Below are 63,603 nucleotides of genomic sequence, written 5' to 3' on the forward strand. Positions count from 1 at the left end.
CGCGTTACATGTTTGCAGTGTCCTGCCGAGTTGGGACGCTGCGTTTTGGTTGTAACATAAGATTTATTGTGTCTGCACTTGCCCCCCCCCCCTTTAGCACCTGTCCCAAAGCGCAAAGTAATCCTGAGAAACCCCTCCTGGTGCTTACAGACAAGCCACATCTGTCTCTGCTTTCATACATGGATGAACGACGTGTTCGGGACACATCATATGGCAGCCCAACAACACATGGAAGGAGCTCATTTTGTAATCTCAATCAGAGAGTCCCTGCAAGGTGAGGTGGAGGAGACAAGTACCAACAAATGAGGGAAGAAAATGGCTAACACAGTAACTTAGAAATGTAGAAAACATGGTCATGCTCCTGGTAAGCATCTGAACAAAAATGCAGATTCAAGTGGTCATGTTAGTCCCCCCAACATTTCAAAACATTTCTATTTTAAAGCGTCTATTTTACACAAACATTTGCAGCGTTGTGGATGTGATTCAGTCTGTGCATGTCAGTGGAGCCCAGTGCTCAGGTGCTGGTTGTTCTCCTCATGCCTCTCATTTCTTTACATGTTTTTTTTTTGTCCAAATACAACTACAACATCATCACTGGCCAATCACAGCCTTCTCTGCCAGGCCCCCAAGATCCATACCACAAGGACCAGGCCAGTGAGTGCAAAACTGCTTTTTCACGCTTACTTACACCAATGCGGCAGATGCACCACTGTTGGATTTGAAGGACATATTAATATTGCTCAGGATTCAGACATGTTGGTCTGAAGTGCCGGCAAACTGAATTTTAAAAAATAGCACAAATAAAATAAATATTTATACACATCTGTGGGATTTGACATGTTTTCTTATCTTTCTTCTTTTCTACATCTCCATATAGAAAAGTCAGCCTTTGATTTTGATCTCAAAGGGCGTGCAATGAAATCTGAGCAAAGTATTACACTTCACACAACATTTTGGACAGTTTATAATTTGTTACGCACACTCATAATCCATTCGAAAAAATGTGTGACGTTCAGTCCTTGCATTTTAAAGCTGATAAGAAATCTGTGTGCAATATTAACTCACCGAACATAAATGATTAACTTAGAAACCATTTATGGATAAGCTGTAAAGTTGCACCAAATGTAAACATTAAAGTGCAGGTTTTAGTGAAAATATGACTTATTTCGATGGAGAACATCAGTTGCAAGTTCATCAGTTGCATGATTATCATTTTATACCAGTGAAGCAGCAATTTTAATGAAGAAATAGTCAGAAAAGTTATTTTTATTTACTGACAGGAAGTGACATAGATAAAGGTAACGTTCCAATGACTCACTATAACTGAGTTGTACTATATACAAATATGTGAGAAAAAAACATAAAAACAACCATCAGTATTTCTGAAACTCAATGGAGAGTTACTGAACCTACTTATTTCTCAGACTCATTAGCCAAAATTGCCGCACCTAAAAAAGTAATACTTACTAAAGTCACTACTTCCGGGGTTAGCATAGCTGCTGCGGCGTTAACATTTATCTCAGTAACACTCCGTTGAGTTTCAGAAATATTGATTGTAGTATTACAAGAGTTTTTCGTAGTTTCTCGCACATCTCGGGACCCGGGAGTAGAGCTGTGCCACTTACCAAATGTATTGACATAACATGGTTGGCACGGCAACAGTTTAAAATTGTTTACCCTCCTCTATGTCACTTCCTGTCGGTTTCCAATAAGGAAGTGAAACTATAAACATCACAAAAATGGCCAAACTAAAGAAAACAGGGTGAAATCTTTAGCAAAATCTTAAATATAATCGTGTTAACTATGTTTTAGCAAAAATGGTGTCTAATGTGTCATATGCACTTTAAAGCAGCACCTGCTTCAGGGCGTTGTCTCAGTCAAAATAACAGATCCTATGGATTCAAATGCAGGATCTTCTGTCCCAAGGCTCTGTCAATCTATCAACAAACAAATCATATTAATCCACCTGCATCTAGATACTTATTCACACACAAAAACTGCCTTTATTTAGTCTGTGACTCATAATTAGTGCTTTTGGGGAAGCCGTGACATCGCTACTGAACTGACGTTTCGGATAACTTCCACAATTAAAATGAAATATGACAATAACACTGATTGAGAAAACAGTTTATCAAAGAAGGCTGTAACTGGAGGGTCGACTGATTGAGAGGACGTCCTGTAAGTATGCTAAAATAACTGCAAACAGTGTGCTGTGGCAACCCAAAAAGAGACGGCACAGTTTTACGAAGCTCATAATGATTTATAAGCAAAAGTTACATTCAAAATACAAATTAAATACAAAAATTCAACCCTTACAAGTGTGATATGGTCTCTCCCTTCTCTTTTTCTAATAACCACACAAATGATTAAAACAATAGTAATGAAGGTAACCAAATGATATCAGTGCATTACACTGCTGCTTGTCAATGTGGTAATATCATTTCTTTAAATGTGTATTGTGTCAAAGGCTGTAACTCTACAATCTACTGAATGCACTAATACAGCCAACACAAAGCACAACTTTCTTGGCTGAGAAAAAATTGAAACCAGCAAACGTCATGTTGGTCTATTTTTCTTTGAATTACACAGCTGTCTCACAAGCCTGAGTCTCAGCGGCTCATGTGTGCATCCCGCTGCTTCAGACCTGCAGGATGTGTCATGAAGCAAGTGGTTTGAGAGGGGCGCACACGTATAGATGAAAAACACTGGAGGGGGAAAAGCACAGACAATGTGGCTTGTCTTTTCAACCTGCTCACTCAGCCATGGGGCAGGCCTTGTAAACTGCACTGCCACTTGATTACTTTGTCAGTCTTCTTAAGTGGATATTGCTCATGTGCAGGGAAAAGAAAAAGTGATATGTCCAAGTCACTGCTGTGGCCAAAAGAGTGAAGGCAACATTAGAAAAAATTAAACTCTGTCACAGCAAAGGAATGACAGCTTTTAATGAGTACCATGTCCAAGTCTTGTCATTATTTGTTAAGATACTTTGAAGACTTTTATGATTTAATCCTGAAACTTATTTTTAATATTATGAGAACTCTTCTTCAGTTTAAAGAGAAACAAAAGTAGAGAATATAACAAGGACGAGGTTGGGTGGGGTTTGCTCGAACAGTTTTGGGTTAAAAGTTTGTGCTTAAAAGATCCTCCACAAAAAGTCAAAACGCTCAAGAAGCAATAAAGTCGATCAAAGATGGCTCAACACTGACTCCTGCTGGCAAACAAAGGCCATTTGTATTTCGGACAAAGACACTTTTTCCTTTAAATTGGAAATACTATTTATCTTTCAGGGCTTACAGCCATTCAGACTGGTCACAAATAACAATATTGTCAATTTTCCTATAACGCAGGGAAGCTGACAGAGGCGACATCACAAGTATTTCATAAATCTGTATATCAGTCTAATAAGTGTGTCAATGGCAAAATAATCGTTTCAATAATCTCTGACAAATGACTTGTGCGCCTGCCTGTGCCACGCGATTACCTTCACTTGGAGCAGTGTTTGTCAATCTGTGATACTCGTGGGTTCTTTTTCTTCAAAAGATACTCACCATGAGATACTTTTTTATTTTGATTAAAGCTGGGGTTACCAAACTTTTCAGGCCGCAACCTAAATTCATTCAGCCAACAACTCGGGACCCCCATCTGTAAAATGCAATCAACATTTATAATAATGTAAGGTGCAAAACATTTAAAATCTGCTTTAATGATGTTTTGATACTGCATTTTGATAACTAAGATATGCTGTTTTCAATCCATAACACATCAAATTTAATGTCAATAATGTAAAAAATATATATATATTGTCTTAAAATCATGCATTCAGCATGAACCATCCTCTCAAAGAAACAGTAAATATTAATAAACGAATTAAACTAAACTAAACAATTAGACAATCACAAAGGTTCAGCATCAAGAGTGAGAAGGTTGGTTTGATGCCCTGTTTCTTTGCAAAGAGAAGGCTAAAGGAAAAGGACATTATTTCCAAGCAGTGAGGTGGGAAACCTGAAGCAGAAACGCTTCTGATTTTGATGGACAGAACATGATGAGTCTTATCAGCTCTGCTCCACTGAAGCATTGGAAAGCTCTGAGAATGGTGACAGAAAGTCAGATTATTCAGAGAAGATGGCAACAGCGGACTGTGCTTGAGCCTATACATTCAAAGTGAAAATTAATGCAGAGCTTGGCCAACAACAGGGATTTATTTACTTTACTCTTAAGAACAGTAACCACCTGTTCCAGTTTTACAATACAGCCCAGAAAACTGTATACAAATAAACTAGGAGGAAATAGAGTAGGTTAGATTTTCACAAACGTAATATCCATACTCTCCTTAGGCCTATACAATGGTAATATTATACAATGATAATATTAAGCTTCCTGACACTGGGTTTGAATTCATAACCAATCGGACAAAATGGCAATTCCCTATGTGTTCTGGGGCTAAATTAGCAAAATAGGTTTAATTCATTAAATCCAACTGGTTCCACTTTTACTACAGTTTGAGGTAGTCAAGTCTGTTGAAAAGCAGCTGCAAATACCTTCAAAGAGCAAGCTGAAGCTCGAATCATAGCACCTTTGTTTATTTCTTTCATGTTGTTTTTTTTTTTTTTTCTTTGCACAATGCATACAAAAGTCTACATTTGAATGTATGATTTAAATGATTTAAAACATGTTCATGTATGTGATGATTCTGTGAAATGTAGCCCCTAGGTCCAAGTTTTCATAGTCTATGGGCAATTTAACTCTGAAACTGACTTTTTTTTTTCTATTCCATGTATTTTATGATACTTGGTTTACAATACTAATACCAGAACCTATACTAAAATAATTATCATTTAGAACCATAAAACATAACTATAATGTAAATTCATTCCATAAAGGAACATTTATTTTAAATATGTATAATTTACTTGATGTCTGTGTAGGCTCTCAGTCGTACAGGCGTTGTCCATCTTCAATGAAGGTTCTTGAGTCATCTTGACACTTTTATTGCAGATCATTTATTTGAGCTAAACAAACAGGTCTCTTCTTTAATGCTGTCACTGGACCAACAACATCAAAACTTGGTCTCTGAAGATATAATACATTTTTCTTAACTTGCTTTTGCTACTTTTATTTTTTCGATGCCAGTAGTAGCCTACCGCAACTTTTTTACCCAGCCCAAATCCCAGAGCGGTAAACCCCTAGTTTGAATAGGCTATATTAAGAACAAAAAGAAAAAAGGGTTGATTTCGAGTTTTGTGGGAGAAGTGTACTACTATATATTTAGTCCAAGGGTAGACAAATTTGTGTCATGGTGGGCCAACTTTCTTCATTGCCAAAAGACCAAGGGCCAAAACTCACAATTGTAGCCCAAAGCAAAGTATTGTTTTTTCTACAAATATTACAAATATTAGTTTTGTACATCTTTGAGGACCTAATGGGGTGTTTTGCCGGGCAATGTGAAAATATTGACAGTAATCTCCACATTTTGTACTTTATCACGAATTTGGTTCCTGATATATGTAATATTTCTTCATAATCCTCAAAGGGGCCAGAGATTCTATGCTGGGGGGCCGGATTTGGCCCCTGGGCATGACGTTGCCTACCCCTGATTTAGTGATTTAGTGTTGATAATATTATTCAGCACCCTCCACAATGGCGACGTGCTTTTTTTTTCTTTTTTTTTTTCTGGACGAGTTGTTTACAAGTAATAATAAAACTTTAAAAAATAAAAACAAAGTAGTGATAGACCTAAGGCGGGACTTCCGGTTTGAACGTCACAACTCACCAATCACATTCCCTTAAGGTGAATTATGAAAATGGCGGCTTTGTGTAGTGAGTTTGGGGACCTGGTAGAAATAAAAAAACAACTCATATCTGTCATTTCTCTTTGCAAAGAAAGGGGACTTCTGCACAGCGCGAAGTGGTACGATTCACGGCGACTATTATCTTCTTGACTAACGACCTGTCTTTTCTGTTTGTAGTTTACACGGCGAGTTACCTGTTAGCATTAGCCAGATGAGCTTTGTTATTGCACTTAGACACGCGTATAAACAAGCTTACTTTTGTACGAGTTTGGGGTTAGATTAGTATTGCTTGGTCTAGGCATAAATCCGAGGTGACTTGCCCACATTGATGCACAGACGTCATGTCGATTTGTTGACATAAACGCGGCATAAATCCCATGTTTGTTGTGATTTTCTTCCAGGGCATCTGAACTCGCCTTTGCTTTGGACCCACTTCCCAAAGATAAACTACCTCCTGCGGCTGAATTCACTGAGGTCTGCGGGGAATGTTTTTGTATTATGTTTTTTCTTGTTAAAGTTTAAAATGTGTACTCCTCTACTATTTAAAAACGTATTGTATATTTTTATCTATTGAATTACAAAAACATAAATAGGAAATAGTAACATTGTTCTGCTGGGGGGAAATACTTCTATAGAGTTCGGGAAAATCTACAGTTACCATGGAGATCGGCCATCTTTGCAGCTGTTAGCATACATTTCCATTGTTTAACATTAGCTAAAAACAGTTTATAAAGTGGAGAAAATAGCCGTGGAACAGTTCCGTTAGCTGCTGAGTTACTGCTGGTAAATACATCTAACTCACTGTGGTGCCCAAGTGTTTTAATGTGAACAATATTAATATAATATAACAGTATTTTAACTTCTAAAATCTCCATTAGTTTACAATTGCTGCTAATCCCATAATGCTTAGCGATATGACGTCACATTCCCGAACTCTATTACTACTATTATATTATTTTTTTAACGCTGTGAAAAATTGCAGGAGGATGCAAAGGACCTTGATGCACTGACGTTGGCCAAATCCTACTTTGACCTGAAGGAATATGACCGTGCAGCGTATTTTCTGAAAGAATGCTGCAGCAAAAAGGCATATTTCCTTTATATGTATTCCCGTTATCTGGTAAGATCATGCTTGATATTTCTCAATATTTGTGATGAGTTTCTAGTTTAATGACATCGACTTTTTTAAATGTCGGAAGTCGGGAGAGAAGAAAAAAGATGATGAGACTGTCGACAGTTTAGGTGAGAACTTGATACAGCTATTCTTCTGTTTTGCTCTTGGCGCACTGGAAAATAATGTTATCTTATGTTACCTAATGAGTATGTTTCTGTGGGATGTCAGGTCCCTTGGAGAAAGGTCAAGTGCGCAATGAAGCTCTGCGGGAACTTCGGGTTGAGCTCAGCAAAAAGCACACGGCGTCTGAACTTGACGGATTTACGTTATATTTGTAAGTTTTGCCAAATTATCAGAATGAAAGAAAATCAGTAGTTCGCGTGATGTTACATTTAATCAATTTGTGTAACTTTACAGATATGGGGTGGTGCTGAGGAAGCTTGATCTGTTGAAGGAAGCAGTGGATGTCTTTGTCGAGGCCATCCACGCTCTCCCTCTTCACTGGGGAGCATGGCTTGAGCTCAGCAACTTGGTCACCAACACAGAAATGGTATCATGTTTTAGCACAGTTATCCTCTGTAAATGCACTTAAAATATTCATTGTATATTCTCTATGTTCCCAGTTAAAATCGCTGTCTCTGCCTGACAGCTGGATGAGGGAGTTCTTCATGGCGCACATGTACACGGAGCTGCAGATGATCAAAGAGGCGCTGCAGAAGTACCAGAGTCTGATCGAGGCCGGTTTCTCCAAAAGCACTTATATCATCTCACAGATAGCGGTCGCCTATCACAACATAAGAGGTGTCAAATATGGAATGACCGTATTCAGATAATCTTTTGACCAAAGTGAGATAATATTATTGTTATTCCAGATATTGACCAAGCCTTAACTCTGTTTTATGAGTTAAGAGCTCAGGATCCTTTCCGTATTGATAACATGGACACATTTTCTAACCTGCTTTACGTCAAAGTGAGCCAATATTAGTAAACCTGATCAGTCATTAACATCACGATTCTGTGTATTTCATGGTTTTGTTTTTTGTTGCAGGGAATGAAACCAGAGCTGAGCTACTTGGCCCACAACTTGGTCGAGATTGACAAGTACAGAGTGGAGACATGTTGTGTAATCGGTGAGACTGATTGAACAGTGCAGCAGCGTAGGCTTTTATCAAAAATATTTACAGCTTCCTGTTTTGATTTATCAGGTAATTACTACAGTTTGCGCTCCCAGCATGAAAAGGCAGCCTTGTATTTCCAGAGGGCTTTAAAGCTAAACCCTCGATGTCTTGGTGCCTGGACTCTAATGGGACATGAGTATATGGAAATGAAGAACACATCTGCTGCCATTCAGGCTTACAGGTCAGACTGGAGTGAGGGAGTTTTAAATATTATTTGGGATGTTTTTTTTGATGAACTGTCTCCAACAGGCATGCCATTGAAGTAAACAAACGAGACTATCGAGCGTGGTATGGACTAGGCCAGACATATGAAATCCTTAAGATGCCATTTTATTGCCTATACTATTATCGAAAAGCTCATCAACTCAGGTAATAAGTCATGAATATTTCAGTGATGAGATTGTAGGTTTTGCATTCAATTAAAACACTGATTTCTTTTAGACCAAATGATTCACGGATGTTGGTTGCTCTTGGTGAAAGCTATGAAAGACTCTCACAGCAAGTAGAAGCCAAAAAGGTACAAATAAAACACACAACTCTGTTTTTATTGGGCTTTGAATTAATGTTCTTTGTTGTAGTGTTACTGGAGGGCCTACTCAGTGGGGGATGTTGAGAAAATGGCTTTACTAAAACTGGCAAAGTAAGTGAACTTTAGTAGATCTGATTTTGTGCTTTCCAAACTTAATGGAATAATTTGATCATTGCAGGCTTCATGAACAGCTGAATGAGTCTGATGATGCTGCTCAGTGTTACATGCTTTACATTCAAGATATTTTCTCTTGTGGGGTAAGCATTTCCAACACTTGGCCTTTTCAGCTCAAAAGTACTTATCTTAAACCTCACCTATTGTTTTGACAGGAGCAATTGGAGCATGCAGAGGTTAGCACAGCCCTCCGGTACCTGGGCCAGTATTATTTCAAGAATAAACTTTATGACGAGGCATCTCTGTGTGCCCAGCGCTGTTGTGACTACAATGACGTGAGTGCCTTATTATTATACAATTTCAGGTGTGCTATGGCCATTCTCATTTTGAATGTCTTTGTAGGCTCGAGAGGAAGGAAAGGCTCTGCTGAGACAGATTTCCCAGGTCAGAGATCAGGTTGAAACACCGTCTGCAGATCTTTTTGCTCCACTGTCGAACAACAACACCCCAGTGAGAAGGCTGTCCCCTCTAAACCTAATCTCATTCACCCCCTGACACGACTGCTCTCAGACATTGTTTTAAAGCGCTCACACCCCAATGCAGATGTCTAATTGCATGAGAAAGTGCCATAACTTAGCTGCCAGAGAATTTGAACAATACATTTTTGACAACCCAAAAATATTGATGTCAATTGCACTCTTGTTCCATCTGCGCTGTTTATTTGTACATACATTATATACATATACTTGGTAGTACAGTAAAAATGTTTTGACAAATAAAAACTTGATCTTGCACAATCTTGGTGCAAATGGAAGCGTGTGTTTTTAATGTAAGATAACATTGAACATATACAACATATAAAAGCATGCTTCAGAAAATATGTGAACACGTCAAGTCCCATCCTCTTTTGGTTCAAGAAAGCACAAAGCATTAACATAAAATAGTGTTTCTGGTTACACACACAAAATATAGATATACCCAAAAATATAAAACAGCACCTTGATTATAATAAAACCTTTGAACAGCTCAGTATTTGCCCCTGATGCGGGGTGCAGGGACAGGACTGTGAGGAGGAGACTGCTGCCGAGAGCGGAGGATCCGGGAGTATGGAGTGAAACCAGCCTCTTCAGCTCCACGTGTGTTGTATTTACGGGTTGGGGTACGCGTTGGGAACAGGTTCTGGAAAAACTGTCGCTTCTCTGGGGGTCTGTTTTCTGTGTCCACGGCTGCTGCTGCTGCCGCTGCTGCACACCCACGTTTCTTACAGGAGCCTGGTGTGGCAGAGGCATATCCAGAAGGGGGCAGTGCAGGTTTCATGGTCTGAGTTTGGGACAGACTCTCTGCTTTCCTCCTCAAGTCAGCCCTGACCAGCAGCAGGTTATTCTGCAGCTCCACCAAGATCTGGTCCTGAGAGGAAGTGAGTCAACAGGGTTAGCAAAGCTACAGCAGTGAAGGGTTAAGGACATCTACGTCAACTGTGCGCCATGCTCTCAGCGATAACTTGGTGCAGACATTCAGCATTTCAATAGTTAAAAGGCTTGCTGTGTGCGTTAATAGTGTTAGTGTGAGGGGAAAGAGGAAAAAGGGCACATTTTAATCCTCAATATACATCTAGCTAGAAATCTTATCAGTAAGAATCCGACCAAAATGTTACCAATATGAATTCACATTTTTGTACTTTAAAATACTTGTACACGGGGATGTTATAAAGCCACCTTGAAGCAAGTATTATTTAAGAACTTCATCAGTCACTCTCAGCTTTAGGTCAGGGATTATAAAATATAAAGAAGGCCTTTAGGTAATTTAGCTTTGATGTTTGTTTTCTTTAAATATTCAGTCATTTTGTAAGCTTGCTTTTTCAATTTCATGTTAGTACAGCAATCAATATACCAGAGAAAAAATCCAAAGTCGGTGTGAGCCCTGTAGTTGTACCTGCTTGGCCAGGGTCTCGTCAGCAGTAGTTAACGCCTGCCGTAGACGCTCTCCTCCAGTGTTACGACAGCACGCCCTCTCACCAGACTGCAGGTCCAGCCCCAGTCTCTGCAAATCCTGCCGCAGCTGTCGGAGGTTCTAACAGAGAAGGATATGTAAAAACAGGGGTATTTTTGAGCACTTGTATACACGATAAAGGGTTACTCACTCGCTGGCCCTCTTCCAGTTTGCGGTCAGCAGCATTGGTCAGTGCACCTGCTGATCCTGGGACTTCCAGCTGAGTCCTAACTTTGGCCAACTCTGCACAAACAGTATATGAGAAACATATTAAACATGCTGCAGTGTCTTTGTTATACTGGAGCTAGAGTGAGTAATGGGCCAACTACAAATGAATTAATTAAAATTGTACCCTGTGTTTTGGAAAGGAGTTCAGCCTGGCACCGATCGAGCTCAGAGTGCAGCCTGCTAACTTCAGAGTTAACCGTGCGTCTCTCAGAACGACGTGGGGGATCACAAACCGCATCAGGTATAGTTGATGACCGGGCTTTTTGTTTTTCCAAGGCAGCCGATAAAGCTTCAATCTCTTGGTCTCGCTCCTGACAAAAGTAATGCAAAAGTTCATATCTGATGCACAATAGAATGAGATGCGACTATTATCCACACTGCCACATCGCGCTGGGTCAGTACCTTGAGCTCTTGACTGTAGAAAATTTTCAGATGTTTCTGTAGATTGTTAATTTTGTCCTCGTATCTCTCTTCAAGCAGAGCTCGCTCTGCCTCCAGACTCTCACTAAAATGTAAAGAGATCATTTATTTTCACATTTTTGTTGTTAATGTCTAATTTAGAGAGGTGCACTTTATTCTTATATAAAGCTGATATCAAACAAAATCAGGTTAGTAGCTCTCACCTGAACCCGTCCTGCATCCCAGTGATGATCTCAGTCATCTCAGTGACCACCTGCTCTCGCACATTTGCCTCCAGGACTTCTTTCTCCTCCCACTGGCGCTGCACCTCTTTCTTCAGGACATCGATGGCCTGCAGCAGGGCCTAAACCATCATGAAACAGGTTGCATTTACACAAGATCAATCCGACCAAATTGAAAACACACACAGAAGAGTATGGGCTACCTCAGTATTTAACATTGTGATGTCTCCATCTTCCATATCACTGTCCTCTTCCTCTTCTTCAATCAGAGAACTTTCATTGCCGTTAGCTGCAGGCTCACGCAGCAGAGACAGAATATAGGCCACTCTGGTCTTTGTTGATGGGCCATGCATCAGCTAAAGCAAATAAGAAAATCTAATAAGTAATATGAACATTCATTTTCTGACACAAACGCATGACACAAAAGTGAAAATATTACGTACTTGAGTAGCAATTGCAGAGAACTTGAGAGCTTGCAAAGTTTCGTCGTAGATGGAGGCACAGGGGTTAATGTTGACCACCATGCTGGAGGTTCCTTTACCACAGAAGAAGCCTTGTAGCACACGGGTCAGTTTACTGTCCCGAAACGGCACAACTTGAGGAGGACGCGTCCTAAAAACACAGATGTTGAGAGGTACAACGCTCGCTCAACAGCTCAAATGAACAAACGTACTTATTGTTCTGGTTGTGCCTCAGCGCCGCTATACATCGCCCCAAAGTGAGCAGAGACGTGTTGATGTTATTTGCCTCTTTCATCCTTTCACCGTTTCGCTGCTCTTTGCACCGTTCCGACCCAGCCAGGTCACATATGGTCAGTCTTGGGAAAACAGATTCATTTTAACAAACGGGACAGAGACGAAAACAGATCAAATGAACCTGAACACGTACTCGCTGATTCGCATGGCTTGAGTTGAGACATTCTCGGTGTGAACATGCAGGACGCGGATGGAAAAAATGCTGTGACTGGGGTAGAATAATAGATAATGAAGATCAAATGTGGCAAAGAAAAATATGCGGGAAAACTAGAAGAAGATACCTGCGACTAGAGTTTTGATTGAGATGGGTACTGGCAAAACTTTGGTTACGATGTCCAACTCTGAGAACTCGCCATGCCTCCTCAGCGCTACGGACCTGAATCCATGTCAATTCTAAAGATATAAATACAAACAGAACTACTGGTAATAACATCATCTAAATGAGCTGTATAATTATTATTAATCTTACCTTTTACATAAGGATTCCCCTGTTTGTCATCACTAAGTCTGAGAGTCACCCTTTTTCTGGGTTGCATTGAGGGCGAAGCATCCAGTAAATCATAGAGAAACTCATTGTAGATTTCATAAAAGGACACCCAGATAGAAAACTGCACTCCGTCCTCCAGTTCATCCCCTCTACTGTTGGACAAACTGTCCGGCTCCAAACACACTGTGTCAGCATCTGAAGAAATGCAAGGATTGTTATAAGGAGTTTAGTCTGTGAACATTGTGTCATTTTATATATTAATTATTCCAAAGCTTTTCTACAGACCTTCCAGGTGAGTTGCCATGTTGCTTGTGGACGAGAGTCCTCCGATGCCACTATCCCACAAAGTTGTCCCATCTCGACGAGAAGTTTGACCGTCATCCTGTTACGAAAAACAGATTATGCATTATATGACTGAAAATAGAACCACCAAGCATCACTTTTTCCTCAAATTAGGCTTAGTTGTATAGAGATTTATTTCCTGACTTGGTTTACCTCTTTGAGAAGCGAGTTTCTGCGGCTTTCCTCCACTTTAATTTCAGTGGCGTCTAGTTGTTTGATGTCCTGATACATGACAGGCTTCAGGTCCAGGCCACTGTACAGACGCCCCTGCAGTTTCCTGAACATGGAGGCCAAAGCTCTTGGCAAAAGGCCAGCTTCTCGTCCATGTCCTGAAGAACATAAGCCCCAAATTAACATAACCCTTTTACTACCTATGAGTAACGACAATAATGTAATGTGAAGCAATACACACCCTGAACAGTGTAGGTCTTCCCTGAATTGGTGATGCCATATGTGTACAAGAGTCTGTTCTCTCCCTGAAGTACATCCTTAACCATTGTTTTCATTGTGTTCTCATAGAACTGCTGCTGTGTAGTATCTGGTCCAAAAATCTAAAAAAAATAATATGAAATAACATCAGACTTCTCTGTGGTATGTATAGTGTACTGTGCTTTGGACACAAGTTTGAGCTGAGTGAATTCAATATCTAAAAATCATAATAAAAATGGTACAAGCAACCAACTGTAAATGACCTTCGAAAAGCTGAACTTGTGGATGCTTTGAGCTATTCCTCTTTCTGCATTTCTCATGTTTTGGGAGTCTTTTGGAGCCTTTAGAAGTAGAGTTTTTTCATCTTGGACAAGCACACATCCCTAAAAATAAGACAGAGTTTAAGCATTAGTTTTACAGAGGCTTTATACTGTATTTCGAGCTTAAAGGACACAACTCACTTGTTCTTCCCCCTTGTCCTTTTCATTTCCAGTGAGAGGCCTGATACGCAGATAAACCTTCACTTTTTCTGGATTTTCTTGCTCATGTATTCCTGGTCTCACAAGTGACTGCTTCAGTATCTGTAACTAGAAGAAAAACATTAACATAGTTATCTCAAACAATGACAGTTTATTAAATCATTGAGTAAAACTAACCTGCTCAGTGGTTGATGGCCGCCTGTCGAGGCCAGGGGATATCACAGAGATTTCAGGTAGACGAGGTCTGCCCAGGCCCCCAAGCTCTGCAGCAGTAGACTCAAAAACAGCCATCTCATCGTCTTCATCAGAGCGAAAGCCGGGGGACAACAAATTGAACGCCATCTTTACCTGGTACAAAATAACCATATAAGGTGAGACTGTATTTGAATTTTGGCACTACATCATTCTTCATAAATGACCAGCAGTAACTCTTGAGTAAATACATGTGTGTGCATTGTTGTGACAGCAAATTTGACAAGGTTGAACATCCTTTATTGAGCAACTGGAGAGGATTAGTAAAAGTAAAGGTGTGTCAAGAACAAGCTAAGAAAACACAGAAAGAAACAGATGGTACTCAAAAACTCGTCAAACAGGAAAATTACTGAATCCTGAACCCATGTCTCAGGAGCATGTGTGCATGTAGGTAAAAAAAAAAAAAAAAGCCTTGTTGCTGTCAATTCATGTGTAGTTAAGTTGTATTTACTTAGTCCTAAAAACACAGTAGGCATGAACTCTGGTGCAAACAGGTACCATATATATGGGCTTAGAATCCTGTTTGGGTAAAAAGCATTTTCTATGTACTACAAAAGCTACATTTTGTTAGCTTGCTTGAACAATACGACTATGGCACAATAAATTAGCAAAGTTTGAAAACCCGAGCCCCAGCCTGGCACCGAGTTTCACTTACCAGCTCCGCTGAATTTCTTTAATCCTAACGGCTCTGTTTGAATAGTTCGAAAAAGGTAATGATAATAAAAGATTGCAAGCCGTTTATAAGCTATAGGTGCCCATTTAAGTTAAAACACGGTATTCTTCTATCGGCTGCGCTGCTGCTAAACAGCTGAGTTGTTTTTTCCTCGACTCTCGGCTGGTTTTTTGAACAACGCGCTTCCTTCTCAGAGCAAGTCGCTGATTGGATGGCGGAACCATGGGCGGAACTCCCTCTCTGCGCGCTGATTGGCTGTTTTCAGTCCGCCGTTTAATTGACTCCACCACAAACAAAGCTTTTTATCTATTTTTGTTCCAGCTCTAGCATGCGTACATGCGTAGTGTGGACAAGCGTGGGCACCAAATCAAAACATTGAATTTTGGTTGATAATTAAACTATAATAAAGGCTATATACCTGCTATTTATCCAGGTAGTGGATTGAAGTTGTTTTTTCTTCATTAAGTAAATTGTAAAAGTAAAACATTTAATCTATGAAGTGCACTGTGCATCTAAAGCAAGCAACAGGCAAGTTTGTGTTAACATTATTGATATATAGTGACAAAGTTAAGAATGAATCTGGACACAAACAACAACGATAAAACAACGAAATGAAACAGTCAACAATAATAAAACCTGGTATAGGCCTTTAAAATGCTATTGGACACAACTTTACACAATTCTACTGCAGAGAATACAAATACAGTATAACGTGTGAATGGTCAAAATATACTGACTGACGCTGACATACATATACAGTTGAAAAAACAGTAGCACGGTCTCAAACTCATATTCTGACTAATTTGGCTCATTATTTGCAGCAATGTTACGTATAGTAATCTCGTCACGTGATCTTTGAAGTCTTTGCTTCTGAACACTGTGCCGAACGCCATAAGAGAAGTAGATGATTAAACCTGTGGAAACAAATCATTGGATTTATTTATTTTGTAGTGGTTGTTTTGTATTTATTTTTTTAAATCATTGTAGAATATTTGTAAATGGACTACTACACACCTATAACCATCCATACTGCATATCGGATCCACGTGTCAGACCCGAGCTGAACCATTAGGTAGACGTTGACAAGGGTGCTCAGAATTGGTAGAAAGGGGACAAATGGAACCTGCATATGTCAAAACACAACATTACAATACAATTTTGTGGCTGTTTAGGTGTTAGTTAACTGATTAAGACACACCATGAACGCAGCTTTGGTCTGGCTCTGGGGCTGTCGCCAGATGATGAATACTAAAATAAAGAGCATCAGTACATTTACAGAGACACAAAGCAGGATCCACCACTGCTGCGCTTGCAGGGCCTCAATGCCTCCAGATATGAAGAGGCTTAGACTGATAACTAAACAGACTGCAACAAAATCAATGTGACAGGTTAAAGTATTCAGAATTCATATTGCATAAGACTGTGATTTCATTGATGACCTACTGATGAAAACTGCAGAAACAGAAACATTTTTGGATGTTCTTGCTGAGGGTTGCATTTGAGGCCAGAAAAGCCCACGCACTGTCAATGGCTCAGGTTTGTTTGAACTTGCATCTTCAGTATCCTCAGGTTGGTATCTGGGATAAAAGTACAGACAGAAGCAGAATTGTTGCAAAAGTCTTCACCACAACAAGCAGCTTGGACCGTTATGGATTTCTATTATGTGTACAGTTCAAGTCATTTTGATGCTGCAGTAATCAAGTTTACAGTACCTTAGTTTGAGGATACATATTGCCACAAGGGTGTAAGCAAAGAGTGTCCCAATTGACATCATATCAACCAATGCTTTGAGGTCAAACAACAAAGCCATGATGGCTGCAAAAGACAATGGCTGAGTGCTTTGTAATAATGCTCACTAGAAGTAAAGAAGGAAAAAGGCATTACCAGCAACGATCCCTGAGGCCAGTGTTGCTATGACAGGACTTTGTCTGTCACTCATTTTACTGAGTGGCCTGAAAAGAAGTCCATCTCTGGCCATTGCGAAAAGCACTCGAGGCATGGGAAACATGGATCCCAGTAGGCTGTTAGAAACAGAGAAGTACATTTTCTTTATTCAAATATTATCTGGTTTATTGAGTGTGTACCTTGTTGAGAGAGCACAGAGGGATCCCACAGCCACTACATATTTCGCAGGGGCCCAGCCGATGTATGTGAAAGCTACAGGCAAAGGACTGTGGACACTGAGTAAAAAGTATGGCATCATGAGAGTGAGGGCAGCAGAAACGCCAAAGTATGCCAAGAAACAGATGAGGAGTGAAGACACAATGCCCAACGGGATGGACTTCTGGGGGTTTTGCACCTCTTCCCCTGAAGTAAAAAAAGAATGTTAAATCCTACAATTTCGAGAGAATTTCGCATGTACTGTATATGGTGGTAATCTACCTGTAGTTGCTATGCAGTCAAATCCAACAAATGCATAGAAACAGGTGGCTGCTCCTGCTAAAGTTCCTCCAAATTCAAATGGAAAAAAGCCCCCAGTGCCATAGTTCGTGGTAACATTCAAAGACACATTTTTCCTGCAAGAGAAAGTTTTCTTGTTTTCCTGAAGCAAAAACCAACATGGTAATCAATATTACACTTTGTGTTTGAGCAGTACCTGTATTCATTTAAGTCATCTTCCCCAATGTACCAGTTGTTAATATCTCCTTTTATGAATCCAGCAAGGATAACAAACAGCAATACAAGGACATTCACTGCTGTAAAAATCTTATTCACAATGGCCGACTCTTTGACACCAAATGCAAGGATCCCTAGGCAGAAAACATGGTATTTGAGTAATACAATATACTGCATTTTTCTTCTTGTATTGGAATGAAAATAGTTTTGTAAAAAAAAAAAAGAAGACATTTTTGAAATAGCAAATAAAGTCCTTTCCGTTCCAAGCAGGCTTGTGTATATTGAGATATTAGAAATGTGTTACAAGGGAGTTTGAACCACAACTAACAATTGCCTCTTTTTTGACAGCTTTAATGTGAAATATCTGAAGACTGATTGATACTACCTGCTAGAAGCATGATGAGGGCTGCAGCAAAGAAGTCTGGGTACGGAGCTAATCCCGGTAAGTTCATCGCAGCATGTTTTCCAAGCGTATTGGCAATAACCTTTCCAATAAGGTCATCAAAGGTCCCACTCCACGCTCTGGCAACACTGGATGTTCCTAAATGCAATATAAAGCCAATATAATTGAACTAATCCAATGTAAACACTCCAGATATTATTGTTGTGTTTTACCAATGACATATGACAAGAGTAGGTTCCAGCCCGTTATGAAGGCCCATATCTCCCCCACTGTCACATAGCTGTACAGATAAGCAGAGCCAGTCTTGGGAACTCGGGCTCCAAATTCAGCGTAGCATAATCCGGCAAATACGGAGGCTATGGCGGCGATGAGGAAGGAGATGATGATGCTCGGACCAGCCACAGTGCGGGCCACTTCACCGGACAGAACATACACCCCGGCTCCCAAAGTGCTCCCCACGCCAAGAGCAACCAGGTCGAGAGTGGTCAAACAGCGCTTAAAATGGGACACCTCTCCCTCAGGCTCGAGAGGCTTCCTACGGGTCAGGCTTTGGAGGAACGGCCAAACTTTTGCGATAGACATCCTGAACAAAGACAAATGTTTAAAAGTGAATCGTGGTATGTTCCAATCAAATCAAGATCACAGTCAATGCCAAAAAATAATATTTCTGCACATAATAGTTTAGCTTTCCTTTCGTTAATTTAACTGTGAACATATCAAAAATGGAAAATATGCTTTTTATAGCCATACCTGAAAAGCACAAAAGCCAGTGTGTTATAGTAAAAGGGAAAAAGATGAAATGTCTGGAATTTGCTTTATACTTCAATACAATATATCACATTCTTTTTTTTCATAAAGTAACATAAAAGAGCACACTTCAGGGATAGTGTGAATCATAATCATCTTTTGAAGAGAAATTGATGAACTAAAACTCATGGTCAAACATGAATGCCACGCAATTTCAAAGTCCGGCATATTTGATTGAATACTTCACTACTAACACAAACATAAAAGTATAAAAATGTATTTGGGAAGCAGATATCCTTACCTTTTGAACGTAGCAATGCGTTTTCGTAAGCCTTGGTCCACACTCGTGCAGTATGGACGGATCTATTCACCGTGAAGTCAATGCAGCCCAACATTTTTTACACATTATGTTACATTTTGGAGGTATGTGCTAGTTTTGAAAAAAAGGCAAGGTTTTTGAAGGTTTTGAAGGATTTGAGGCGCGAGGTGTTTTGGACGTATTGAACAAGGATGCTGTTAGTTAAGTGGTTTCTTTATCTGTAGCAAGGAATGATCTGATAAAGAGAGAGAATTGATCATTTACAAGCAATTGACATTTTTAACATTACTTCATTTCTTTGACGTGGAATTAACCAATAGGTTGGCTTTTAAAATAATTAGGACAGCATACTTCGAATACAATACTTTGTCATAGTGATTGGAGCTTTTACAAATATTGGCTTCTTTTCAAATCTACAATGTTGATCTCCACCAGAGTCTAACACATTCGGGACATTTGTTTAACCATTTTTTCCCCTCAAAAATACATAGAAAATGCAGTACCCCGCTTTCACATGTGGCCCAAACCTCACATTCCACAGTTTTGTATTTGAGACACGTTGGGGCCTACATAAGTAAACATGTTGTAAACTGGAAGTGTCCTGTCCGGTCTCTTCTGCTCAGCAACCAAACAGACAGGGGTTCATCAGAGCAGAAGACACATCTCTGTTTGAGGAACATAATGGTACGATCCAACGCTTCCAGGAGTTTGTGGCAACATCAGCTTCAGTAAAACAGTAACAATTAATAAAATTCATCACCATATTAAATAAGATTGCACAAAAGAGTTCCTAAAATGTACACAGTTCTCTGGTCGTTGAGACCTTACCTTTTACAATAAAGACCCAGCTTCATTAGCAAAAGGAAATAGCCCACCCCTTTTTACAGTTAATAATTGATCCACAAGTACAGATTTAGGTGCCCACACCATTGTCCAGCGCATTTAGCGTCCTGGAGGTTTTGGAAAAAGAATTAAAACTTCACTCTTGGATTTGACTCACACACAGGAATGTAAGTTTTTTATTCTTTCATCTATTATTTGATCTTCCTTTCTCAAGAGATACAAAAAGTTTACAACTTATTTAAGAAATGTAGGCTTGATTTTATGCGCAAATTTATGTCACTTCATTTATGTTTTTATGTCAGTTTAATGTATTTCTTTTGTACATTAGCAAGAATAGACCAGATGCAACTTAACAATAACCGACAACTTAAAGAATGCAATCTAATCAATACAATGCCATACAAAATAGTTGAACACCAAAAGTTTTACCATAGTATAATCATTAATCATTTCAAGCCAATTCATTTAAACGTGTAAGTTGGCATTATATATATAGCCCCATCTTTTCACTGCTCTATAGCATTAGTGTTGTCCAAATTCTGTGCACGGCTGCAGTGGCGTTCACCATGGCGACGAGGTTGACTGGCCACAGCGTGGGACCAAGCCAAGCCAGGAAGAGGCTCAACAGACTGTGACTTCACTTTCCTGCATCTATTTTAGTTCACTTCACAGCATAGCAACATATACCTGATATTTCAGAAAATGCAACAGAAATGTCAGGTTTCATTGAGGAACACAATTAAAACCAATCAAACGGATGTGTGACTATTCGTGTGTCTCTATTCCTAGGGTTAAAGGTATCAAAGATTCTTAACACAATCAGCTCAGGACGCAGGAGGGCAGTTAATGGCGGAGCGACATTTTGAGAGAACCACCAACATTATACTGAGTTGTGAAGAAAAAGCACAAAGATGAGACTGGTTCTGTACTATCTGACACTGCTAAGTTCCAGTTGTGTCATTTCAACATATGGGCCCCATCAAAGAGCTCAGATGACCGGGGACATTCTCCTTGGAGGACTATTTCCTATTCACTTTGGGGTCACATCCAAAGGCCAAGACCTGGCAGCTCGGCCCCAGTCCACAGAATGTGTCAGGTAACTAGCAATCTCTTCATACAACATTACATCTTGATATGGGTCATTTTAACATTGGCTGTCGCCTTAGGTTTAACTTCCGAGGTTTCCGCTGGCTGCAGGCCATGATCTTTGCCATTGAGGAGATTAACAACAGCAGTACCCTGCTGCCCAACATCACACTCGGATACAGAATCTTTGATACATGTAACACTGTGTCAAAAGCTTTGGAAGCCACTTTGAGCTTTGTAGCACAGAACAAGATCGACTCCCTAAATTTGGATGAATTTTGTAACTGCACGGACCACATACCATCAACTATTGCTGTTGTGGGAGCAGCCGGATCAGCCGTCTCCACTGCAGTCGCCAACCTTCTGGGTCTGTTTTACATCCCTCAGGTGAGACACTGTGGTTTAACAAGTAACAATTTATGATATTTATCCATCACTATCCAATACTGTAGTGTCAAACTCTGCATAAAACACCTCAGTCTTTTTCCACCTAATGAAGCTTGACTCATTAACAACAAATTGACTAAAGAACAATAGAGAAGCAGCTTAAAGCACATTACATCAGTGATTTGTCTATGCATTGCAGATCAGCTATGCCTCTTCCAGCCGTTTGCTGAGTAACAAGAACCAGTACAAGTCATTCATGCGGACCATTCCCACAGATGAGTACCAGGCCACAGCTATGGCAGACATCATCGAGTACTTTGAGTGGAACTGGGTCATCGCTGTGGCCTCGGATGACGACTACGGGCGCCCAGGCATTGAGAAGTTTGAGAATGAGATGGAGGAGCGAGACATCTGCATTCACCTTAATGAACTCATCTCTCAGTATTTTGAGGAGCACGAGATCAGGGCTCTCGCAGACAGGATAGAGAACTCCACGGCAAAAGTGATTGTTGTGTTTGCCAGTGGGCCAGACATTGAGCCTTTAATCAAAGAAATGGTGAGAAGGAACATCACAGACAGGACCTGGTTGGCCAGTGAGGCATGGGCAAGCTCCTCTCTCATTGCTAAACAGGAGTATATAGACATTGTTGCAGGAACTATTGGATTTGTCCTGAAAGCAGGGACCATACCTGGGTTCAAAGAATTTTTACAACAAGTGCAACCAAAGCGGGACAGCCACAATGAGTTTGTGAGGGAGTTCTGGGAGGAGACGTTTAACTGCTATTTAAAGAATAGTCCCAGACTGCAGGAGAGTGAGAACGACACCAGCTTTAGGCCTCTGTGCACTGGAGAGGAGGACATCACAAGTGTGGAGACACCATACCTGGACTTCATTCACCTCCGCATCTCTTACAATGCGTATGTGGCAGTCTACTCTATAGCACAGGCCCTGCAGGACATCCTCACCTGCACACCTGGACATGGACTTTTCGCAAACAATTCATGTGCAGATATTAAAAAGATGGAGGCATGGCAGGTGGGTTTTCCAGTATTTCCAAGTATTTGATTAAATAATTATCTAAAAATGTGGTTCCTATTGCCGCAGGTGCTCAAGCAACTGAGACATTTGAACTACACCAACACAATGGGGGACAAGGTTCACTTTGATGAAAATGCAGACTTAGCTGCAAACTACACAATTATAAACTGGCACCGATCCACTGAAGATAATTCAGTCCTGTTTAAGGAAATTGGCTATTATAATGTGCACGCCAAGAAAGGAACCAGACTGTTCATCGACAAGGCAAAGATCTTGTGGAACGGACACAGCTCGGAGGTAAAGTCACAAACAATTCCGTTGTGGGTAATTAATACAATACGATCCTACTTTTTTATGTGGCACAGGTGCCGTTCTCTAACTGCAGTGAGGATTGTGAACCTGGTACCAGGAAGGGAATCATTGAGAGCATGCCAACGTGCTGCTTTGAATGCACTGAATGTTCTGATGGAGAGTACAGTAATCACAGAGGTGGAGAACCATTCCGTTTTATTAAGGTTTCACTTTATACATGTTTATGTTGAATGTTTAAAGATACATTGTCTTTCTTTTTACAGATGCCAGTGTTTGCATCAAGTGTCCCAATAATTCCTGGTCCACCGGTAACCACACATTCTGCTTCTTGAAGGAAATTGAGTTTCTATCCTGGACAGAGCCGTTTGGGATAGCCTTGACTATATGTGCAGTTTTAGGTGTCGTCTTGACAACCTTTGTCCTTGCAGTGTTTGTCAAATACAGAAATACTCCAATTGTGAAGGCTACAAACAGAGAGCTGTCCTATGTTCTTTTGTTCTCTCTCATCTGCTGCTTCTCTAGTAGCCTCATCTTCATCGGGGAGCCTCAGGACTGGACCTGCCGTTTACGCCAGCCTGCCTTTGGCATCAGCTTTGTTCTTTGTATCTCCTGTATTCTGGTCAAAACCAACAGAGTGCTTCTGGTGTTTGAGGCTAAGATCCCCACGAGTCTCCATCGAAAATGGTGGGGCCTGAACCTGCAGTTTCTCTTGGTTTTTGTCTTCACCTTTGTTCAAGTGATGATCTGTGTGGTCTGGCTGTATAATGCACCACCTTCCAGCTACAGAAACTATGACATCGATGAGATTATTTTCATCACTTGTAATGAAGGCTCCATGATGGCTCTCGGCTTTCTTATTGGTTATACCTGTTTCTTGGCTGCCATTTGTTTCTTCTTTGCCTTCAAATCACGCAAACTTCCTGAAAACTTCACAGAAGCCAAGTATATCACCTTTAGCATGCTGATCTTCTTCATAGTGTGGATCTCCTTTATTCCAGCCTACTTCAGTACATACGGCAAGTTTGTGTCAGCTGTGGAGGTCATTGCTATTCTGGCATCCAGTTTCGGTTTGCTGGCCTGCATTTTCTTCACCAAAGTCTACATCATTCTCTTCAAGCCCTCAAGAAATACCATAGAGCAAGTCCGGTGTCGGACTGCAGCCCACGCATTCAAAGAGGCTGCCAAAGCTACACTAAAACATGGAGCTGTTTCTAGAAAAAGGTCCAACAGCATCGCAGGGTCGTCTGCCTCCTCTCCCTCCTCTTCCATCAGCCTGAAGACCAACGGGCGCGACAGTGAATCCAGCTCCAGACCCAGGGTCAGTCTGGCTAGCGGGACGGTCACACTGTCTCTGAGCTTTGAGGAGTCACGCAGGAGCTCTATTATGTAAAGGGCCACACATTTCTCTCCTTATTTTTCTTTGGCATTTTGAGACAAGCAATGTAAATACAAACAACGGTTTGTCCATTTCTGTAAGCAAAACATCTTTGTAAGATAAACATATATCATAATGTGGTTTGATTATTTTTTAATGTTTTTCTTGCTGTATATAAGTAAATGTTATTGCAACAAAATAAAAGGAGTAAGCTGTTTTTTTGTGGCCATTTATGAATAACTGTACATAACAAGTTTGGGCATCTCTGCTGCTGCCCCCGCGACCCGGCCCCGGATAAAGCGGAAGAAAATGGATGGATGGATGTATATAACAAATCAGTGGTGGCCGTGACAGTCACTTTCTAATATTGAGAACAAACCTTAGGAGTTATCTGGCATCTTTAAAACAAATAGCAATGCTAACGGATGAAGGTCAAACGTTCGATTTCTTGCTCATGTCGTTGCAGATAAAAACAAGGCCCTGATATGTGTCAGCTGCATGTGAAGTCTTTAGAGAACACTACCTATCACAGGTTTCTGACAACTGCAAACACTGTGGGCTGATCTCGCATGTGAACTCCAACTCTACACTAAGCATATATAGGACAAGCCCTTGACAAACACCACTGTATTGGTGAATAAGCAGCTTTTCCAGTATACTAACTGAGAAGTTAGTGTAGTAGTCTGTTATTGCCAATGTGATGTTACTGCCAATTGCAAAAATATCAGTGATTTAAAAACAAACATAGCTCAATACTGCCCCCTTATGCTTTTAAGCAGCTTATACACTTCACAGTACTCACAAATAATGATGAAAGGTCTCTAAATAATATACACAAGCCACAAGGGAAAAGGAAAGCCCTTTTCACGGAAGCCATAATTCTTTCAGTAAATTCTGTGACACGAAACTATATTAAGAATTTATTTATTATATACATTCATTTATGTATTTACATCCCATTTTTACATAAATTGTACATTTTCCAAATAAAATCATTTAAAAAGCAATGATAAAATTGTATTAAGAGACGTCAATTTCCATCAATTTCCGCTTTTGTACCCTTCCATACAGCACAACAATCATTTTTAAAGCTTTTAAATGATTAAGCCCCTAATGCGATTAATCATGAACTTTACAAGGTACATGAATTGTGAAACATCCCCCTCTTTCCACTGCAGTATCGAGGCCAAGGGGCATTGCAGGTTGAGTCTAGTAAATGGTGAAATGAGCTGCACCATGTCCTGCTCTGGTCTGAGCAACAGCTGGATAATCTCAGAGTACACTGGGCCAGCATGAGACCAGAACACACTGAGCCGTGGCCTCTCAAGTTATATGGACCTCAGCCAAATCGACGGCTTTTGGCTAAACTTGACAAAACAGCGCTTACAAATATAATGATTAAAAAGCAAACAATCAGATAGGGAGATTGAGATATTACGTCAAGGATACAGTTTAAACAATTACATAATAAAATACTTATAACTGTGCTACAGATAGAACGCAAAGAAAGGCACTTTTATTCTGAAAGTCTCAGACCGGAAGTGCGCCTCTAATGTTGACACCGTGGGCTGAGCCTGAGTAGCCAGTGCCTTTTGAAGATAAGATTATCACCTCTGTTTGTGGAGTAACGGAAAAGACGAGTCTGCCTGGCATTAAATAACAGGTGATGTGCATGAGCAGCAGCGACTTATTTTACACAGATTGTTCTGAACCTAAATACCACTTTGCTGGAAGTTGCATCCGTAGTGGTGGCTAGCTTTTATGCTAACACCTGGCAGGAGAAAACACAGCAGTTTTTTTAAGATCCCTGCGATGAGCGATTCTTAACAATTGGGCAGCCGACAGTGAAACACACGGTAGTATGTTCCATGTTTACAGCTTTTTCATGCGTTTTTGTACGCATTAAAGCTCAAAATCACGATGTGACCATTATAAATGTTAAAGTGCCATGCTACAACTGAGCTGATACTGTAACTGTGTGGTCTGTTATTTCCATTGTGATGTCTAAATCAGCTCATATTATGATTCTATTAACTGACATGTATGAAATGTAGGCTAAGATATATTGGTATTATAATCATCAGTTGTTTATCTGTTTGTGTTATGATTCTGTTTATAAACTGTATCTATGAACACTTTTTGCTGCTGAAATTACAAAGAGCTGTTTCCATTGTCCCATTTTAGGACATGACGCTCTGTAATGTGAGACAGGTGGGGCTTGACATTGCCACGATCTCCTCAATTTTGTGTGTGTGTGTGCAGAGGTTTTTGAATTGTATCTCCTGTTGTTTAGATAACATCTCATTTTCAATGGAAGCCATTGTCTGTCTAGTATTGAATACACTATGGTCTATTGTTGGGGAATTGTGTTGTTATGATGACACCTATTACTGGTAATAACTCTGTCTTTTCAAACACTTTGCAGAGACACCTGGAAGTTCTGGATTTGGAGTGTCCATGATGATGATCGTTGGATTTTTTTTTACCCTCTAGTGAAAAATATGCATTATTTTTACTGGGGAACTCCTTCGAAAAGACTATTGGATAAAGTTGATGGCATGTCTAATGGTGAAGACATTTCATGAGCAGTTTCCTTCTCGCTAGTGTCCCTCAGCTATGGCTCCTTGCCCATCTCTCTGTAAGATTATGCGCCGAGGGAAATTGTTTCTGCTGATATTTCTGTCTTTATCAGTGCTGGCCTGGATAGCAATCTTTTCAGGCGACACTTTTAAAAGTGTACAGTTGTCCTCTGTCACGGCACGGACTATTGTAAAAGGGGACTCTCTGAGGGAGAAACTAGCTGCAGCTACAACTGCAGCTGAAGATGTGCCAACAGTCTTTTCACGGCCCAACTGCCCAAAGGAGTCACCACTGCTGAGTAAGTTCAACTACAGTCTCCCACTACTCCACTTCATACATATTTCTACAGTGAAAGCAGTAAAAGAAGAGAAGAAAAAAAGCATGTGAATTTGTCGACATCTTGTGGTGAATTGGCAACGTTTCTAGATGCTTGAACTGTGTGGAACTTGTGTGTCTGGACCGGGACCACTGCCACACTGCATTCAGGAGTCTTATAAAATATTGAAATAAAAAATCTACATTAGCGGAAGCAGTCTTTTCCAAAAGCACAAAGGTTTACTGACAAGCGCAAACGCACTTATGTAACACATGGCCATGAGGTGCACACCTGGTAGTGCTTTAGTTGCCTGGTCTGCAAATGTTGTGAACTCAATGAACTGAACACAAAACGTTGCGCCAATAAAAGCAACAAAAAAAAAGAGTGAGACAGTGTGCGGGATCAAGTTTATAAAATATTGTCCAAATCCAAATAGAACTAAAACAAAACAAACTTCAAACAAAATATCGTGAGCCACAGTGTCAAATGCTTTGTATATATAAGAGAATATAGCTGTTGTCTGTAATTAATTCATTATAATCCATTCAATTTAAATGTATGTAGTTCATTAATTCATTATTTGAAAGATGAGAAAAACACATGGCACCGGGAGTGGGCGTCTGTTTCAAATCTGTATTAATGTCTAATTTACAGAGGGAGCGGTGAAGCTGACTTTTGAGTCTTCTCTGACGCTAAAGGACGTGGAAAGTGACAATAAGGCAGTGACGGAGGGCGAGTATGAGCCCAAAGAGTGTAACTCGAGGCAGAGCGTGGCCATCCTCATCCCTCACAGGCACCGAGAGAAGCACCTGCTCTACCTGCTGAACCACCTCCACCCCTTCCTGCAGCGGCAACAGCTCCATTACGCCATCTATGTGATTCAGCAGGTACGGTTAGTACTAGGTTTGTTCCAATACTGTTTTTTCCCCCCCAAATCTGAAATGATACTGATACTTTGGCTCTATGATGCTGCCATTTCTTCTACTAATCCACTCTAAAGACTAAATGAAGGCATCAAAGCGGTCACATGAGTGCTTTCTCACTAATATTGAAACCTGGAAAATCTGTGGTTATCGGTATAGAATCCACTACCAGTAACTGTATCATGGCAACGCTGTGTATTGGAGTATCTTTCATCAAAGGGTCAAGTGGCTAAAGGTCATCCATACAGCTACAACAGTCCTCTGACCCTCCTATCAGCCATTTTTAAAGCCTTGAACTGTTCACATAAGACTACGGTCATTATTGTACTGTCTATTTTCTTCCTCAGGCTGGAGATGCAACCTTTAACCGGGCTAAGTTGTTAAATGTTGGATATTTGGAGGCTTTGAAGGACCACAACTGGGAGTGCTTCATTTTCCATGATGTGGACCTGGTCCCAGAAAATGATCATAATTTATATGTGTGTGACAAGCAGCCCAAACACTTGGTGGTGGGGCGTAATGCAACAGGATACAAGTAAGCCATGCACACCTTGAACATACAGTACATGCACAGTCCACCGTTCTGTTTCAATCTTACTCTGAGCTAAGAATTTTTTTTTCCTTCCAGGTTGCGTTATAAAGGGTATTTTGGAGGCGTCACAGCTTTGACTAAAGACCAGTTTCTTCAAGTTAATGGGTTTTCCAACATTTACTGGGGCTGGGGTGGAGAGGATGATGATCTTCGGATTAGGTGAGATTACTTACCATAACTAATGTTGTTTTCATTAAAAAGACACTCTAATGTCACTTTATTGCATATTTAGGGTCGAGCTGCAGCAAATGAAAATTCTGAGGCCTCCTGCTGAAGTTGCTCGCTACACCATGGTTTTTCACAAGAGGGACAGTGGCAATGAAATAAATAAGGACAGGTGTGTCACACTCAGGATTATTCCATAATCTGCTCTTGATTAATTCTGTGTAATCGTGTGTCTTTATGTTTTTAGGATGAGGTTGTTGAGTCGAACGCCGCGAGTGTGGAAAAAGGACGGCCTGAACAGCTGCTCCTACAAGACGCTGTCTGTTGAGAGGATGCCTCTTTATGTTAATGTAACTGTAGATATAGGGATGCCCAGCTGACATTTAAGCACTTTTTTATTACAGCTGTGGCCAAAAATATTTTCCTTTGTTTAAATCAGTGTGTGTAAGGATGATACATTCTGGACATACACAAATTGTTTAACAGCTGAACAATTTAATGCTAGATTTTGCACCTCATGCCTTTTTTATCACTACAAATCTGTCTACATTTCATACCACCAAGGCAGATTAAAAACTGACCAAATTACAACATTTCATCTGATCAAATGCAGTCAATCTTGATTACCCACCTGCCTTATTAACACTACCACGTAAGATATATAACTGTTTCATTTTTCATGTTTGTGAGTTTTTCTGTAAAGTGTATTTCCTTTTCTTTTTACACTAAATGAGATTTTTGCTACAAATGTTCTTTTGTACCTGTCTTGTGCATTTTTAGCGCTTGTCACTTTTTAGTTTCATCTGTTACATATCCCAAGGTGTCAAGACGCACATCGTGTCGTCTGTCCTGAGGAGGGGCTTGTTGAGCCAATCGCTTGAGAAAAACTGAAGATCTCTTTATACACTCCATATCATTTCGTATGTTTTGAAGGCCTTACATTTTTGTTGGTGGTGGAAATGCTTTGTTTAATTTTACAAATGACAAGATGATCTAGGACCATGTGCTGCTTTTACACAAAAGTGTGTGTAGAATCTGCCTAATTATTGCTATGATCATTGCATGCTGCTTAGAAAATGTTTCTAATGATATAAACAATCTTTTTTACCTATATTGTAGCTTTCTCACAATTGTCTTATTTTTAATTTAAATATTTTGTTTTAAAGATCAAAAATATCCCATGTACAAAAACTTGAATCTACAACACTGTAAACACTGACTGTAAAACTCTAATACTTTTCTGTTTACCTATGACTGATTTGTTTTTAAACTAACAGTAATTCTTGTTAAAGCCTTTATTGGAGAAAGTGTCCAAATATGATCTTATGCCATTGATTTTATTTGACTTTCAGTTTGTACTTGTACAAATTCATGAATGTGATTTTTAAAATAATGCCATGTAGTAGCTTTGAGCGAATGGGTGTTTTTTTTTTTTATGTTCGGGTGCTGGGTATTTCTATTTTATTTAATTTTTTTGGTACTTTGGGGAAAAAAGACTGATCAAAGGGAATTGTAAAAACATGCATTTCACTAACAGGAATTCTTCTCACAAAATGTGACAAATAAATGGTATTTTCCTATGATCTCTGTCTGTTATATAATTTTACGTCCAAGCATCCAAACTGCCTTCAGTGACCTGTGAGTGAAGCACTAAACTATATGCCCTTTATTCATCTGAATTATTTTGCATGAACATGGTTTACACATCCACAGGAACCACAATCAAAATAACAATTTTGTTTATTCTTGATGTAAGTTGAAATTAACCTGACCAGCCAAAAGTGCTCCAAGCTACTTATTTGTTTATAAAGAAATTATTAATCAATACTGTAAATATGTAATGAAAATGTGTCTGCACTGCAGTGACAACACAAGACCAGTAAGGGGAGCTAATGAGTAATTTAGTTCAAGTGAGAAATCTCAATTTGAGATGCATTTCTATATGTGTCACACAGCCAGCCACATTGTATTAACACTTTAAGACATGTTCTTGGGATTTATTCTTTCATTTTTTCATTTTTCTGTGATTTTTAGCTCCACTTCCAATAATTTCCAGCATAACTCGTAAGACGTGCTGCACATGTTTTGGAGTATGGCTGCCCAAAAAAAGCCCTTATTATCCGGATACAGTGAGTCTTGTTCAGAGCTCTGGCATTTCTTAAACTAGTGCAGAGGGAGAGCAGGGAGTCTAGTGTTTGTATGGACAGAATGATGTCACCTCCTCTTCCTATGGAGCAGAATACAATCCTTTGTCCATCGAGGCCCGGTCATAGTGTTCACTTGTGACATTCGCACAACACTTGCAGCACTCAAATATCTACAGATCTGCACCAAAACAGAACAGCCTCTTCTGCCACAATCTCACCCATTCGGAGATGACAAATTCCAGTAGATATCTTTGGTCATGGAGCAAAGCTGGAAGGTCAATTGAAAATTAAGCACACTATTAGCAGCCTATTTAATTTCATATTGTCAATAGGTAAAAACCCAAAACAGTATTTTTTTTTAACCCACATTACTAATGAGAAGTTACAAAGATCTTAAATGTTTACAGTATTGATTAATAAAATTAAAAAAAATAGTAAGTCGTCATAGTTTTGTCAAATTAAAGAAGAATCTATGACCGACCCAAACGAGAATGAAAAAATATATTTTTTTTAAATAAAAAAAAGAATGAACAAAAGTGTTTCTATGAGTCTCAAAACAGATGACTAACCGCCACAGACAAAACCTTTTTTGTTACTTTGTATCTGAATCTTAAAAACGGAAGGGGCGGAGAAAAAAAAAAAGCCCTAAGTGCTTTCTCACAAACATATTAAATGGTAAGTAATACAGCTGAGGCAACTTTGCTGTGATGAAAATATCCCTTCTGTGAAATTTCCATCTGTCATAAGCAAAAAGTGCATGACTGATATACAGGACATAATCTCTTGAAGCAGCCTTTTGTGATACAGTGTTGATCAATTCTTCCATCTTACTCTATACTTACTCTTGAGTACTGTACATACTACTCTATACTTTCTGTAGAAAAGTGTTAATAGTAGTGTTTGTGTTTGATATACAGAAAAGGATGAGATCAAACTTTCAATAACCTTCCAAAGACTTCAAAAGAAAAAGAAAAAAACATGACTAATTATTTCAGCCAGTGGTTCCTTTGAGAAAGATCCAGCTCTGCTCTTGCTTGTAAAAAGTCAGCCACACTCCATATGTGTCTCAAACAAGTAAAATCATTCATTACCCTCACTCGCACTCTGCTATAGTCTGGATAATGACGTCATGGCTTCAAAAATGCAGAAATGCATAGCTCTACCTAACCAGAACCATGTGGCACGGTTCTCCTCACCCTCTCCCCGCTGCACCCCCCCCCTGTTTCCCCTCTGTGCCCTTCAGCCCGCTGCTCCAGTCGCCTCCCACTTCCCTCTTCCCTTCAGAACCTCCGTGTGTTTTTGTTTTTCAGCCCGGCGCTCCCAACAGGAAGCCGTACACATAGGGAGCCTTCAGGAAAGGCACCGGAGGACTCTGACTTTCCCGTCAAAAGTTTGTGCACCATAGTGGGTTATGTTCAAGGGTCAGCTGTTTCTGGACCTAAACCAATCACTCTAAAAATCATGTTTATGCCCAAAGAGGAAACTATAGGGTTGGGAGATCTGTACAATGTCCACTTACTCTGCCATTATATTTGACAGAAGTTGTGTTTTATAATACAACTTAGAATTTATAGGAATCACTTTTTTACAGACAATTTCCAAATTGTTTTTTTATTTGATAAAGACTTATTCTTATTTGACTATTTTATATACAAGATAACACCCCAAAATGAATGGAATACAACAGGGATCTCACAAGGTCTCTATATGTTTAAATGTTAGAACAAGATATATCCTTAACCCTCTGATCATTATCTCGGAGACAGAAAAAACAACAACATATAAGCCAAAACTTACTCATGTAATATGTCATTATTTTTGCCAACCTGCAAGTACATCAAAGCTTTGTGTCTTTAGCCCATAACTCATGTGTTGATGATTCTTTAAAAACCACACAGCGCAACATTCCAGATTATATGTGTATGTTACAAGACTGACTGACACTGGCCTAAAACTAAAACATGTCAGCGATACTAAATGCACTTCTGTGAGGGTTTTGCAATGAGGTATTGGAATAAAAAGACACATTTGCATTTTTATTTCTTGCTGTCAGACATGAAACCAGAATTAACTTTTTCCTAGGTCAATTAGAATTTTAATAAGTTTGGCCGTATGCTTTCAGAATTGTCCATTTGGAAGACCCATCTGCGCACAAGCTTTAACTTCCTGTCTGATGTCTTGAGATGTTGCTCCAATATTTCCACATAGTGCACCAATCCCTCCCGCAGCAAAACAACCCCACAGCATGATGCTGCCACCCCCGTATTTCACAGTTGGGATGGTGTTCTCAGGCTTGCAAGATTCCCTTTTTTTCCTCCAAACGTGACGATGGTCATTATTTTTTTCTGTCAGACCACAAGATATGTCTCCAAAAATTTAAGCCTTTTTTATTTGAAAACTCTAATCTGGCTTTTTGATGTTTCTTTTGGAGTAAGGGCTTCTTCCTGGCAGAGTTCCCTCTCAGCCCATGTTGGGACAGTACTTGTTTCACCCTGGATAATGACAAACTCTTACCAGTTTCAGCATCTTCACCAGGTCTTTTGCATTTGTTCTTGGGTTAATATTCACATTTCAGACACAGCACGTTCATCTCTGGGACACAGAACCCGCCTTCTTTCTGATCTGTAGGATGGCTGGTCATTTCCATCATCGTTTGAACCAGTGAAAGTGGCACCTTCAAGTATCTTGAAATTGCACCCAAGGATGAGCCAGACTTGTGCTTCCAAGTTCTGGACTTTCCCAAATTGTTTTAAGGTATAGTAATCTTAGTGTATGTAAACTTTTGGTTCTGTAAAAAGTAATTAAACATTTTTTTATCTAAAATTCTATCTCTCATTCTTCTGGAATTTGACAAATAGAAATATTTTTTATAATTCTAATTGACCTAAAAAAAAAAACATAAGTTAATTCTGGTTTCATGTCTGACAGTGAGAAAACCATGCAAATGTGTCTTTTTATGAAGTGTATAAGCATATGGTTCTCACTGTATGTGCCAGGCTGGTGAAGCTCACAGATGTTACAAGAATCCTCCAATTCTTCAAAAGAAGAATGTGAAAATTAATCTCAATCATCGATTCATTGGACTCTTGTATTACATAGATGATTGAGATGAGTATTCATTAAAGTTATGAAGTGTGGCTGTAAGTAAGAATGTTACAAACAAAGATGCACCCTTTCATCTAACCAGGGCACCCGTTAGTAAGCACAGCCATATAGCACTAATTAAACTATGCGGGCCATGAGAAGCATTATGGGAGCTGTTCTATGGTGTATGTGGTGGCTCTGTGCAGCTGTGAAAGGCGCTTGTGTGTCTGTGAGAGAGAGGGGAAAGAGGAGGAGATATAACAGAGCAGGGCGACTGGACTGGGGCTAAAAAAACAACAGGAAACTCCGAGCAGAGTCTAATGTTGTTTCTGCTCAAGCCTTCGGAGGAACAGCACTGCCACGTCCTACTGCCAAAACTACCATCGCAAAGATCATGATCACAAACATCTTCAAGTAAAGCTGGGGAGCGTGACATCACCGCTGAAGTCAAGACAAGCGAGCGAATGCAGGCTTTTCGGGAGTCCACTGCTGAGATTTTTTGTTCTTCTGACCAATTCAGTTTAACATATGGATCTGTCGCAGTGGAGGGGATCTGCCGGTTTTCGTCGCTGGGAGCGTTAAGAGGAGACACATGAGGAATAAAGCTACCAAGCAGAAGTCTAAGAAGAAGGGAACTGACAATGCGTTCGGCTGTGACTTGATCGAGCATCTACAGAGCACAGGACAAGATGGTAAACTATCTGAGAGTTTGAAAATGCAGCTATAAGTCAAGCATATCAGACCTTTGACTAGTCTAAAGCAAAGTTGGGAGAAAGAGCCAACACATAACTTATTATGGCAGAAGAAAAAGAGAGAAAGTTAAGAACAGGCAGAGTTGGTTGGCCCAGTGGAAATGCTTACTGTGGACTCTACAGAGAAGTACATGTGTTTTAGTTTATGCACGCTCATTCATTCCCCCTGTGACAGAATTAAAAAGTTAATGTGTCATTGGGTGGGGCTCTCTCTCACATTTTGAATCATTTAATTTGACTATTAAGTGTAAGTGACGGACAACAGGGCGGTGCTGCTGACAACTTAAGAAAAAATGTATGGAAAAGTGTCCTAAAAATATGCTTAGTTATTTCAATTCAGACCCTCCTAAGTTTACAAAGGCTGGAACATTGACAGCATTTCCTGAAAACGCTAAAATGACAATGTGCAGTGACAGGCTGAATGAATAGGGGTTGAAAATAACTTAAGGAAGAGGCTGTTGGACTGAGTGGACAGGGCTTTGGGTGAGGCGGGGCAAGCGGGACAGGAAGTGAGGGAGGAGGTATCTCATTGTGCTCCAGTGTGCTGGATGTCCAGCAGACATGTTGTCCCCCCACCACTGATACTGGTGTGAATTATCTCTAAAGTTCAGACAATGAAGCCTCAGTCCACGTTATCTATGACAAAACTTAGATATTAGGCTCCAGTTTGTGCCATTTGAAAGACAGATATAGAGGCTGCTGGTGCTGCTATAGTAAAATAGGCTTTAAATAAGCAGCAATACAGTGACACAAAAGTAACAATAAGAATATATTCAAGAACAAAACTCTAAAAAACATACTAAAATACCTAAACGCTTCTATCATTTTTGCTTTGTGGTTAGTACACCTCTTGTCAGAATACATCAAAACATGTACAATAGACAACACTGAAGGATAGATCAAATTGAGAGAAACATCTACGAACAGACAATGAAGAAGCCTCTAATGGAATAGATAATAATACATGCTATATTTACATTGTAAACATTTTCCTAATATCTAAATCCTGCAAAAGACAATCCACCATTAATATGCAGACTTGCAGATTAAAAGTGGTCAAAGTGCAATGCTATTCCAAATAAGCCAAACACTTCTGACCTCAGTCATTTCTGGACAAATCTGGCCTTAGATTGAACCCAAGTGCCTGATGCTCCAGTACACACAACAATACTAAAACAAACTGTTCTATTCACTCGTTTATAGCAGTGTCAATAACGCCGGACAAAAGGAGAGTTCTTGTAAAGTCGACCACGGAGAAGTAGCTGCAACCTCTCCATTTACCATCATGAACTCACAAACAGTTCCTATCTGTCTGGCATTGTTCGGCTTTTACAGTCAGACTCTCCCTCACTCTAGGCTGAGAGTCTCAACTGCAGGGACAACAAACAGAGGCAGCAGAGTTTGCGGAGCTGCTCACCAAGGTTAGACCACAGGCACGTCGCTAAAACTCTTAATTAAACCTAATTCACGAGAATGTAAATGATGTAGATTCCGGGTGTCTGCTGTTATTATAGAGAAATTACATTTAAATTACGCGTGTGAGTTAAGTGAGTTGCTTATTAAGTTTCGAAAATTATACTTTTTATTGGCATATATGTATTTACGTGTTTTATGAGTAAATCAGTCTCCCAACTTTACGCAGAACTTTAAATAGAGCAGCTATTTTTGCACAATGGTGTGACAAAAAGCCAATAACACAATGTCAGGAGTGTACAGACAAATTACTGAATTCGCATAAAAAAAAATATTTATATCAATCTAATCAAATAATGAAGTTATGTGAATTAGAGACTGGACTAAGTGAGATCGATTTCATTTCCTCTGACATCATAGAGCTGGGACAATCTGCTGCCAATAAGGTTTCGAGATCTCAGTGACATCATCACGACGCCTACAGTCCATGTCAGCATTGTTTTCATGGTCACAGTCGGTGATTCACTCTTTGCACATACCCTCTGTCTTTCCATATTTAGTAGTACATGATCATTATTTTGGGTGCTATAAAGAGGAAGTTGTGGTCAGACCAGAATCAGTGCGTAAATCACAAGCTGAATCCAAACAAACTAGGTCTGATATATCAGGGGGCTGAAGTGTGTGGGCCAGTGGTTAAGATTTCAAAAGCACTTTTCTATTAGAGGAAATGTCGTAAGTAATACCGACTACAAGAACTGGGTGTGTCAGCCTTCCTCTGAAACAAACAAACCATTTTTAACTTCCTGCCAATGTCCACCTACAATCACAAGCCCTCAGGAATAGAGAGCAGAACAGCCCCATAGCCATAGAGAACAATTACATGTGCAATAGTTTCCTAATTGTACAATGAAGATTTGGACACTGTCTAAGTTGATCACAAACAAAACGTTGCTGTGTTGTTCATGCACAAGTTAAGTTATATAATGCAACTGTATGGATGTGCTTCTTGCCTTTAGTTCCTCTGGTCCTGAGAAAGTGTGCAGAGTTCATAGAGAAACATGGCATTGTGGATGGAATCTACAGACTGTCGGGCGTCACTTCAAACATCCAACGTCTCAGGTATGAAAACCTTAATCTGCAAACATCAACATAACCTCTGTTCACTTTTAACATTGAGAGCCGCATATTGACGTTATTTAGACTTGGGTGCTTAATGCTGCTCCATCTCACAGGGAAATGTTACTTTATGATGCTATTATCAGAATGATTACATTTGCAATATCTGATAATGTGTGCCAAATCAACAAGAAGCTTGAAGACCATCCAAAATTGGGCTGCATTTGGTCCCCGGGCCGTACTTTGGTCAGCACTGCTCTAAAGAAAAAGCACAAGTAGTAAGAAACAGTCATGATGTAATATTTTGTTGCAGATGAAGTAGTTGCATTACTGATTTTGAAGCATGAAAAGTGGACAGACATGCTTTCATAAGCCTTCTATACAGTAGTGTATGTATAGAGTAGACAGAAGGGAAGCCTTAGGTACCTCCTACATTTCTACAATTATTCGAGGAATGAACCAAACAACTAGACCACCATGCTAGTGGTTTGTAATGAAAGTGTTGTATCTCTAGTCTAGAATCACAATATATAATGTAATCTTAAAGTGCATATAAGTAAGTAAGTAAATAAGTAAGTAAGTAAGTAAGTGCTTTATTTGTCATTGTACAAGCGTACAATGAAATTGTGTGCCATTGTTTTGATTTTGCTAAACATTTTACCCACCTCTCCTTCATTTTTGTGATGTTTAAACTTTATAGTTTTACTTCCTTATTGGACACTGACAGGACATGACATACTGTAGATAGAGGCAAACACTTTAAAACTGTTGCCGTACAACTATGTTATGTCAATGGGAAATGAAATGAGTGACTCACTCAAACTGCTGTGGAACTTAATCTCTATCTATGTCACTTCCTGTCATTAGTTTGAAAATTAAAATCACATTTTTTCCCAACATTTCTTCATTAAATTATTGCTTCACTGAATTAAATGATCATCATTACTATTACTATTACAACCTGGCATCTAAGTAAGTAAGTAAGTAAGAAAGTATGTAAGAAAGTAAGTAAGTAGTTTATTTGTCATTGTAAAACCGTACAACGAAATTGTGTTTAGGTGTAAGTCCTGAGCCGCTGTGACTGAGTGCGCCACAACTTTAAGCTACACAAACAAAATACATTGGTGCTATGAGAGTTGTTGGTACATACATTTATACTGCAAATCTTTAGGGAGCTGCAATGTTTCAGACTGATATAAGAAAATTGTGATGTCCTTTGTAAATTAGTATTAAGTAACTACTGCTGGTGAAATGCATAAGAAATATATTGATAAAGTTGACTTTATTGATTATGCAAAACTGACATATTACTAATGCGTGTGTCCATGTGCACAGGCAGGAATTCTGCTCCGAGGCGTGCCCTGACCTCACTAAGGAAGTGTACCTCCAGGACATCCACTGTGTGGGATCTTTATGTAAGCTGTACTTCAGGGAGCTTCCCAATCCTCTCCTCACATATGAGCTGTACACCAAGTTTACTGTGAGTAGACCACCACACTGTTTACCGTCTGGTATATTGTGAATTCATTACATCCATATTTGTAGCAAAATGAAAGATTAGTGCGAGCAACGTGTTGGAAAAATATTTCTTCAGTAACATGTTCCAGTCCTCAATAAATCTCGACTTAATACAGTGCTTTAGCTGCATTTCATGGCCTACCTGCAGATGTGAATGGGCCTACAGAAGGAGAGCAACAGGAATGCTACACTGTGGAGCTCTCTGTTTACTTACCCGGGTCATTTGCATATCTGGGCATTTATACAGTAGTTCTCATGCTACTCGTGCCTGCCTCCTGCTTGGGGAACAGTGATGCAGTGTTGTAGAAAACTTTTTGCAAAGCTAAGGAGCAATGCGAACTGAGGAAGAACCTGATAAAAGAACCACTATATCAAACCTTTAAAAGCCAAATATCACAGTTTCAATACTGTTGGTTCTGCTGTTGTAGTCCATGCAAAAGGCGAAACAAAGTGACTATGACTATATATATATGGAAGCTCAATATAAGAAGAATTTTGTATTGGGCTGCATTACAGAAATTATCTCAGACCTCAGTGATTCTGAACATACATACATACATTCTGAACAATAGTTTATCATTTTATGTGTATGTGACTGTCACAGGAAGCAGTTTCCGTCCAAGGGGACCATGATAAACTCTCCCACATTCAGAAGGCCATCAAAGAACTGCCAACTGCTCACTTCAGGTACAGTTTAAACTTATTAACGTAATGCTCGTGTAAAAACCAAACAAACAAATTGTATCTGAACTGTCATTTATTCACAGGACGCTGGAGTACCTGACCAAGCATCTGGCTCGCCTCGCCACCTTGAGCACAAAGACCAACATGCACACAAGGAACCTGGCCCTGGTGTGGGCTCCCAATTTGCTGAGGTAAAGACCGATCGGTAATGCAAGCCACAGGGCAAAAGCAGAACTCAGAATTACTGACCAAACTTATTTGCTGCGATTTAGGTCAAAAGATATTGAGGGTTCTACAAGCAATGGGGACATGGCGTTCAAAGAAGTCAGAGTGCAGCAGTCAATCATCGAGTTCATTCTCAACCACACCGAACAGATCTTCAATGGTAGTGCAGTGCCAATGAAACCCAGAGAGGGTAACTATGATGCCCATACTATTTCAAAACAACCTGTGCAATTTCAAAGAATCATAAACATAAATGCTAATTCTTTCCAGGTTTAATGTGTGGGGAGAAGTATGCCACTCTGCCCATCAGCGGAGCGTCTGGACCAATGAAACTGATGAGTCTAGAGGAGGCTCAGGCCCGATCCCTGAGCCCCAACCATCCTGTGCACAGAGAGCGTCAGAGAGAGAACAGCCTGCCGGACCCCAGCACTGCTCAGCTCTACCACACTGTCATCGAATTAGACAGCAAGTATGAACTCTAAAGACATACATTTGTGTATTCCGTAATTCAGTGTCAGTGTTTAGCATGTCACATCTCTTTTTTAGGAGGAAATTCTCAGGAAAATCTAAAAAGTGGAAGTCCATTTTTAACTTGGGAAAGTCTGTGGATTCCAAGGGAAAACTGAGCCGCAACGGCAGCGTGTTCATCAGAGCACAAGGGATCACAGGTTGGACAGTTGGAAATAAATATGTCATGCTACTATAGTATTGTTCAGTGTTCTTCAGTGTATTCTTCAATGAAAAACTTTATGTCAAGACAATACTTTATATTGATTGTCAAAATATATCTGTATACATATGGAGTTTGTTTTTTGTATTTTTTTAAGCTGAAATTACATCTTCTGATTCTGTAACATAAAAGACTTCAATTAGATGAAATTGTCATGAAATTAAAAAATGTCTTGTTTAAGTATTAATAGCGATTAATAGCGTATTTTCATTACAGAAAAGGCAAAAAGCCGAAAATCCAGGAGCATGGAGTCGCTGTGCTCATTACCAACAGGTAAAACAAAACCAGATACATTGAAAGTCTTTCAAACATATGATTCACACATCTGCTCTTTATGATCAGACGATGAGAGAATGGGAGGCAGTGCGGCTTCTGGACCAGGGAGCTTTTTTGCTCCAGATGTGAAGTCGCGAACTCTGGGCTCGGACTGTCTGTTTGACCTGAGTGAGGATGAAGCGACCTGGGAGATTAAAGGGATCAGGCCCAGTGGAGCAACAGCGGGATGGACGACACACATGGACCAGGACAGTCCACTGGGGACCTCACTCCCCTCTCAGAAAACGCTTCCAGAGCAACTAAAAGTCTACAAAGGAGAGGACCTCAGAAGTTTCCAGCCCACGTCTCCTAAAAGCAGGAGGATGCTGTACTCGTCCCACAGTACCTCCTCGCGGCCCTCTTTCTCTGGGAACTTCTTTCCTCTGGAGTCGTCCCCACGGCACCAGCGCAGGGCCCTCAACATCTCGGAGCCTTTTGCTGTGTCTGTGCCTCTGCGTGTGTCTGCGGTCATCAGCTCCAACAGCACGCCCTGCAGGAGCCTGGCCAAAGACAAAGCAGCAGCCCTGAAGATCCCAGAGCTGGGTAGCTTGAGAAAGAACAGCACTGCCCCACAACTGGAAACCAAAAAGCAACAAGAGAGTGAGAAGCTCAAGAAAGAAGAGGGCAGCTCCATTCAGTCAGATGGTGAGATGTTTTATTATTTTACTTCAAACGCCTTTTTGCTCAGGCCAAATAACAAAACGCTTTATTTTTCAGATTTGAGAAATGATGGATCTCAGGAGAGTCAGAAAAGTGCACATAGTTTTGAATCTGAAGACTCACTCACTGGGAATGCAAAAGGCCAGACAGCGCCCTCTAGTGGAGAAGATCTACACAATCCACCTACACCTAAGAAACTGGTAATGGCTCCAGTGTCAATTTAAAAAAACACAGCCTTGGTAATAACAATAAACCAACACACTCTAATTATTGTGTAATTTTACAGGAAAAGGTATCATCAATTGGGAAAGGACACTTGACTGACCTCCATCCAGAGCTAAAGATAAGTGAACCGGAAATCAACCTCCTGGATGAAACTTTCAAACCTGTTTTCGGGACACAGAAGTCGTATGATGGTTTAAAGTTGAGCCATGATGTCAAGTCCAAGAGAAGTCAAAGCACACCATCGCTGACGCTATTGTGTAAAGAAATGTCTTCTTTGTCATCACTGGACCACGGAAAGACTGGATCTGAACCAGCAAAGAAACAGCCCTCTGAGTCGGACCTACTGGCTTCTCTGCGTAAAGACTTCGATTTTGTTTTAGGTGGTAGCAGAGACAACATACAGCTCTCAAAAATATCAGATGGAGAAGAGAAAGCTGATCAACTGCCTTCAAAGACAGTCACTGTTAATAATAATATAACGCAGAATTTGGCTCCTTCACCAAAAGATGATGACCCTTTATCTCAGAAATCAGCGGAGATTCCTGAAGCACATCTTCACAAAAACAACAGCATATCACAAGATTCACTTCGGAAAAACCTTGTTCTTGAACTCGATGGTGTCCCGAGGCTATCAGTTTGTCTGGAGGAAAGGAGAAGTATTTTGGAGCTGGAAAATGAAGATGGACATGCAGAGGAGCTGGACTTAGTGGAGCCTTGGGAGGAGTTGAACTCAGCCAAACAGTGGGTGACCAGCCCACTGCACTCTCCTGATGTGGAGGAGCTATTCAAGCAACTCGCTCCATCAGAGTCAGAAGGGGGAGCTACAGTCGCAAAGGAAACCAACACTTCACAAGCAATATCAGACATTAACAAGTCTTCCACTAAACCTTCATTGACAAAGACTCACTCTGGGAATGTACCTCCAAGCAGTAAACCAGACACTAAGTGGATATATGTGCCCTCACGGATGAGCAATGCCACTTTACAAGTTCACAAGTCCAGCTTAGGCAAACACAAGAATGTGGCATCAGCACAGCGGTTTCATAGACAAATGTCTCACGAGGCAGCTGCTTTGGACAGAAAAGAGGAAAAAACTTCATCACGACATAGACCATACTCACTTAATCTAGATTTGGGACATCGCTGCATCCGGGATATTTCTCACCAGCAAAACCTTGGTTCCGCTGAGTTTTGTCAAAAGGGTTTGCAGCCTGGGAGCGTGCACAACTGCTTATCAGAGCTAGATTTATTTCTGAATGATAATCAGGCACCACTTCGCAGAAACTCAGCGCCGGTCAGTGTGTCCTCGGTGCGCACAGCCTTCATGATAAAGACTTGTCAGGCCAAAGCTGTACCCGTCATCCCACCAAAAGTGCAGTACAGCCAGATACCTCACACTAGACTTGAGAAAGATGCAGTGACTGAAGAGGAAAAAGAATCTGCAAAACCTTCAGAGAAAAGCAATGCACCCCCACCGGTGATGATTGAACTGAAAGAAGAACTGGAAAACAAAGTGCCAGTGCCAAAGGTGGCCAAAGCTGCTCATGTGGAGAAGTCAGTGGAGCCTCCAGCGGAGTTACCGGTCATCACGCGACGGCACGCGCCCAGCCTGGAGGTGTTTGTGGATGCTCCTCGTACAAATAAGTCCAACCTTTTGCAGAGATCCTCGTTTAGGAACAGACAGAGACCTCAAAGTCTGGTCCTGCTGAGCCCTCCGTTCCCCATCATGGACTACCCTTCCTCTGGCGATGACGGCAAACTCCTCTCCTCCATCAGGAGTCTCAATGACACAACGTCTGAGAACTGCAGGGCGTCTGAACAAGTGCAAAACACAATGACTATTCCCAAAAGTGGACAGAGACTGGAGACTTCCACCAGCTGTTTCTACCAACCGCAGAGGAGGTCCATGATCTTTGACAGCAGGAGCCACAGGCAGATTGAGTGACTGCACAAACTACACTGTGTTTGTATATACAGCTGTATGTCAGCAAATATAAGAGCAATGGGAGGAACCGAAGACCAATGTAAGTCATGGGATCATCAAACTATTATCCATTATTCAAATGGTAGAATCAACATATGAGAGATCCAACAGAGTTTCAACAATGTCTTAATGAACTTAAAACAACCAAAAACACGTTCTCTGTGTATATTATGGTTTAGTTAGTTTATTATGTCACATGAAGAAGTTACTGTTTATACTGCAGCATTGCTGTCTACTTCACTTCCTTTGCAAGAATTAAATGTACAGTATGCCCCCACATCATTCAAATTAGAAAAATATATTTTGTCTTAATGTTTACATTATGTCCAACGAGTGGCACAACAGATTAAACTACACGACCGCATGTTGATAACATTTGGGAGTGTTTTCGTTTTATTGCTGTGGTGAGTTAATAAAGTAACACTGTGACTTGTAATCATTTTACTGATGAAAACAAAAGATGTTTATTTCTACACAAATGTGCAGAATTTAGTCATATATTTCACAATATTTCCTAATATGCTCACAATTGTATGTTTAATTTTTATATATTCAAACCGCGATTTGTCTTTTGATAATGATCCCCTTAAAGAGTTTAACATTTTGACTATAGGTCTGACCGTAAAGCTAATAGGCCTATTTATAAATAAATATTATGAATATAAAGTAATACTATTACAAAGATAAACTGAATATTTTGTGATAAAGCCATTAGATTTCTGTCTTGTTCTGGTTGAAGAAGGGGTTACTGAAGATCAAACACACGTTTAGGATACGTGTTTTTTGTAGACTGTGCTGCAATGCTTTCAGACGACTCTGGACACTGACTGTATTATATTTAAGCTGCTGCATCATTAGAAATCTTTCAGAATGAGAAACTATTAAGAGTTAAACAGAGCTTGTGTTGTGAAAAATAAACTTGGGCAGCACGGTAGCACAGTGGTTAGTGCTCGTGCTTCACAGCTAGAAGGTCTGGGTTCCATTCCCACCAGGGACCGGGCCTTTCTGTGTGGAGTTTGCATGTTCTCCCCGTGTCTGTGTAGGTTTCCTCCGGGTACTCTGGTTTCCCGTACCACAAAAAACATGTACAATAGGCCAGGATGAATGTGAGTGTGTTAGAGAGTGCTCGTGGGGGACGATGGATGGAAATTAGCCCAAGGCTACAATCCAGTGTGGCTTGTTTACATGCATGAGACCCATGTTCATTAACATGCACTGTCCCGGCCAAATAAACAAACTGATTTACTGCTGTTTTGTAGCTTGTAATGAAATTTTCTTCTGAATAACTTTTGCAGATGGGCTTTTCTAAACGTTTGGGTAAAGACACTAAAGAGGATTGTTATAAAATAAATAAAATAAAAAATAGAATGGTAGAGTTATTTGAATGTATCACGTGTTCTCAATACTTTCTTTCCAGGCCAATAAGGACAAACGTGCAAAGGCACAGTCTAGTTTAGTGAGAACGTACGAACGCTTTGTATCACCAGCAGGTGGCGCTCCTAGTCCACACTGCTTTTAGCTGTGGTTCATCGTCAGCAGGCGAACTTTTTGAGCATTTGCAGACTCCTTTAGCCTACGGATCTGCCGAGAGCACAGTTCAGCTGCAAACCCTCGTAATCCTCTGCATAAGTTACACCTGTTGATGAAGAAATGTAGAATGAGACAAAAATCGGATTATAGTTTTAAATCTGTTGAATGGCAAAATTGCACCAAACACAACAATTATTATTGTTATTGTTATTATTATTATTATTATTATTATTATTATTATTATTATTATTATTATTATTATTATTATTATTATTATTATTATTATTATTATTATTATTATTATTATTATTATAGACAGACACAATGTCTTTATTCTAACAGACTGTTTTGGGTTCTATCATCATTGCCAGGAACATTCAAAACATGTACATGTTCACGTTGTCGATTCTCCGAATTCTCCTAAAATGAAGTGAACAGGCAGCTCTAAACACATACTGTTCATTGTTATATCAATAGCCTATTATATAACATAGTCTATATGCAGCTGACAACTGTGTGCGCAAACCCGTTCCATTCAGAGGAATAGCGAACGTTTGGTGACTGGCGAGGTCACTTGTGCGCGCAGTTCATTATTTTGTCGACCTCTGACACGGCAATGTATTGGTCGAGAATTAAAAGGCGTATTCTGTGGACTGACTGAAAAAGGCACGCAAAGGCGAGGCACGGCGCGCGCGTTGAATATTCAATTAGAAGAAGAGGGGGAACGCTGCGTGCTACTCCATCTCCCATCACTGATTAGCTTTTAAACATATTATATGCAGCTCAGACTTTCCTTGTGCTATAAGACACTAACGTCTTTGTAAAGAGACCCGTTCAGTTTACGTTAGTGTTTGATGAATAAGTTAACAGCAAGCGACAAAAATAATACTGTATATGCAGCGTGTGCTCATACCAGAAAGAAAGTACCCACTTTGTAACTGACGCACACGAAACAAGTAAAAGTGTTTTCTTCATTATGTTAGAAGTTCTGTTAACAAATAAGAAAACAGTCATATTTTAGCTTGAAAGTTTTGATTAACTCCATAACTTGCTATTAGGACAGGAAATTCAACTTGGATCAACGTTTTTGTGTCGCTTAAATTGCACAAATACAAGCTGTTACAACGTTCAAAGTGTGTCAAATGTTTGCAAACTTTTTGTTGGGGTAAAATGTTTAACTAGTTAAAAGTATATCTCGTCTTTACTGTGCTGAACAAGTTTAAACTGAGTGAATGTGCACTGCCACAGAAAGCCACGCGGATCCAAAAGAGCTCTCATTGAGAAGCCACGTGTCCGTTTCCAAAGCCTCTCCAACTTAACCACCTCCTTTGTACCACTAACCCACATCGGCAGCGTCCCTCCACATAAAGGGATTTGCAATTTCAAGATATTTCAGCTTAAATGTTTTTGACAGTTCCCTCGCTTTTACTTCAGCTTGGTTATTTTAACTGTGCCAAATGGGTCACCTTGGGTTGCTGTCTGCGCGCAAAGGGCTTTTGCGCGCATTCAGTCTGAATTTTTTCCAACTTTCCTTGACGGGGAAACCAGCTGCTGGTCGTGAAAAGACGGCTTATTAATTGTCCTTTGTCATGCAGAATTGCTTGATTTCTAAAGAAACGTACAAAGGCTCTTTTTCAGGATTCAAGTATTTTGTTTCGTGCGTATTTTCAAACCATCGAATCAGCTGCAGCGCCGCGCCGTCTACCAGACTCTCAGGTACTGACTGCCTGCTCCCTTTGTCCCCTTTTAATGCTGTTGTAAATCGTGCAGACTGATTTGTTACAAGCTGTTCTTTTAATCTGATAGATAAGAGACATGTCAAAGAAAAGCCGTAAATAAAAAATTAGGGCGAATAAAGACAAGGGCGAGTCTGCTAGATGGGCGCCTGTTGACTCAAGCGGCTCTCCAGCGTCAGGGGAGCCCTACTCAGCTCCGTCAAGGTTACGTCCACAATCCCCTTTTCTTCTTTTCTAAAAGACACCGTAGTCCCTTTTGCTTCAATGAATTGATCGGCACAAAATTAAGAATAAATAATTTGGGCATTTGGAGCAGGAGCGTATAAGCTCCCCCAGGGCGCATACCCCCAGGCTATTGAGCGGATAAAGGGCGCTTTGCACAGTGCGTTGTGAGCAAAATGGAGCTCTATGGTGCAATTAACAAAATGGTCTAATCCTATACCTAAACAGATGCAAATATTAGAGGCTTGTAAAAATCGTTTAGTGGACTTTAAATTAAAGTAGTCTGCAAATGGACCTGTGCGTCAAGAAATGGCACGCTGATGGCCACAATATGGACTATCCTACTTCTAACGGACTTATTAGGTCCTTCAATATTATTTAGACGCAGGTTTCGTAGAGGCAAGTTGTGTTTATAACACAGCATTCCAAAAGAGCGCTATTTCGACTCAAAAGTTGCACTTCTGTAGCAACTGTGGCCCTGCGTAAAACACATTCACACATTAACGTGGCGCACAGGTCAGAAAGATGTTAGTATCACAAACATAAATACACCTTAAACTGTAGATTTAAATTCATATCTACAAATTATAAAAGCATTCTTGACGCATTTACTCTTACACATCGCAATGTTTTTAAATTGTGGCTCAAAGTGGCATTTGGTTATCTATAATGCCTGTGCGCACAGGTCTTCGTTGGTGACAATTGTTAATATTTTAGCCTTTTGTATCTTTCTATATTTGACTTTAGCTGTTAAAGTGTTTTCTCGGCTGAGTTCACCAAGTGTCAATAAAGTAGAGCATCGAGCAAAGAGTCGAGCAAACAATGGAACAATGCAGGTCACTGACACCAAACAGTCTCTGTCCCTCATTTATTTTCATGTGAGATCAATATCTGGAGATACACTCAGCATTATACAAGCGTATATTCATTATGAGCCCAGTCACACGAGACGGGTCACTTCAGCAGAGTGGGTCCTTCAAAAAACCTGGACTTGGTGTCCCGAAGAGAAGCGCGCGTAACGACCCGGCTTTATCTTGACGCATTTGACGCTTTTGGATCCCGTCTGCGTCGTGGACCGTGGTCCAGTGGTTAAACCTAAATTTGCTACTACATTTTCTAGCCATTAAAGAACAATTGTAATAAGAAAATGTACTAATGATCCTAACCATGATCCTGATTATTTGTTTATTCCCTACGGATTGGAAACCCAGGCTGTAACCTTTTTCTTAAACGTGACGAATATGCGCACAAAGTCAAATGTGGCTTAACTGCAATGTCTTTGAACACGTTGCTGCCGTTCAAAAACAAAAACACAACAGAAGCTTTGCTCTGTTATTGTTACATAAATGTTTTATCACAGAGGCAATTAGTTCCTCCGTTAAACCTCAACATTCCGCATGGTTTTACGCGCAGTGTGACAGTGATGCGTAAAGACAATTTGAACTCAGACAGGATTATTCACAGCTCAGAAATATTTTATTTATCAACATTTTAAATAAATAAATAGTATTCCATCACATTGAAGATATAATTTGAGATTTCTCTCAATGACAGCGGGTCGATCTCCAGTTTTTTGTCACTGTATCCTTAACTTATAACTCTCCGTTTGTTTTACAAAATAGTGTAATCAAACACATTAACAACACTGTTGTTATAGTCTCATCGTTTGTGTTGCAAATCTGCCTCACACTTATTGGATTGGCAACAACAATTTGACCGTTTTCAGAAAAAAACTACATACAAAGCGTACAACATGTATACAGCTATACAATACTCAGGACAAGGCCTGATTAAAATCTCTGTTTATGTACAAGGAACTGGTCGCAGCGGAGCAGTCTTTTTTTGGTTCTATTCAAAACAAGTGCTGGGGTTGTAAGAGACGTTCAAGGGGACACAGACAGGTCCACGTCGTCTTTCTCGGATGAAGACGGAGAGATGGGCATGTCATCCTCCTCGGAGCACCTCGCCGCTGAGCACTTGCAGTTGTGAGAGCCAGTCCGTGGGCCGCTGCTCTTGCCCTCTTTTTTGTGCTTAACCCTACGATTCTGAAACCAGATCTTGACTTGTTTTTCAGACAGATTCAGGTATGTGGCGATCTCGATGCGTCGCAGCCTGGACAGGTACATGTTGGAGGTGAACTCGCGCTCCAGCTCCAGAAGTTGTGTACTGGTGAAGGCTGTGCGCATGCGCTTGCTGCTCTGAAGTTTCCCATTACTGCTTTCTGTGAAAATAACACGAGGAGTGAGCCGGATTGACAAATATGAAAAAGCACAGCGTTTCTGACAAGTTCTAAGCTTGTGGGCTACTTACCGATAGAGATGCAGTGGAACTGGCGCGGGTCAGGTACAGAGTAGGCAGCTTGGTAGAGGCCGGGCGCATGGCTGAGGTTGACGGTGTTGCTCGTGGAGTGGCGGGACAGTGCAGAGGGGCAATATTGGGAGGCAAACGGAGAAAAGGACGCCTTGAGCAGTGGCAGTGCGGGCGGTGAAGGGTGCAGCTGGGTTGCGGTGACACACAGCGGACAGAAGCACAGCAGCCCGGCTTTCCGCGAGTGGCACGCTCCTGGCAGCGCGTGTGGGTGGTGCGGAGAGTGCACAGCATAGGGAAAGAGCGGAGGGTTGTTTTCGCTCCCCTTGTCGTTAGTCTCCCTTAAAATTAAGGAATCCACGAGGAATGAGCGTGGCATTGCTGCGGACCTGTAGTTTAGCGCGTGAAAAGATGCTTGTCGTGCGTCAGAGAAGTGTTGTCCTCGAGGTGTGGACAGCGAAGTGGTGCTGAAGGCACAGCGCGGCCCTTAAATAGCTGCGTGGACTCGGTTCGGCCATGTGACGGTTACGCTCAATAGGATTTTGTGCTTTTCTCTAGGCATTCCCACTGCACGCTTCCCCATTATTTCACTTGTTAACTAAATGAACTGCATAATGTAGTCTATTCTTGTCAGCCCCACCCACGCCGCGAGAGGCGGCACTGCCCATTCTCCCTTTTATCATCTCTCATTTTATCATGAGCTGCACAAACTCTCACGAAGCATTCTGATTTAACGTTAAACACAATAAGGCAATCATTAAAGTTCCTACTGCGTACAGCTCACAAGGACCAACTTCACTGCACATCGCAGACTACGTTTTTACAATAGTAAAAACAATGTGCCAACTTGTTGCTTTGAAATTAGTTTGTATCCTGCAGTGCAAACAAGGCAGTTTGAAATTTTAAAAAATGAGGTAATAGAGCTAATTAAAAAAAGAAACATAGCCTTTTCATATAAGCTATAATAGCGTTCAAAGTTTAGGCTCACTGTCAGTCTCTCTTAGCCATCTTTCTTTGCTCTGTCCTGTAATGTTTGGGCCTGTGTGTGGCTACTTTAATGACAGTTTCGCGCAAACATTAACGCAACAGCTGAATGTAAAGTTGACGCATATCCACCTGAAGGTTAATGTGTCATTTCTGGCCATTAAAAGGGACAAGCGATCGCCCGGAGGTTGCGCTGTTAAAGAGAACTGATTCATTCCCTTGGCTGGGCCCCTGCCGAGCCGGCCCAAAGAATATGTAAAAATAACCAGGTTTTCACTCTGTGGCCCTTATTGAATGTCATTGTGGTGCGGTTTCAATGAGAGAAAAAGAGAGTCGAATTAAAGTGTGTGACAGCGGCGGATAGACGCAACAAAGGCGACTCTGTCATAGAGGAGCTCAGTGCGCGGCGCGTCAAGCCCCCGCCTCACGCACTCATTCAATTAAGTAATAGGAAAACATTTTCTTTCACTTTAAGGCTGCAAACAAGACCATCAAAGTGGAGTAAGCGTAGCCTACATCAAGTAAACTCTGCAATGGCCACACTCTTTTTTTCTTTATAAAATCAAAAACAAACAATATATCTGAGGCCATTCTTATAGCCTAATACCCCGGTGTTGTAGCCTATCGTTTTCATTTGCAACATTTTCTCCTGATGGGTTCAAAGCGCGCAGTGACAGGAGATCGTCCTCTGGCAGCCTGCAGTCTAAACGATTTATCTTTGAATGTCTTTTTGTTATGTCATTGTGTAAATGAAGGTGACTTATTATTCACATTCAACGTGTCCTTTTGAATCAAACCGTTACCTGTGATGATGTGCGTAATAGCGACAATATAATAGCAGCCATGGACTCATTGGGTTGTCACGCAGGGAGCCTGTCCTAATTTGCAATCCCAACTGGAGACTGACAAATAGTTTTGACCTCCCTCTGGAGGCGCTGATCAGAAGTGCAAAGAAGCTCGTTCTCGACAATCACTTGTTACCGATAAATAATGGAGGAAAATAGCACTCCCCATAACCATATAATTACATGTGAACTGCAGTTCTACATGTACTAGCTGTGAGTAAAAGTCACTTAAAGCGTTTTATTCTGGTTTCATCACAAAAGCACTACAATAAAAGTTATATGGATAGAAGATATGATCTGTAAAATCTGCAAAACCAGTAAAAGTGGCACGGTTTAATTATGAAAGTTGTTATAATTTGCCACTCAGCTTGGAACGATTAGGGGTCAGTTTAGAATGAAATGTATTGCACAGAAAACAAATACGAACAGAAGAGCTTAGTTTAAATTATCAAGTTAAACAACTTTATGTGCATTGTGTAATGCATTACAAATATTGTAGCCTTTTATTCTAAGAATAGAAATAAATGTTTTGTGACTCATTATTTAGAGCGTTTTTGAAAGTGACACCAGACACTGTTGCATACAGCTGTGTTTTCATGAAGCGTTAATGCCAGCTTTGTGAGGCAGTCCCTTCAAATAGTAAATTATTTATAAGATATTAAGTTGAACAATTGCCATCACTCAGATTTATCCGACGATAGCACTGACCAGGGCCCGCTGTGCCTCTGCACAAGCACATTTTCAGGAGCTTTTACACAATTATTCCCAAAGATCTCGTGCCTGATGACAAAAAGAGAGCAGTCTGTTTATGGAGATGTAGTCAATAACTCCTTTTCTTTTGGTATGAATAATTCATAGTTTAAGACACCATTCCCCTCACTTAATATGTACACACTTAAACACCCACATGCCTAATACAAATGATGGTTTAGCTGAAAGTGTAACAGGATTTAAGGTCCCTCTGGGGTTTGGTCGCTGCGTGGATGGGCGCTGTGACTGTCGACGTGACACAGTGGGCAGGCTGCCCCTCCTAATCTGCCCCTGAGGCAACATCACACCCTCAGCTCCTGCTGCACCTCTGCGCGCACACAAAGGCTGATTATCATTCATATGCTCGCCACAAACACCAGTCCAATAGATAACAGATGACACATAAGTACCAGCTCAATGGGCCAATATGGTGAGGCTGAGGAGTCTATAGGGACTAATGAATCCTTAAGAGAGAGCGTAGTCAGGGGAGGGACCGTGGCAAAACCTACAGGTGAACGGACTAAAGCCACAAGCAGCAACGGCCTGTGCCAGCTGGAAACACACAGAACCAAACAGGGCTTTGTTTGTGCTGATAACATCTGAAGAGTGATTATTGGAGGATGAGGAGCTATTTGATGAAGATAATTATATACAAGTACTGTTTAACTCACAGAGGGGCACAAATTAGATCAATTATATTTCACTTTAGCCCAAACACAGTCAGAGATATGCCAACAAATAAACAAACTAAAGAGTCCAGTGTTTGTAATGAATGCAGAGATAATTTCATACAGCCAGCAAAGACCTGAAAGGCTTTGTTATGGTGTTTTAGTAGACATATGGTCCGATCCTTAAGTTAGACAATCTATGCATTATTTGGAAACACAAAGCCGGCTCTTAACGCTATTATTTATGGTAGTTTAGTAATTTCACTGCTTACAAAACGATAAGATAAAAGACAACCAATTTGCTTAACAATTACATGCTTGAGCCTGTCTGACAGTTAACTGTAACAGTTTGTCCAAGACATTAACAACACTTAAACACTTGACAAATAACAGACAGTTAAAAGAGGGCATTGGTTAAAAGAAAAACACAGATTTATACATATACCACTTTATGAATTTAGAGTTGCAGCTATTTAATTTTTTTTAACATCACGATAAGCAGGTGTCTGAAACCAATCCTGGCTTGGATGAGATTTGAGAAACAACATTCAGTTTAAAAATGAAAAATTACACTGCAATTTTGAAGTTGGTACCACCTAAACAAATATAGTCTTTGCAATTTGCCCATTACTACTAAAAAATGGTGGTTTTGATTAAATTCTGTTTAACCTAATCCTGGCAACTATGTGCTGTGCATCTAATTACCAAGCCTTTTTATCATGTACCAACAGGTTAGTTTGGTATTGTTTTTTGATTAAAGTGTTTTCATTAAGTATTAATAATAATAAAAATAATAATAAGCATTAGTAATCATTTTAGGGTAAGGGTTAAGGTCAGGGTTAGGTTAAAGGCTGGCTATAAATAAGCGTGTGTGCTATCAGACAAAAGTATAATAAGCATTGTGTTAATACTTTACAAGCATATCATAAACTCATGGGATGAAATGCATGCGGGAAAGTTCGCCTACAACTACCGGTGCTTTGAAACCTTTTGGCATTTGTCCAGTGAAGTAAACCCACAATACAAGAAGGCAGTAACTACAAAGTATTTAGAAGCAGTTGTGATCACTTGTTCAGCTAAATGTTTTTTAATGTATGCTCAATAACAACAAACCACAGTGAGGCCTGTCTGCGAGCTGAAGATGACAAATGACAGTCATAAGTCACACTGACGCTGCCCCGGTTTATTCCATGACTCAGACAATTCACCAGCGCCTCCTAGCAACCCTACGGTCATCAGCAACAATAGGAAGTCCCACAATCCTCTTGTCCTGCGAAGTGGGCAGCTACGGTGGGCTGTAATTAGCAATGAACTCTTAACATGCCCATTTTAACCATAGTCTTCAATATAAAACATATACATGCGCTCCTTTCCAAGAGCCTCACCTGTGAAAAGGTTGGGCTCCTCTGTGTTTTTCAAGTCCAGACAGCATCTCTGAACTTACTCTGAACATTTCTGCTCTCATGTTGCCCCCACTACAAAGCATATGACTAATAAGTAAATGGTAGCAATTCTTCTTTAGCTCTATTCAAGCTGCTTCTCTCGAGTACATGTGTCGTCTTCTCGCAACAACTGCGTCTTGTAGACACAGAGATTAGGGTTGAATTTATTCGACTGTAATTAATGATCCTGATCAAATATGAAATATCAATAAAGCAGTTTAAAAAAAGATCGAATAATGCACAATACACAGTATTTTTGCTCAATATTTTTGCAATCTACTTTAAAGTCAGCGTTGCCCATAGATCTAGATCTTAGTGGGACAAAAAGTGAGTGTTTATTATGATTATTGTTAATTATAATATTTATAGAAATATACATCAAACATCAAACATTAACATCAAATTTAAAAATAAATAATGTAAATTGTATTTGTGTGAGATACCCTATTTGTAAAATACTATCATCTACTTTGGAGGGTAGTTTATCTACCAGGATTACTATTACAGTGGATCTATGATCGACCAGCACAAGGAACGTCAAGAAACACCGCCCTCAAAACAATCGCTCCACCTTAAGAGATACTGTTTCCCAAGCAGCTAACTTACAGATCAAGCTTTCTAAATGTAAAAAAGGTTGCTGTGTGTTTTGGTTTGTGTTTTTCTTACTTGTTTGTGACATGTAACTTTATTTGCTTCAGTTCTCTCGTGGTCCTCCAATGATCTGGTGAGCTGCTTTATAGTGCTTTCTCTGCTGGAAAGAGAGAAAGAGGACAGCTGCATTAACTAACAAAAATCATATGTGAATTAATCTCACTGAACTCTAAAATGATATAATTGTGAACAAAGATACTTGATTGATCAGATTATAGTTTGTTGCCACTTCACTCAGATTGATTCACTGCAGACCAAGAAGAGACAGGGGGGATCAGGACAGTATGAGTCGGTGTTAGGACTGTACACAACATTTCTGAATCATATAACACAGTGATCCCTATACCCAGCAAGTAGTGTGGACAAATATATAGGTTTGCTACTGACCATCCCATGGACTTGAGTGAGAACTTCTGAACTCTCAAAGCTACAATGACTTTTGACACCAAGAGCTTCATAAATCTTAAATCCACTCATGGACAAAACTAATTTGAGTGTGTTGTGGTGAGAATATAGTTATAAAAACTTCACAGAGCCATTAGCACTCTAAATATCTTTGGATGATTTCAAATTCTCTTTTGATGTGAATCCATTGGTTCTGCCATAGATATGTCTCAAACTTCCCCTTTGACCCTATTCATGCAAAGGCCTTGAAATGCTCTTCAAAAGGGTTTGTTACCCTGCTGAGGTCAGTAGGCTATTACGTATGGCTGACTCACATTTTTCCAAATCAGCAGACTTTTGGCCTAGAAATAACAGGTCAAACCAATGAATTTAATGAACTCTCCCAGACACAAAGGATGCCTCTTGCCATTTGAACTCTAATAAAGGGATATAGGCAGGTCAGCCAGCCCTTTCAAGGGGTTTGTACACAACTGTGACAGAATGCAGTTGCTTAGTGTCCACACTGACAAGTTGTTCAAAGTGCCGGGGTTGTCAGAGATAGTGCCTTCATCCACACAGCCCTCTTTGTTCTCTATTTTGTGTCTCTTGCTCTTTCATGAACACTGTCGAAAGTACAAAAGCCAGAATGCAAAGCGTCTTTTTCAGTCCTCTCCTTGGCTCATTTCTCTCGGCCGAGTCTGATGCTGTGGCTGACATGAGGGAGACTTTATTGTGGGGAAAACAAAGCGCAATTACACCGAGAACAACTTCTGATGCAACACGCAGCTCCTCCCTGCTTTTCACACATCCACTTTTGTGATCCTCCCTCATTCATGTTTTATCCTCAGTTTTCTCCCTAAGTTTGTGCATCTTATTAGCTGGTTGGAGTAAACAGAGTTTGTTGGGTAAAGACCCCACAGTGAGCAGCTTTTAATTCACTTCAGTCAGAATAGATTTCTGCAAAAGTGCCAGTTCTGTGCAGCTGCCAAGTGTTCATGCATGGTTGAGAAAAAACATCTTTCAGCATATGGTATTTGTGTATTGAGTTAATTGAATCAATTGGCAGCCCATGGGAAACCACAGAGGGGGGTAAGGGTTAGGGAGAGAGGAGGTCAGAGAGTTAGAGAAGCTGGGACGGGGGGGTGGGTGCCCCACAAGAAAGTCATGTACCCATTACTTACTCATTTTCAGCTCAGCAGAGAATAATCAGGGCACTGTCAGAGTGCGTCTCCCAACAGCAGGATATGGATGAGTCTGTCGACAGCAGGCTGAAGGTTTAAGGAAGCACGGACTGAGAGCTGAGTTCCTTAAAGTTTATGGTTTTCTCATTAATGGCCTCCTGCCGCTTCACCCATTTCCTCCCCTTTCAGCTCACATTAGCTCCCTTTCAAGGGTCACTATTGTTTTCAAATTGTTTTGATTTCATTGAGTGAAGTGAAAAGATTCAATTATAATACAAACACAGTGTTTAGAGAAACTGACGGAGTTGACTCTCTGCACTTTTCATCTGAATGAAAGCTTTCCCAGACTTCAGGCAGTTTCCTGGGAGAGGAAAACACCAACCGCATAGTGGACTGAAAATACATATTTGCATCTGCAGTTTAAGGAGTCATTCCTGGTTAATGTCACGATGCAACAACGTTTACGTTTTCACTGAGAGAGTGTAGGGCTTTGTGTTTATCTTCAGCCCACTTTGTGCTGACTGAGTTTCCACTGACCTCTGTGGCTCTCCCAAACTTTGCTACCGAGAGAATGGGCAATATATGGCTCAGTCTAAACTTTTCTCAGGGATTCTGACATGAAGCGGTGAAAGAGGACGCTCATACAAAGTCTATATCACCGTATATGTGCTGCTTGAGCTGCCGGGTCACTGCCCATCACACAGGGTCCTTAGTTTTCTGCAGATGCAGTCTATTGAGGAGGCGACACGCGGCAGGGCGCAGCTAGACCCACTTACTATTTCCCCATTACCATAGAAACTGACACAGTGGCTTTGAGCGGGGCGAGACCAGGGGTCCACCGACACCAACGTTCACATTACTTTTGGTCCCGACGAACTCCGAATGGCTCTCTGTTTTACAAAGAATGCCTATTTGAGGCCAGTTGACTAACAAAATGAGCAGCGGCATAATGCTATGACAAGCCGTCTGTGTCTACATATTGACTAGGAAAAATAAAGAGGCCTCCTTTGTGCAATGCATAATACACAAAAGATGGGAAAATGTATGCTTTAGGGCTTTTGAGCAGTTTGAACGAGAATTGAGTCGTTAATTTGTATGATAACATTTTGGCAAAGTTGGAAAGCCAATCATCCATTATTTTTCTATTAATTCATAATTTTACCAGGTTAAGTCAATTAAGAACCAATTCTCCTTTACAGTAAAAGTTGATCTATTCAGTGAAGATTGAGTCTATTTGGGGTGAGTGTGGAATTTGGGGGTGTGTGTCTATAATAGCCATGCAAAATGTCTTAATGTAATTCCTATAGTCATTGGCTTAATCTGAATATGCGTGATTTCAAGTGCTTTGTTATCGATGCTCTGCCATTTCATTCAATATTTTTCCTTCTTAAGTCACCCCTTAGGGTAAAGTAAACATACCTGGCCCCTTCACCGACTAAGTAAAAACTTAAGCAGCAGTTGTATGTAAATGCCGGCACGTTTGCTCACGCTTAACGACTTCATGTATGACGTATCTATTACATGGTGCCGGCAGTTCTTTGTGGAAGGTATAGGCAGCAGGGTCAGAGTTCAGCATTGATCGTGTGGCAGGTGCAGCTCACGCCAGGCCCCTCGACTCTCCCACCTCTTCACGCTGCTCAGCCACAGAAAGACGAGTGTAAATGAGTGCTCTCCAAAGCCATCACCTGCTCCCTCCTCCACCCGGACGGCCCCGGACTCAGACAGACAGAGAGGTGTCCAACAGCACGGCCCCGGCGACTTCTGCGGAGCTAATGAGACAGAGAATGAGAGAGACCGGGGTGTTTCCACTCTCTGCATATTCAACAACTGCTCAGTCTAAGGAGTCCCAGGATTGTGATGTTTTAAAAACTAAATTAGATTCATAGTCGAAGGATCAAATCAACACATATAAGGCCCAATGTCTCTCAATATTAATCATATTCAACTCTCAACTTTGTCTTATATTTATTGTTTTTTACGATATTGTGCAAGCCAACTTTGCCCTTGATGTGCAGACATTTGTATTTCAGCTTTGACACAATGCGACTGGATGGACTTTCAGAGCAAATAACAACAGCACAAAGTTGGGTAACACTTAATTTTAGCCCTATGAGGCAACTCCTGTTGTGATGTTGGGCTATACAAAACCATTGATTGATTGATTGATTTTAGACTAATTGTACACTATTTTGTAGGTAAATTTAGTAAAATGTAATGTGCTCTGTAACAATCTGTAATAACTTGTACCTATGGGTTAGATACACAATGGAATAATATAATATGTGTTAGTACTTTGTAGGTACATAATGTAAAAGGACACGAGGCCCTTAGGGTTAGGGCCTAAAGTTAGGGTTAGAGTTAGAATTATGTCCTATTACATTATGTACCGACAAACTACAAATACATATTATTCCATTGTGTATCTAACCCATAGGTTATTACAAGTTGTTACCGAGCACATTACATTGTACTAAATTTAGTTAGGTATAATGTATCAAGGGTAGTGTAAAATATAGTGTTTCTCCTAACCCTAACCTTAAGACCCTTAGGGTTACCTAAGGGTCTCGTGTCCTATTACATTATGTACCTACAAAGTACTAATACAAGTTATTTCATTGTGTATCTAACCCATAGGTACAAGTTATTACAAGTTGTTACAGAGCACATTACATTGTACTAAATTTAGTTAGGTATAATGTATCAAAGGTACAAGGGTACAACTGTTTCCAGGCTGGAAGGTCATCTGCATAACCTTGATTTTACTTTATTATTAAATTTCACATTTAGTGCTAGTTTGCCCGGCTTTTATATAATTTGATATAACTTTTGAAGCCGTTAATTTGTATTGTATTTAAATTTTTGAATTAATACATTCAAATATTGTCCAATAAATTGCAATATTTAGCATTTTCATTAGATAACACAACCCTTTTACCCATTGGTGCCTAAATGCTTTTGTCGGACATGGTTTGTCATACTGAACATGAACACATTTTTACATCATCAGTGCCTTGATGTTGTTAGTGTTTTTAATATTGATTTGCATGGAAGTCAATCAGCCTGGCCCAAGTATATCGGGAGTGTATAGATAAGGCTGCTGCTGTATTGAAGGGTGCCCCTCCCAGTGTCTCTCTCTGGCCTATTGTGCCTGTTGAGTGAATGTATCCTCCGCTGAAGGCCAGTGGAATGTGTCTCTTCAGTCCTGGTGTGATGGATGGCCTCTTGTTTTGCACTCCTCCGCCCCTCCCTCTGAATCCCTCTTTCTCTGCCCGAGCCTTTGACGCTTTCACGACATCCTTTTATTCGGCGCCAATAAAAGTCAGTGATTCTTCATCGGGCCTTGTGCAGATCTGAGGCCTGTGTTATTTTTCATCAGGAGCGTGTCACACATCACCATTCACACACACCCAGCTCTGGCACACAGGCCGAGCAGGTGGAGATACACCATCAATGAATTATGGAAATTCATCATCAACCATGTCCCTTAAATTTAATTAAAGGCTTGCTTTGGGGCGTTTAGTGCTTTTCTACTGCCATTTAGCCGCACCAGGCAAATGCAGCTGCACTAAAAGTCTTTAAAAACTGATACATTCTATTTTTATTAAGCACAGAATATATCGCTATTTATTGCATTTAAATATGCTACAGATGAAAGCCTTTATGCATAATGGCAACAAATCAACTAAACACATAAATGATCATAGCATAAATTACAATGTATGTATAATGTTCTAGCTACAATAAAAAAAAAATCCACTGTCCATTATTTATATATTACATATCACTTAGTTAACAGCATTTTTTCACATGTCATTATAACAAACTTCTATTCAGAATCTCACACACACTTACTACACATAGTCGTTTTTTAATGCATGCAATTTATGCAAAACGCTGGATTTATAACTACAAATTTGATCCTTTTTGTCATTTTATTTGAATAGGAAGTTAACATAATTTGCAACGATGCCCATGCTGTGTCAATTATTATTTTAATGTAACGGCGTCAAACAGAACCCCTTTGTGCCGAGCTCATGCAAATGTGCATTTCCTTGCTGGTCATTGTGCTCTGCTTCTCACACTTTTATCCATTTTCTGCCCGTTCGTCGGGCATCATCCACAGATAATGCATACTTGTATGTTAATTTACTCTCCTGGGCCTTGTGGAAAGCAAATGCGTCGTTATTTAAAAAGCATTATCCAACAGAGCGTTGCGTAAGAAGCTTCAAAACCCTATACAAATGACTCATAAATTCAGTCAAACAAGTATGCTCTGTGGTCCGGCACTCCACGACATCCGCGCTGTGAAGAAGCTAAAAGCATCACTTATGGGGATACAAGTTCACGCTCATATATAAACAGACAGAGATAAAACTACTAATACGGTTGTTGGGTTTGTTTGTTTGTTTAGTCAGTCGGGACAGTGCATGTTAATGAACACACATGGGACAAATGCATGGGCTAGATTCCATTTGTCGTCCCCCACTCGTCTGTCACACACACTCTCACTCACTCTGGCCTATTGTACATGTTTATAGTGGTAGGGGAAACCTATGCAGACACGAGGAGAACATGCAAACACGCAGAAAGACACGGGGATCGAACCGAGAACCTTCTAGCAATACAGCAATACTAATAGTGTCATCATATTGCCATAATGCTTATGCTTAGAGTATAGTATCAAGTTAGCTTGATCCTGATTAGTTGAGTCTATCCCAGTACGTTTGGGCCTTAAAGGGAGTGTAGTGGTCACAGAGCTGATAGCAAAGAAATACCTCCAACACAATGCCATTGAACTTTAGCAGAAAGTCTGACAGAGCAGAGGATATTTGACAAAAATGAAGCTCAATACAATTAGAAACCGGAAATCCTGTTTAAGCTCGACAGCATCTCCCAACATAAAGCTTTCAATTATAAAATGAATAAATAAGAGCATTACGTTTATTGCTTATGTAAAATTCAGTTTGTGTCGTAAGAATTGTATATTTTCACATCTAGCTTAACACATAAAAACAAAAAATCAATCTGTCTCTAGAAATTAGTGGGGCTGGGCGATATGGACCAAAAGTCATATCCCGATATATTTTGGTTGAACATTGATATACAATATATGTCCCGATATTTTTTCCACAAAGTGAGAGCTGTGAAAGTCAAAGCCAAATACGAGTAGTTTTATTGAAAACTCTCTATGAAATGTAAACATAAACACTGTATAGCAAAGCTTTGTAAGATGCACATTTAAATTAAAAAGCCTACTAAATATAATAGGGCAGTGTTTATATATTAAGAGATAAATAAAATAAAATAAAGTGCTCAGTTCAAGAATAAGATAAACTTTTTTTTTAAATCAGCTTGAGATTCCGTGTTTCTTTTTTGTTAACTTAATAGCTTATCTGAATTTGAAATATCCCGATATACACAATATGATCTAATCCCATACCTCGTTTAAAAATATATCGATATATCTTAAATATCGATATATCGCCCAGCCCTAGAAATTACACAGAGCAAGATGACAGAAGCTTATTATTATGAATTTTGACAGCTATATATTTCAGTTAATAAACGAAGCCCTAACACACTGGTGACGTGCAGCCCACAGGCAAGTGGGTAAACATGAGCGTTTAATGTTTTTAATTTAACATCAACACACACATTTTCTTTTGTTTCCACTGTTAAAATTGCATTACATGGTCATTTTTGCCTCATATTAAAATCTCTGTTCTTGTTTTGTTTTGTCTTGATTTTCAATAATGTCGTGTCCTTTGTTTGATTAATTGTTTAATGTTTACTTGTGTCAATTCGGTAAACTAATTACAGCACTGATTACAGCGGCAAAACAAAAGTAAATAATAGGACCACGTCTGTTCTAAACAAAGCACTTATTTTGCCGTTTCCTTTTGCACATGTTTAATGTTAACGGCTGTTTCTGTGCTCACGGAAGCAAAAGCCTCTGTCTTCATCCTGGGATAACCTCTTCACGCGCACGAAAAATGTTCCAGGCATTAAACATAAAAGGGAAAAAGGGCAGTAATGAATTTAGAGGAAAATGGACATTAATGGCATTAGCATTACTCATGTTCCATATAACAAATTATTGGAAATCTGACAAGCACACCAAATTATCTCCTCATGGCGGCCCGGGAGTGTGCTGAAGTCCTCTCTACCTGCCGAGGAAAGACAATTTCTGCTCATTTGACTATTTTTAACAATAGAGCGGACCCATTAAGACAAATTAATGTCATTATCAAGTCTCTATGAAAATGACAAATACCGGCGTTTGGAGCAGCTTTAGAGGCTATTGACAATAATGAAATTCGCTGTACAGGTACTGAAAAGAAACACTCCAAGTAATTATTTTCTAGTAGCTTGTTTGTCTGCCATCCGTTCATTTGCTTTCAGCTCAATTATCTGACTCTGTGAGCATGTGGAGGTGCATAGTGCTCGGCGGCCCACGGAGCCAGGGCCCTAATTGGGCAATTACTGTTCTGTTTCAGGGCTTTTAGCTGCACTGGAGAGTGGAGAGAGCCGGCGCATGCAGGGAAACCAGGAGGACCTGCCGCACATATACCAACTACACATGCGCTACACCACAGCCACATAAACAAAAGCCACCATCACACGGCATAGGCAGATGAGGCGAAAACGGACAGGCAACACTAAAACAAGGGAAGTGACAGAAATGCTTTCAGTGGCGTGTGTGTGAGTAGGGATGCTCATAAACATGGTACGTAGAGTCATGTATGTCCCTCTGTTTTCCCTTTTAACAGATCATGAACATAACATGTGCTATAAATATCTGAGAGCCCTCTTGCTGTAACCTGCAGGGGGTTCAAGGTGAACTTAGATGTTTGGATAAGAAGGTCACCACCCATGCATAGCTCTATACACGTTTACACACAACAGCTACAGAGATTTAACACAGCAAAACATGCATATTCATGAGATATCTAATCGAAAAGTATTTAAACTGAACCAGAACAAAACACTGGTCGCACAATAGTCTCACTTTTCTGGTCGCATGTGACTTTAATGTATCTGGTTAGATAATAAGACAAAGAGTAAATGTACACGCCACGGTAAACGCCACAGTGTCAATAGAGCAATGGCAGCACCATTCATTTCTCAGTTTATTTCCAGCTGAGGTCAAGTTTTCAGTATCCAGCAGAAATCACCGGCCAAAGTACGGGGCGCAACATCAGGGCCAGAGATAAACACCAACAGGCAATCATGGACAGATATCCGATACGTACAATCTATTCTATCACTTCACCCAAACTGAGAATCATTCCCCAGATTCGTTCTTGATGCTGAATCCTGAAACACTTCCAGACTTTACCTGCATGAA

General features: G+C 40.3%; 7 protein-coding genes across 7 annotated transcripts; 4 read left to right on the top strand and 3 right to left on the bottom strand.

Moving 5' to 3' along the window:
• The first annotated feature begins 5,772 nt into the window (after nucleotides 1–5,772).
• Nucleotides 5,773–9,369, top strand: cdc23 (CDC23 (cell division cycle 23, yeast, homolog)). Its single transcript, XM_079565494.1, has 16 exons — nucleotides 5,773–5,908; nucleotides 6,191–6,263; nucleotides 6,772–6,909; nucleotides 6,989–7,031; nucleotides 7,132–7,237; nucleotides 7,321–7,453; nucleotides 7,527–7,704; nucleotides 7,776–7,873; nucleotides 7,952–8,033; nucleotides 8,109–8,262; nucleotides 8,331–8,450; nucleotides 8,523–8,598; nucleotides 8,660–8,721; nucleotides 8,789–8,867; nucleotides 8,940–9,059; nucleotides 9,127–9,369. The coding sequence occupies exons 1-16, from the start codon at nucleotides 5,796–5,798 to the stop codon at nucleotides 9,277–9,279; spliced, it is 1,728 nt and encodes a 575-aa protein (XP_079421620.1). The 5' UTR covers nucleotides 5,773–5,795; the 3' UTR covers nucleotides 9,280–9,369.
• Nucleotides 9,370–9,512: 143 nt separating this feature from the next.
• kif20a (kinesin family member 20A) lies at nucleotides 9,513–15,154 on the bottom strand. The gene is made up of 19 exons (XM_079565731.1): nucleotides 14,982–15,154; nucleotides 14,252–14,422; nucleotides 14,057–14,182; nucleotides 13,859–13,978; nucleotides 13,579–13,717; nucleotides 13,320–13,495; nucleotides 13,110–13,206; nucleotides 12,807–13,019; nucleotides 12,619–12,730; nucleotides 12,471–12,545; nucleotides 12,256–12,399; nucleotides 12,026–12,194; nucleotides 11,786–11,938; nucleotides 11,565–11,704; nucleotides 11,344–11,446; nucleotides 11,066–11,252; nucleotides 10,865–10,956; nucleotides 10,657–10,794; nucleotides 9,513–10,131 (listed from the first exon to the last, which is right to left on the bottom strand). The coding sequence occupies exons 2-19, from the start codon at nucleotides 14,414–14,416 to the stop codon at nucleotides 9,751–9,753; spliced, it is 2,730 nt and encodes a 909-aa protein (XP_079421857.1). The 5' UTR covers nucleotides 14,417–14,422; nucleotides 14,982–15,154; the 3' UTR covers nucleotides 9,513–9,750.
• Nucleotides 15,155–15,797: 643 nt separating this feature from the next.
• Nucleotides 15,798–18,600, bottom strand: LOC306970755 (cationic amino acid transporter 2; the record flags this gene model as incomplete). Its single annotated transcript, XM_079566782.1, has 11 exons — nucleotides 15,798–15,913; nucleotides 16,014–16,122; nucleotides 16,198–16,364; nucleotides 16,443–16,576; nucleotides 16,712–16,814; nucleotides 16,884–17,020; nucleotides 17,084–17,306; nucleotides 17,382–17,515; nucleotides 17,596–17,749; nucleotides 18,001–18,156; nucleotides 18,231–18,600. 11 exons carry the CDS (start codon nucleotides 18,598–18,600, stop codon nucleotides 15,798–15,800), a joined length of 1,803 nt encoding a protein of 600 aa, XP_079422908.1.
• A 2,238-nt stretch (nucleotides 18,601–20,838) lies between these two features.
• On the top strand, nucleotides 20,839–24,141 carry casr (calcium-sensing receptor; the record flags this gene model as incomplete). Its single annotated transcript, XM_079565730.1, has 6 exons — nucleotides 20,839–21,023; nucleotides 21,094–21,400; nucleotides 21,600–22,436; nucleotides 22,506–22,736; nucleotides 22,805–22,928; nucleotides 23,015–24,141. 6 exons carry the CDS (start codon nucleotides 20,839–20,841, stop codon nucleotides 24,139–24,141), a joined length of 2,811 nt encoding a protein of 936 aa, XP_079421856.1.
• Nucleotides 24,142–25,661: 1,520 nt separating this feature from the next.
• Nucleotides 25,662–29,185, top strand: b4galt4 (UDP-Gal:betaGlcNAc beta 1,4- galactosyltransferase, polypeptide 4). The gene is made up of 7 exons (XM_079565732.1): nucleotides 25,662–25,789; nucleotides 26,552–27,004; nucleotides 27,677–27,909; nucleotides 28,293–28,480; nucleotides 28,574–28,696; nucleotides 28,770–28,874; nucleotides 28,950–29,185. Exons 2-7 carry the CDS (start codon nucleotides 26,743–26,745, stop codon nucleotides 29,080–29,082), a joined length of 1,044 nt encoding a protein of 347 aa, XP_079421858.1. The 5' UTR covers nucleotides 25,662–25,789; nucleotides 26,552–26,742; the 3' UTR covers nucleotides 29,083–29,185.
• Nucleotides 29,186–34,217: 5,032 nt separating this feature from the next.
• On the top strand, nucleotides 34,218–44,351 carry arhgap31 (Rho GTPase activating protein 31). Its single transcript, XM_079565729.1, has 12 exons — nucleotides 34,218–34,625; nucleotides 37,115–37,217; nucleotides 38,550–38,694; nucleotides 39,337–39,419; nucleotides 39,500–39,607; nucleotides 39,689–39,831; nucleotides 39,912–40,110; nucleotides 40,188–40,309; nucleotides 40,588–40,644; nucleotides 40,714–41,331; nucleotides 41,404–41,546; nucleotides 41,633–44,351. The coding sequence occupies exons 1-12, from the start codon at nucleotides 34,526–34,528 to the stop codon at nucleotides 43,514–43,516; spliced, it is 3,705 nt and encodes a 1,234-aa protein (XP_079421855.1). The 5' UTR covers nucleotides 34,218–34,525; the 3' UTR covers nucleotides 43,517–44,351.
• Nucleotides 44,352–48,538: 4,187 nt separating this feature from the next.
• gsx1 (GS homeobox 1) lies at nucleotides 48,539–49,868 on the bottom strand (the record flags this gene model as incomplete). The annotated part of the gene is given in 3 exon segments (XM_079566203.1): nucleotides 48,539–49,264; nucleotides 49,354–49,838; nucleotides 49,840–49,868. Coding segments are annotated over 3 exon segments (852 nt in total). The 3' UTR covers nucleotides 48,539–48,926.
• Nucleotides 49,869–63,603: the final 13,735 nt, after the last annotated feature.

Source organism: Gobius niger, assembly GCF_951799975.1.
Source record: "Gobius niger genome assembly, chromosome: 11".
NCBI classification, from domain to species: domain Eukaryota; kingdom Metazoa; phylum Chordata; class Actinopteri; order Gobiiformes; family Gobiidae; genus Gobius; species Gobius niger.

What these genes read in the sequence shown, in the direction of transcription:
- cdc23 (XM_079565494.1), top strand. Translation starts at nt 5,796, where the DNA reads ATGAAAATGGCGGCTTTGTGTAGTGAGTTTGGGGACCTGGTAGAAATA. An exon ending in GACGGATTTACGTTATATTT is followed by an intron (nt 7,238 to 7,320) that starts GTAAGTTTTGCC and finishes GTAACTTTACAG; the next exon opens with ATATGGGGTGGTGCTGAGGA. An exon ending in CTAACCTGCTTTACGTCAAA is followed by an intron (nt 7,874 to 7,951) that starts GTGAGCCAATAT and finishes TTTTTGTTGCAG; the next exon opens with GGAATGAAACCAGAGCTGAG.
- kif20a (XM_079565731.1), bottom strand. Translation starts at nt 14,416, where the DNA reads ATGGCGTTCAATTTGTTGTCCCCCGGCTTTCGCTCTGATGAAGACGAT. An exon ending in GGCCATCAACCACTGAGCAG is followed by an intron (nt 14,183 to 14,251) that starts GTTAGTTTTACT and finishes TTTTTCTTCTAG; the next exon opens with TTACAGATACTGAAGCAGTC. An exon ending in ACTCCTTTCCAAAACACAGG is followed by an intron (nt 10,957 to 11,065) that starts GTACAATTTTAA and finishes CTGTTTGTGCAG; the next exon opens with AGTTGGCCAAAGTTAGGACT.
- b4galt4 (XM_079565732.1), top strand. Translation starts at nt 26,743, where the DNA reads ATGGCTCCTTGCCCATCTCTCTGTAAGATTATGCGCCGAGGGAAATTG. An exon ending in CCATCTATGTGATTCAGCAG is followed by an intron (nt 27,910 to 28,292) that starts GTACGGTTAGTA and finishes TTTCTTCCTCAG; the next exon opens with GCTGGAGATGCAACCTTTAA. An exon ending in GATGATGATCTTCGGATTAG is followed by an intron (nt 28,697 to 28,769) that starts GTGAGATTACTT and finishes TTGCATATTTAG; the next exon opens with GGTCGAGCTGCAGCAAATGA.
- arhgap31 (XM_079565729.1), top strand. Translation starts at nt 34,526, where the DNA reads ATGAGGAATAAAGCTACCAAGCAGAAGTCTAAGAAGAAGGGAACTGAC. An exon ending in ACAGAGCACAGGACAAGATG is followed by an intron (nt 34,626 to 37,114) that starts GTAAACTATCTG and finishes TCTTGCCTTTAG; the next exon opens with TTCCTCTGGTCCTGAGAAAG. An exon ending in GTCATCGAATTAGACAGCAA is followed by an intron (nt 40,111 to 40,187) that starts GTATGAACTCTA and finishes TCTCTTTTTTAG; the next exon opens with GAGGAAATTCTCAGGAAAAT.